The sequence below is a fragment of the Dendrobates tinctorius genome, unplaced genomic scaffold (genome assembly GCF_039654945.1).
Source record: "Dendrobates tinctorius isolate UK_male_01 unplaced genomic scaffold, ASM3965494v1 ptg000223l, whole genome shotgun sequence".
NCBI classification, from domain to species: Eukaryota; Metazoa; Chordata; class Amphibia; order Anura; family Dendrobatidae; genus Dendrobates; species Dendrobates tinctorius.
The window spans coordinates 1,001,310-1,073,398 of NW_027361890.1; the positions used below are offsets into that span (position 1 = coordinate 1,001,310).

Sequence of the window (72,089 nt, forward strand, 5' to 3'; positions counted from 1 at the left end):
TGTTAATTAAAATCAACTTTGTTTGTGGGAAAAAAATCCTTTTAACCCCTTTCTGACATCAGACGTACTATCCCGTCCATGGGACCCGGGCCCCTATGCCCATGGACGGGATAGTACGTCTAGCGCGATCAGCGGTGCCCACGTGGTGAGCGCCGCTGATCGCGGCCGGGTGTCAGCTGATTATCACAGCTGACACCCGCCCCCGACACGTTAACCCCTTGTGCACCGCGATCAAACATGATTGCGGGGTACCGGGGGTTAAAGGGAAGCATCGGCAGGGAGGGGCTCCCTCCGTGCTTCCCTGAGCCCCCCACGGCAGCGCAATGTGCAGCGCTGCTGCGGGGGACTCCTTCCCTACAGGCCCCCGGATCCAAGATGGCGACGGGGGCCTTCTGGGGCCTGTAGGGAGCTGACTTCCTCACTGCCTGCAAAGCACAGGCATGAGGAAGTCTGCAGAACTGCCTGTGACAGATTGCTGATCTGTCACAGTGATCTGTGATGTGACAGATCAGCGATCTGTCACAGGACAGTGATGTCCCACCTGGGACAATGTAATAAAGTTAAAAAAAAAAGTGTATAAATAATTTTAAAAAAATCGCTAAATAAATTAGTTAAAAAAAAAAAAATATTCCCCAATAAATTCATTTTTTAAAAAAAAAATAAAATAAAATAAAAGTACACATATTTGGTATCGCCGCGTCCGTAGTGACCCGCCCTATAAAACTGTCCCATTAGTTAACCCCTTTAGCGAACCCCTTAAAAAATAAAAATAAAAAACGAAGCAAAAAATAATGATTTATTATCATACCACCGAACAAAAAGTGCAATAACGCGCGATCAAAAAGACGCATATAAATATCCATGGTACCGCTGAAAACGTCATCTTGTCCCGCAAAAAACGAGCTGCCATACAGCATCATCCACAAAAAAATTAAAAAGTTATAGCTCGCAGAATAAAGCGATACAAAAATAATTATTTTTTACATAAAATTGTTTTCATTGCAAAAAACCAACAAAACATAAAAAAAGACCTAAATGAGGTATCGCTGTAACCGTACCGACCCGAAGAATAAAACCGCTTTATCAATTTTACCGCATGCGGAACAATGTAAACGCACCCCCCCAAAAGAAATTCATGAAACGCTGGTTTTTGTTCATTCTGTGTCCCAAAAATCGAAATAAAAAGCGATCAAAAAATGTCACATGCCCGAAAATGGTATCAATAAAAACGTCAACTCGTCCCGCAAAGAATAAGACCTGACATGACTCGGTGGGTCAAAATACGGAAAAATTATAGCTCTCAATATGTGGTGATGCAAAAACTATTTTTACAATAAAAAGCGTCTTTTAGCGTGCGACAGCCGCCAAAGATAAAAACCGCCACAAATAGTAAATCAAACCCCCCATAATCACCCCCTTAGTTAGGGAAAAATAATAAATTAAAAAAAAGTATTTATTTCCATTTTCCCATTAGGGTTAGGGCTAGGGTTAGGGTTAGGGCTAGGGCTAGGGTTAGGGCTAGGGTTCGGGCTAGTCAGATTAGGGTTAGGGGTGTGTTGGGGTTAGGGTTGGAGTTATAATTGGGGGGTTTCCACTGTTTGGGCACATCAGGTGCTCTCCAAATGCAACATGGCGACTGATCTCAATTCCAGCCAATCCTGCGTTGAAAAAGTCAAATGGTGCTCCTTCCCTTCCAAGCTCTGCCATGCACCCAAACAGTGTTTTACCCCCACATATAGGGTATCAGCATTCTCAGGACAAATTGCAAAACAACTTTTGGGGTCCAATTTCTCCTGTTACCCTTAGGAAAATAAAAAATTGGGGGCAAAAATATCATTTTTGTGGAAAAAAATGATTTTTTTATTTTCACGCCCAGGCGTTATAAACTTCTGTGAAGCACTTGGGGGTTCAAAGTGCTCACCACACATCTAGATAAGTTCCGTGGGGGGTCTAGTTTCCAAAATGGGGTCACTTGTGGGGAGTTTCAATAGTTTAGGTACATCAGGGGCTCTCCAAACGCACTTGACACCCGCAGACCAATCCATCAAAGTCTGCATTCCAAAACGTCACTACTTCCCTTCCGAGCCCCGACGTGTGCCCATACAGTAGTTTTCTCCCACATATGAGGTATCAGCGTACTCAGGACAAATTGGACAACAACTTTTGGGGTCCAATTTCTCCTGTTACCCTTGGGAAAATAAAAAAATTGGAGACTAATCATGTTTGTGGAAAAAATACGATTTTTTTATTTTCATGGTTGGGCATTATAAACTTCTGTGAAGCCCTTGGGGGTTCAAAGTGCTCACCACACATCTAAATAAGTTCCTTAGGGGGTCTAGTTTCCAAAATGTGGTCATTTGTGGGGGGTTTCCACTGTTTAGGTACATTAGGGGCTCTCCAAAGGCAACATGACACCCGCAGACCATTCCATCAAAGTCTGCATTCCAAAACGTCACTACTTCCCTTCCGAGCCCCGACGTGTGCCCATACAGTAGTTTTCTCCCACATATGGGGTGTCAGCGTACTCAGGACAAATTGGACAACAACTTTTGGGGTCCAATTTCTCCTTTTACCCTTGGGAAAATAGAAAAATGGGGACTAAAAGATGATGTTTGTTGAAAAAATACGATATTTTTATTTTCACGCCCGGTCGTTATAAACTTCTGTGAAGCACTGGGGGGTTCAAAGTGCTCACCACACATCTAGATAAGTTCCTTAGGTGGTCTAGTTTCCAAAATGGGGTCACTTGTGGGGGGTTTCCACTGTTTAGGTACATCAGGGGCTCTCCAAAAGCAACATGACACCCGCAGACCATTCCATCAAAGTCTGCATTCCAAAACGTCACTACTTCCCTTCCGAGCCCCGACGTGTGCCCATACAGAAGTTTTCTCCCACATATGAGGTATCAGCGTACTCAGGGCAAATTGGATAACAACTTTTGGGGTCCAATTTCTCCTTGTACCCTTGGGAAAATGAAAAAATTGGTGACTAAAAGATCATGTTTGTGGAAAAAATATACGATTTTTTTATTTTCACGCCCGGGCGTTATAAACTTCTGTGAAGCACTGGGGGGTTCAAAGTGCTCACCACACATCTAGATAAGTTCCTTGGGGGGTCTAGTTTCCAAAATGGTGTCATTTGTGGGGGGTTTCCACTGTTTTGGTACATCAGGGGTTTTCCAATCGCAACATGGTGTCCGATCTCAATTCCAGCCAAAAACGTCAAATGGCGCTGCTTCCCTTCCGAGCTCTGCCATGCACCCAAATAGTCATTTACACCCACATATGGGGTATCAGCGTACTCAGGACAAATTGCACAATAACTTTTAGTGACTTGTTACCTTTGGGAAAATAAAAATTGGGGGTGAAAAGATCATTTTTGTGGAAAAAATATGATTTTTTAATTGTACCGCTGTACGTTTTAAACTTCTGTGAAGCCCTTATGGGTTCAAAGTTCTCACCACATATCTAGATAAGTTCCTTGGGGGGTCTAGTTTCCAAAATGGGGTCACTTGGGGGGGTTTCCACTGTTAAGGTACATCCGGGGCTCTCCTAACGCGACATGGCGTCCGATCTGAATTCCAGCCAATTTTGCATTGAAAAAGTCAAACGGCGCTCCTTCCCTGCTGAGGTCTGCCATGCGCCGAAACAGTGGTTCCCCCCCACATATCAGGTATCAGCGTACTCAGAACAAATTGCACAATAACTTTTCCTGTCCAATTTCTCCTGTTACCCTTGGTAAAATAAAAAAAATTGAACCTGAAGTATTTTTTTAGTGAAAAAAAGTTAAATGTTCATTTTTTTTTAAATATTCAAAAAATTCCTGTGACGCACTTAAAGGGTTAATAAACTTCTTGAATGTGGTTTTGAGCACCTTAAGGGGTGCAGTTTTTAGAATGGTGTCACTTTTGGGTATTTTCTATCATATAGACCCCTCAAAGTGGCTTCAAATGTGATGTGGCCCCTAAAAATAAAATGGTGTTGCAAAAATGAGAAATTGCTGGTCAATTTTTAACCCTTATAACTTCCTAACAAAAAAAAATTTTGGTTTCGAAATTGTGCTGATGTAAAGTAAACATGTGGGAAATGTTATTTATTAAGTTTTTTGTGTGCAGTATCTCTGTGATTTAAGGGCATAAAAATTCAAAGATGGAAAATTGCGAAATTTTCAAACTTTTTGCCAAATTTCCGTTTTTTTCACAAATAATCGCAAGTTATTTGAATGAAATTTTACCACTAACATGAAGTACAATATGTCACGAGAAAACAATGTCAGAATCACCTGGATCCATGGAAGCGTTCCAGAGTTATGACCTCATAAAGGGACAGTGGTCAGAATTGTAAAAATTGGCCTGGTCATTAACGTGCAAACCACCCTTGGGGGTGAAGGGGTTAAAGGAAAGATAGAATGATTATGAATTTCCAGGGAGAAAATAACTCATAACAGTTCAATAAGGAACGATGATGAAGCTCCACTATAATCAATACATTATTTTATAGGTCCATTACTATGGATTTGCTTTATTATTGCTTTACAAAGAAAAACAATTGGACATGTTTTATTTACACTGTATGTGAAGAAACACATTTTATTTTATTCAAGCAGAACAAGACGTAGGCGAATACATTTCTGATAATAAATAATATATAAATAACATTGTTGCACAAACTATGCAAGTTGGTCATATATTTATTGTATTAACCAAATTCTACAATATAATTATGTTTAGTATAGCCAAATCTATGTCCAACGAGTGTACACTCAAAAGGTTACAGATTGCATACAAGCCCTTTAGTGGTCAGATAATGTTTTCCCATCCTTCAAAAAATTTTATCGAGTTTATCACAGCATTAAGAACATTATATTATATTGTCTCACATTAAAGAGGTGATCCCATAGTTTATATTCCCCTCTTTAAGGTCATGTTCACATGTTCAGCATTTGGTGAGTTTTTTACCTCAGTATTTGTAAGCTAAAATCGGGAGTGGAACAATCAGAGGAAAAGTCTAATAGAAACACGTCACCACTTCTGGATTTATCACCCACTCCTGGTTTTGGATTACAAATACTGAGGTAAAAAAACCACCAATACTCAACATGTGTACGTCACCTTAAAAATGTAGGATACAAGACATACAGATGTAGACCAAATTGATGGTACCCTTCTGGTAGGTCACATTCACATGTTTAGTATTTGATCAGTATTTTACCTCAGTGTCTGTAAGCCAAAACCAGGAGTGGGTGATAAATACAGAAGTGGTGACGTGTTTCTATTAGGCCATGTGCACACGTTCAGTATTTGGTCAGTATTTTACCTCAGTATCTGTAAGCCAAAACCAGGAGTGGGTGATAAATACAGAAGTGGTGACATGTTTCTATTAGGCCACGGCCACACATTCAGTATTTGGTGAGTATTTTACCTCAGTATGTGTAAGCCACAACCAAGAGTGGGTGAGAAATACAGAAGGGGTGACGTGTTTCTATTAGGCCATGTGCACACATTCAGTATTTGGTGAATTTTTTACCTCAGTATTTGTAAGCCAAAACCAGGAGTGGGTGATAAATACAGAAGTGGTGACGTGTTTCTATTAGGTCATGTGCACACATTCAGTATTTGGTCAGTATTTTACCTCAGTATCTGTAAGCCAAAACTAGGAGTGGGTGATAAATACAGAAGTGGTGACGTGTTTCTATTAGGTCACATTCACATGTTTAGTATTTGATCAGTATTTTACCTCAGTGTCTGTAAGCCAAAACCAGGAGTGGGTGATAAATACAGAAGTGGTGACGTGTTTCTATTAGGCCATGTGCACATGTTCAGTATTTGGTGAGTTTTTTACCTCAGTATTTGTAAGCCAAACCAGGAGTGGGTGATAAATTCAGAAGTGGTGATGTGTTTCTATTAGGCCATGTGCACATGTTCAGTATTTGGTGAGTTTTTACCTCAGTATCTGTAAGCCAAATCCAGGAGTGGGTGATAAATACAGAAGTGGTGACATGTTTTTATTATACTTTTCATCCGATTTGTCCCACTTCTGGTTTTGGCTTACAAATATTCAGGTAAAAAAAAATCACCAAATACTGAACGTGTGAATGTGGCCTCATAAACACGTCACCTCTTCTGTATTTATCACCCACTCCTGGTTTTGTATTCCAAATACTGAGGTAAAATACTGACCAAATACTGAACATGTGAACGTGGCCTTTGAAAGAGCGGAGAGCTACTAACATCTTTGCCATGCATTACTACCTTTTTCCTGCAGAGGACACTACTGAAGGACTATATAATTTACTGAAATTTTCCCCAGTAAAATCAATCAGCTCTTCATAGTGAGAGAAGCTAGGCCTGAGGCAATCAGCAGATAGATGTGGAGGCCTACATCAGAAAAAGTAATACTGCAAATAAAATGTCTAAAAATTTGGACATGATGTTTCAAAATGATGAATGTTGTTATTTTATGAAAGTTTTCTTTGAAAAGAACACATGAAGCAAAACTTATTCATTGTGTTAATGCTTCTTCTGGGTTTGAGAAAATGTTGCAAGACACATGGATTCAGGATTCCTCAGTCCATGCATTAAGGCTGTGCACCCACAAAAGCGTTTTTCCACTTTTTTGAAGCGTTTTTCCTGGTAAAAACGCTTCAAAATCGCATACAAGAAGCATCCCATACTTTAAAATGAAATCCGCAATTCTTGTGCATATTGATGCGTTTTTTACTGCGAAAAAACACATCGCGGTAAAAAAAATTTGCCGAATAATCTGCATTTCTCACTATATTCTATGAGCAGGAGGATGCTCCTGTAAAAAAACGCGCAAAAACGCGCAAAAAACGCATAAAAACCGCGCTTTTTTTATGGGAAGAAGTCCGTTTTTTTTTCTGCATACGTGGGTACATAGCCTAAAGTGGTATTCCAATTCGAAGCATGTATCGTCTATCCACTGAACAGATGACAAGTATTAGATCACACTGTGTTTGGGGGATAGGAGGAGACTGTGTTGAGTGATCTTTGGGACCCTGGCTAATCCCTGCTTTTGGCTTCTGTCAATGCTATACAGTTTGAGTTGATTATCAGGGTGCATGTCACTTCACTTCAAGAGTAATTATCGTTTTATTTTTTTTTTCCATAAATCGATAGTACACTTGAAAATAAGAAACTTTGTAATATATCTTATCAAGAAGATCTGCTTCTTTTTCCTCTGGGTCTGATGTTTCTTTCTCAAAATTCTTAATTCACATGCAAAATCTGTCTTCAGTGAAGATAAACTTTCCTATTACTGAGATAGGAGATGACAGTTGGTGCTCATAAAGTTCTATGGAGAACTGCAACTGTTGTCTCAGTAGAACTTGCAGCGCTTGTTTCTGTCTTTAATTTCTCCATTCTCCTCCTCCCCTATAGAAAAGGAAAAGCACCAACTGTCATCTTTCTCAATAATGAGAAAATCTGTCTTCAAAATGAATTAAGAATGAACGATCAGTTCAGGAGGAGAAAATAAGCAGCTTTCTCTGATAAGATATATTTCTAAGTTGCTTATTTTCCTGTGTTTTATTGATTTATGAAATTAAAAAATCCTCTTCTAAGCCTCGCAGGAAGTCTCTCCGACCAAGCATGTTGGATTTCAACATGACCAGTCCTTCCTGCCATTAAGGCACGTTCAGGCCTCCTCCATACACCTTAGACCATTGGCTCAGATTTCGGTATGACTCTGCCATCAGGTTCGCAATTCAAAGGAATCAAAACACACAAAGCAGAAAATACATAGTAATGAATGAAAATCATATTAACTGCTCTAGAAAATTCTGCAGTTTGTTAAACGTCTTATAAGAGTAATAAATATCAAAACAGGTTTTTACAATCTTTCATTCCTGCTGCTAGTTCCATTAACAAGACAAGTCCCAGCGTGAGCGTCCCATGATCTTTCCCAACATACCCTGGGATGACCTCAGTTTTCCCTCATGGCAATCATTTTATGTACCCTGGCACATCTAACCATAGGCACGTGAACGTTGATTTACTGTATATAAAGCAATAACTATATGCTACATATTTGCTTATTTTAATTCTTTGTGCTATCGAGTATGTAATCAAGGAAAACTTAGCACTCTACATAAATGGAAACTGGGTGACAACTATGTAGCCACAGTATAGCATGTACATTGTACTCTGCATGCAGAACATATATGCTCATCCCTTATGAATGACATATAATGTAGAGTATTACTGTGTGGTGACACGTAAATTCGATGTTGAATTTACCACTCCTTATTAATCCAGGTGGGTAAATAAGTAGTTAATCCCTACTTTTAAGGATTAGTCAGATAATGTTTTTACTCATACATTTTCATAATTAAAACGATTGGACATTAAGTCACCAATACTGGGCAACTTCAAAGGTATTTTATTATAAAATATTACATTCCCTTTAATAGGAAGCCCTACAATTATACATGGTTAAATACACAAATACAAGGGGTAATATGAATGCCAGATATGAACAGATACGGTTACCAGGATTCTACATTCAGCAGCTGGTATCCTTTAACTGAAAAATGTTTACACTTAAAATTCACTATAAGTTGCCTTGTGCCCGTCCTGTAGGGTGTTAGCTCCACTTTGAATCTTATTTTCTCCTTTGGTTTTAGATAGGGCACCCTGTGGACGACAGAATATATTATTAGTGACCACCATTCAAAACTAAGTTTCACCTCTACTCAATAGCATCACACATTGGGATCATGCGCTCTATGGCAACAATAAAAATGTAGGCCCTTTCAGGAGACAAAGGGCTAAAGTCAACAAGACTTGTTGACATTGGTGGGACCACCCAATAGTATAATTTTTATGGATGTCTCTCAATTCTCGTTCTTCAGATGAACTTGGGGAGGTAAGGATCTGGCACAACCATATTTCAAGTGGCAGATCCTTTAATTATTTGGAGCGTAAGCCCCTGCCATTGGAGTCTCTCAGCCCCTCGCTCACGGAGAACACAGGAACGCCTGGTCAAATGTTCCTGTCTATGAGGAGGAAAGATCTAATGTGTATGTAGGGTTTTACTGACAGCAATAAAACGTCAAATAATTTCCATTTTGTTTCACACTGCAGCAACGTTGAAGATCGCAACCATATGATAGCTCCCTCTTCTTTCAATTAAAATTTGAGCCAGCCTTCTATGGGGCTCCATATCAGCCATAAGGGTAGTCTCTATGATATATGCCCATTACTGGTTAAAAATATATGATCTCGGTTTGATCACCGCATGACCACTTAAAAGGAACGTAACAGCTGACAAGATTCACAGGCAACATGGATCAGACACTGGATGTATAATTTCACCAATATGTTTTTGACACTGAAACGCTGTTATTAGATATAATTAATCCAAAGATACAAAGAATTTAGTGTAAATATTCTTAATGTTTTTTTTTCATGTATTGAATTTCTAATATTATATAATGAGTGGAACTGTTAGGGTTGGTGGAACTCACCAAATAAAATATAATAATAATGTGCGTTCGCCACCCGTGGTCCACCGTGCAGAGATGTAAACTGCAGCTAATGTGAACAATGGCAGAACGGAGCTGCAAGCAACCACCATAAACACACCAAGTTAAATGTCACTAGGTGTGATAAGAGTGCAAAGTACCTGACTCTGTTACTGCGCAGAGCAGTGCAACAACTGAGAACACTCTAAGCTATGCCCTGTTAGACATCACAGGAGCATAGTGGTAGTGTTGCTAGTTGGGGTCTCTATAGCTATCCCCCCAGGAAATCTAAGCTGGTGGTTGAACCTGCTCTGACACACGGTGTGCTTTAGCACCCGCGCCTGAGGATGCCCGATGCAGATGCTAAGTTCAAGCAGGAGTTCCCACCCTACACTGTCTGTTTAGAAACACACTCACAGTGCTATTAGCGGCATACGTGCACACAGGGTGGTAACGTATCCACCAAAACACTGAACACATACGATCTTAGAGCGCCAACGTGTGCTCCAGTGGACCTTTTACACGTTCCTGTTCAAGTCCAGTCAGAAAGGACCTTGCTCGTGGACAAATCCAGAACTGCCACGTCACCCGAGCAGCTGACGACCGACAACCAATGAGAGGTCGCCTCTCAAACAGGCAATCTCCACATGTATTGAGGCTGGCGAGCAGCCACAAATCATGCAGCTATGGCCACAGAAACTAAATCTCCAAGTACATCCAAATACTCGGAGATCACCCGAGCATGCTCGGGAAATCTCGAGTAACGAGTATACTCGCTCATCACTAGTTATTTGTAGTAATTGAGGTCCAATTAAGTGATATTTTGATCTCTAGATATGGGTGCAGTTCTGTACCTTCGCCTGGGGTGTCAATTAACCAGTCCTACCAGTATAGTCAACATTTCACAAAGCTCTCCTAGTAGAATAATTAAACTCATCTCTGAGTAGTGGAGAGAGAGGCAACAGTATACATCTATACTTTTGTATTTTTGGTGTTAATTATATTGTATTATCATTATCACTGTTAACATTATCACCTTCTTCTATTGGATCTAGAATTGGTTTGGCAGCGGTGACACTAAGCCCCAAGTCATGTTCATGTGTGGGTAGCGTCATGGCTATACTTACATTGTAGTAAGCTGCCTGTCAATAAGGCCACTGCCCTCCACCACCACGGTACAGTCATTGATGGTCATATTTAGTGGATTTGTAAACCTTATCTCCAGAGCCATTGTCTTGTGCAGCATGGCGTTACCAAGAGGCTGTAAAAAGAATAACAAAGAAAACATTACACAAGTCATAATCTCCAGGTATACAAATACATATCCGAAAATAAAATAAATCAGTGATATGATAATATAAACCTGATGAGATTTCTAATTCCTTGAGCTGGGTATGCGCTAGACTTTTCCAGTCAATAAAAGTTAATAACTTAATGAGTGGCAGCCCTCCATGGAAGCAGTGCCCACCTCTACAAGTATATACTTAAAAGTGTCTATATATAAAGCTGTCAACCAAAATGCTTTCTTTCGTGCTGTCTTCCTACATTTGGATGCTCAGCTATGCAAAGTGTCCATGTGTTTTAAATAGGGATAGGGGAAAAAAAAGTGGCTGGCAGACATGTCTATTGGGTCAACAGAAGGGTCTGGTGTATAAATTCATATGGCCTAATCCTCATTTCCCCTGGCATCATCTGTCATGGGACATCTGGTAGGCCACCATTGACATTAGAGGGTCGTCCGTGTCTCACTCGAGCCGGCAGGTGTGCTCACCTTCAGTCTAATGTTTTTGGAGTTTTATCACAAATTCCTGTAGTTTGTCTTTGAGATTATGTTTATTATTGTTGCTCAGTTTTTTACACTTTGCTATATTTCTGTTGACTATATGTGATCCACCAAGGTGTCCATGTGTCCATCTGTGTAACTCTTTTCCATTTTCACTTTAAACAAAAACACTCAACACAGATAGTACACAACATAAAAATGTTCTAGTATTTCATACTGTTATTACCTTTTTGAGCAATCGAAAATAAAGAATATATCTCAAACATATTCTAGAATTTCTTTTAATTTCCTTCTTTTGTTTAATCTTATTTTGTCTCATATTACAATTAAAACTGTAAATTATATAAAGAAATGTCTCAAGAGATGTCCCTGTTCTTCCTCACTGTCTTCTTTGTAGGTGTAACTGGCTCTACCAGAAACCTTCCTGTTGTACTCTTGGCTGAGCTGGTGTGGCCACCAGCTGAAGATGGACCTGGATTGTTTTCATGAAGCAACCGCTTTAAAAGGAACCAACCTTCCTCCCAAACTGAGAGCAAAATAAAACAGAGCCAACTGCATTATTGCAACCAGGTATATTTTTCTCTTACACAGTAGAGCGAGAGACCTTGTAATCAGGTGCAGTGATGTTGGGAAAAGCCGGCCAAGGGCAGAGACAGACTAGTCCCATCTATTACTGTGATCCCAGGCAGATTTTTGAAGTATCTTCTCTGAAAGGTTAGGCTATGTGCACACGCTGCGGATTCTGCTGCAGTTCCGCAGCGTTTTTGGCCCTGCAGAACTGCAGCAGTTCCACAGACATGGTACAGTACCATGTAACCCTATGGGTTTTAAAAATCGCTGTGCTCACACTGCGTTTTTTTCCGTGTGGTTTTGCTGCTGTTTATAAACCGCAGCATGTCAATTGTTTCTGCGGATTCCGCTGCGGTTTCACACCTTTAACAAACTAGAGGAAAACCGCAGGAAAACCGCAGGTGAATCCGCAGTGTATGCACATAGCCTTAGAGTGTTTCAGAAGAAAATATACAGTATATCTGGCTGCAGTCATGCTGCCTGTGGTTTGGGAGGCATGTATCATGTAACAGGTTACTGTCAAATATATTATAATAGGAACCAGCATCCTTAGAATCATAGAATCATAGAATTGTAGAGTTGGGAGGGACCTCCTGGGCCATCTGGTCCAACCCCCTGCTCAAAGCAGGACTCGCCAAATCATCCCAGTCAGATGTCTGTCCAGCCTCTGTTCGAAGACCTCCATCGAAGGAGAACTCACCACTTCTCGTGGCAGCCTGTTCCACTCATTGATCATTCTAACTGTCAAAAAGTTTTTTCTAATATCTAATCTGTGTCTCCTCCCATTCAGTTTCATCCCATTGCTTCTAGTCTTTCCTTGTGCAAATGAGAATAAAGATGATCCTTCTACAATGTGACAGCCCTTCAGATATTTGTAGACAGCTATTAAGTCTCCTCTCATCTTCTCTTTTGCAAACTAAACATTCCCAAATCCTGCAACCTTTCCTCATAAGACAGGGTTTGCAGACCGGTCACCATTCTGGTCGCTCTTTTCTGAACTTGCTCCAGTTTGTGGATGTCTTTTTTAAAATGTGGTGCCCAAAACTGGACACAATATTGCAGATGAGGTCTGACCAAAGAGGAGTAGAGGGAAATAATGACTTCACGTGATCTAGACTGTATGTTTCTGTTAATACATCCTAGAACTGCATTTGCCTTTTTTGCTGCTGCATCGCACTGTTGACTCATATTCAGTCTGTGATCTATTAGTATACCCAAGTCTTTTTCACATATGCTGTTGCTTAGGCCTATTCCTCCCATTCTGTATATGCTTTTTTTCATTTTTATTGCCCAGATGTAGCACTTTGCATTTTTCCCTGTTAAAAAACATTCTGTTAGTTGCTTCTTCTAGTAGTATCCTATTCACATGCCTGGCGTTGGTCTTAAAGTCGTATTTTAAAATCGTTGCAGTCTTATCCTTACCTTGATAGTAATAGCTGGACTCTCCAAGACAAGATCCTTTGTAACTAAAACTTTCTCACCAAAAGGTAATTCACAAAGAGCAACCACTTGTATCATGTTCCCATCATTGATGTATTTATAGTAGTGGGAGTAGGGAATCTGCAATGAGATGTGTGCATCTGGAAAATATATGAAATGGCATTACATACACAAATGCCAAGAAGCAAGGCGACCACTTTTACAATGTAGCACAGAAAGGCATGTAGACTCCAATAATCTCTAATCGATCATCACTTATAAGCCAAGTACACGGAATCAAAGGATTGGAACAATCCCTTCAAAATCAGCAGTCTAATTACTCCAGATAATCATTTAACAGGTTTATTCACCATCACTTGTGTGTAAAATTTCGGCTTCACACTGAGACTTGAGACAGACTCAGCCTTAAGGAAGTGAATACACTTTTGAAGATTATTTGAAGTCTAGGTTCTGTATCTTTCAATGTCTTTACTTTTACAATTTACACATGAATTCCTCTAGTTTTGTTGAAATTAATACATGTAAATAATATACGGTATGTAATGTAATGTAACACTGGCAGTTCCAGTTTCTAGCTATATGAAAAGTCTAGGCTATAATTTAAAGTAAGACAGCACCTCCTTGTGGTTATGTACAAATTTACATTGGACTATTCAATCTGCTATAAATCTTTTCTTTGATTAAAAATGTAAATAAATAAAATATATACTGTATATACAATTTATTTCTGACTATATATACAGTGGGGCAAAAAAGTATTTAGTCAGTCAGCAATAGTGCAAGTTCCACCACTTAAAAAGATGAGAGGCGTCTGTAATTTACATCATAGGTAGACCTCAACTATGGGAGACAAACTGAGAAAAAAAAATCCAGAAAATCACATTGTCTGTTTTTTTTTCATTTTATTTGCATATTATGGTGGAAAATAAGTATTTGGTCAGAAACAAGCAATCAAGATTTCTGGCTCTCACAGACCTGTAACTTCTTCTTTAAGAGTCTCCTCTTTCCTCCACTCATTACCTGTAGTAATGGCACCTGTTTAAACTTGTTATCAGTATAAAAAGACACCTGTGCACACCCTCAAACAGTCTGACTTCAAACTCCACTATGGTGAAGACCAAAGAGCTGTCAAAGGACACCAGAAACAAAATTGTAGCCCTGCACCAGGCTGGGAAGACTGAATCTGCAATAGCCAACCAGCTTGGAGTGAAGAAATCAACTGTGGGAGCAATAATTAGAAAATGGAAGACATACAAGACCACTGATAATCTCCCTCGATCTGGTGCTCCACGCAAAATCCCACCCCGTGGGGTCAGAATGATCACAAGAACGGTGAGCAAAAATCCCAGAACCACGCGGGGGGGACCTAGTGAATGAACTGCAGAGAGCTGGGACCAATGTAACAAGGCCTACCATAAGTAACACACTACGCCACCATGGACTCAGATCCTGCAGTGCCAGACGTGTCCCACTGCTTAAGCCTGTACATGTCCGGGCCCGTCTGAAGTTTGCTAGAGAGCATTTGGATGATCCAGAGGAGTTTTGGGAGAATGTCCTATGGTCTGATGAAACCAAACTGGAACTGTTTGGTAGAAACACAACTTGTCGTGTTTGGAGGAAAAAGAATACTGAGTTGCATCCATCAAACACCATACCTACTGTAAAGCATGGTGGTGGAAACATCATGCTTTGGGGCTGTTTCTCTGCAAAGGGGCCAGGACGACTGATCCGGGTACATGAAAGAATGAATGGGGCCATGTATCGTGAGATTTTGAGTGCAAACCTCCTTCCATCAGCAAGGGCATTGAAGATGAAACGTGGCTGGGTCTTTCAACATGACAATGATCCAAAGCACACCACCAGGGCAACGAAGGAGTGGCTTCGTAAGAAGCATTTCAAGGTCCTGGAGTGGCCTAGCCAGTCTCCAGATCTCAACCCTATAGAAAACCTTTGGAGGGAGTTGAAAGTCCATGTTGCCAAGCGAAAAGCCAAAAACATCACTGCTCTAGAGGAGATCTGCATGGAGGAATGGGCCAACATACCAACAACAGTGTGTGGCAACCTTGTGAAGACTTACAGAAAACGTTTGACCTCTGTCATTGCCAACAAAGGATATATCACAAAGTATTGAGATGAAATTTTGTTTCTGACCAAATACTTATTTTCCACCATAATATGCAAATAAAATGAAAAAAAAACAGACAATGTGATTTTCTGGATTTTTTTTTCTCAGTTTGTCTCCCATAGTTGAGGTCTACCTATGATGTAAATTACAGACGCCTCTCATCTTTTTAAGTGGTGGAACTTGCACTATTGCTGACTGACTAAATACTTTTTTGCCCCACTGTAAATATAATAACACTATTATTAAAGCAGTGAATTATGACATATTGCATTAAATTAATCAGAAGTGTAACTTAAAACAAAATCAAAATCTGCAACAGGACCCCTGCCTACCATTTGACACTTATAATATTGGCATCATCCCATGTGGCAGAGTGGTCTTATTGTCCCATCAGGCATAGGAGACCAGGTGTACACTTATGCATTCCCTATTTAGCTATGCCCCTGCTATTAGTGATAGTGATTTAATTCAGGGGTAAAGAGGGCCCCTGTGCACGAGCCCAGTATGTGGGCTCTTTGCAGTCCTATAGCTCATTATAGTGTATATGTCCACCTACTTCACCTTTTGTGCCCCTGTATGACTGCCGAGATGGACAAATAGTGTGTCAGCTCTTGATTTTTTATTATTTATTATGCTTTGCTTATAGAATTCTATCTTATTCCACAACGCTTTAAAGATATTACCATCGCTGTCTCCATTGGGGCTCGCAATCTAGATTCCTTATCAGTATGTCTTTGGAATGTGGGAGCAAACATTGGGAGAACATACAAACTCTTTGTAGATATTGTCCTTGGTGGGATTTAAACCCAGAACCCCAGTGATGCCAAGCAACAGTGCTAACCACTGAGCCACCGTATTGACTGAATTAATATTGTTCCAGCTTTCTGTATTAACAGTATTAATCTGGCTATACACACCGTTTGGACGAGAGCTGCTGTGTTCTCTATGAGAAAACCTCTGGCTGATCGCTTATCTCTTCAGGAGAACAATACAATCAACATTCTGAAATTGGCCATGCGTGATAGAAATTTTTGTAGGCCATTAGATGGCCAGCACACCTAAACACCTTGGACTGTTAGTCAAACCCATTGATATCAACAGGTTTGGCCAACAATAGTCTAATGTGTATGGGGACCTGGCACTGGGCAGAGTAGGAAGTCTGAATGCTGCTTTAGATAATAGCTGCAGAATTTTTAGTGGTATGAGAGAATAGGGTTTTACTATCCATATTAGTATTTTTCATGTTGATTACGAGTGCTAAAAATAAGGTAGTCACCCTTTTGCAAATTCTATGAAAGACTTAGGGCCTCGTTACACGTATCAATGTCCCAGCGATCCCACTAACGATCCGACGTGGATGGGATCGCTGGGACATAGTTAGCTGATCGCTGGTGAGCTGTCACATAGACAGGCCCACCAGCGATCAGGACTAGCGAGCAAGCTGGTATCCAATGTAAACAGCAGGTAACTAAGAGCCGCGCGGCTCTTAGATACCCGCTGTTTACATTGGAAACCAGCTCCCAGCATTGTTGATCGTTGCTCTCCCGCTGCCACACGCAGCGATGCGTGCTGGCCAGCAGGAGACCAATGATCAAAAAACGGCCCAGGACGTTCGAACGCGATCAGCGATATCCGGAAGGGGGGCCGATCGCTGATACATGTCACACACAGCGATATTGCTGGCGAAATCACTGTGGCGTCACAAAATCATCGATATCGCTGGCGATCTCGCTGTGTGTGATGGGGCCATTATAAGGCTCTGAAAATAAATGATTTTTTTCATGTAATATACCAACTTCCAGCGATGTGTTAGTGCTAGAGGTTGAGTGGGTAATTGGGTCGCCCGCCAGGGCCATGGGGTACTCGGAGCCGGGCTCATTGATTTCAATGGGAGATGTCACAGTGGCGGTGACCCGGTCCGTGGCCCTGGGTGTCCATGTAAATGGAATAGTGTGGCTGATGATTAAAGTTTATAAGTGGATGATTCGTGACGCCACCTGTGGTGTTCGGCAATGAAGATGTTAAGCCGACGCTGCAGACAGATCCTCTGGGACGGATGGTGTGGTGCAGCAATGATGTTGTGGCCCTCCACAGGTAGGGCTGTAGTCCCAGGGCAGTGTAGATGGAGAGGTAGTGAGGAGAGGAGACCAGTGTAGTGTTAAGCACAAAGATGTAGCAGTGCTGAGTGGGTTGGCGCAGGAATAAGCGGAGGACACCAGGGCGTGTAGTTTCAAAGCTTTACTCACAGTCTGTAGTGCACACAGGTGCCCGCCTCGGTGCTGTGTCCTCCAGGTCAGGGGCCCAGCCAACCTCCAGGCAAGATGAAGTACTCCGTTCCAACACTCTGCCAACATATGCCTTCTCTGAACGTCTCCTTTCTAGCGCTTGTAATGAAGTACTTGTGGTTGTGTATTAAACCCAAGTTCCTCCTTTAAGATGTTCCTTAGAACTACCAAGTCCCGGCTCACTTACGTTGCTGTGGTGCCCCCAAGTCTGGGAATAAAGTGGTGACAACTTCTATTCCTCCGGTGTCTGCTGCAGGACCATTAGTATCCATACAACCTTGGGGACTGGACCCCGGCCATGCGCTTAGAACTTGAGGAAGGGCTCTGCTCTAACCCTAGTCCTTAGTTCTCTTCTTCTCCTCACGTTCTGTACAAATCTTTCTTCCTTATGGAGAATCAGGCTTTCTATATCTCTTTCCCGTGCCAGCAGCTCCAGGTCACAGGAGACAGCTGCAGCACCTCCCTCCATCCATCCCACTCAAGGGATATTCTCTCATAGACTGACCTAGTCCTAATAATCTCCAGCTCTCTTGTGCAACTAAGTTCCACCCACCTCTTAGCACTCTTTGTGTTCCAAGCAGGGAGCCACCAAAGGTGCTTTTCTACACTACTCTGTTGTGTGGGATGCAGGTGTTGGAGTGTGGTCAGGTGTCTCCACCTTACCTGGATGGTGGGGCACCACACCTCAGGAGGAGGTGCAGCACCTCTGTGGCGACTGAACCCTCAGGGGGCCACATAATCTGAGCAGCAATACCTAATCCTTGCCATGTGTTCTGCAGGGAAGGCTGAGAGTGAGAGAGTGATCAGCAGCAGGGAACATTTGACCGGGAGAGAGAGAGTGTTTAGCAGCAGAGAACATAAAACCCAGAGTGAGACAGTGTTCAGCAGCTGAAAACTTGTGACCAGGGAGAGAGAGAGAATTCAGCAGTAGATAATATGTGACCAGGGAAAGAGAGAGAGTTCAGCAGCAGAGAACATGTGACCAGGGAAAGAGAGTTCAGCAGTAGAGAATATGAGACCAGGCAAAGAGAGAGAGAGTTCAGCATAGAGAATATGCTCCAGGGAAAGAGAGAGTTCAGCAATAGAGAATATGAGACCAGGCAAAGAGAGAGAGAGTTCAGCATAGAGAATATGCTCCAGGGAAAGAGAGAGTTCAGCAATAGAGAATATGAGACCAGGGAAAGAGAGAGAGTTCAGCAGTAGAGAATATGAGACCAGGCAAAGAGAGAGAGTTCAGCAGTAGAGAACATGTGACCAGGGAAAGAGAGTTCAGCAGTAGAGAATATGAGACCAGGGAAAGAGAGAGTTCAGCAGTAGAGAATATGAGACCAGGCAAAGAGAGAGAGTTCAGCAGTAGAGAACATGTGACCAGGGAAAGAGAGTTCAGCAGTTGAGAATATGAGACCAGGGAAAGAGAGAGAGTTCAGCAGTAGAGAACATGTGACCAGGGAAAGAGAGTTCAGCAGTTGAGAATATGAGACCAGGGAAAGAGAGTTCAGCAGTAGAGAATATGAGACCAGGGAAAGAGAGAGTTCAGCAGTAGAGAATATGTGACCAGGGAAAGAGAGTTCAGCAGTTGAGAATATGAGACCAGGGAAAGAGAGTTCAGCAGTAGAGAATATGAGACCAGGGAAAGAGAGAGTTCAGCAGTAGAGAATATGCACCAGGGAAAGAGAGTTCAGCAATAGAGAACATGTGACCAGGGAAAGAGAGTTCAGCAGTAGAGAATATGAGACCAGGGAAAGAGAGAGTTCAGCAGTAGAGAATATGAGACCAGGCAAAGAGAGAGAGTTCAGCAGTAGAGAACATGTGACCAGGGAAAGAGAGTTCAGCAGTTGAGAATATGAGACCAGGGAAAGAGAGAGAGTTCAGCAGTAGAGAACATGTGACCAGGGAAAGAGAGTTCAGCAGTTGAGAATATGAGACCAGGGAAAGAGAGTTCAGCAGTAGAGAATATGAGACCAGGGAAAGAGAGAGTTCAGCAGTAGAGAATATGCACCAGGGAAAGAGAGTTCAGCAATAGAGAACATGTGACCAGGGAAAGAGAGTTCAGCAATAGAGAACATGTGACCAGGGAAAGAGAGTTCAGCAGTAGAGAATATGCGCCAGGGAAAGAAAGTTCAGCAATAGAGAACACATGACCAGGGAAAGAAAGAGAGTTCAGCAGTAGAGAATATGTGACCAGGGAAAGAGAGAGTTCAGCAGTAGAGAACATGTGACCAGTGAAAGAAAAAGAGTTCAGCAGTAGAGAATATGCACCAGGAGCAAAATCATCTTCATGCATGACAATGCACCATCTCATGCTGCAAAGAATACCTCTGAGTCATTGGCTGCTATGGGCATAAAAGGAGATAAACTCACGGTGTGGCCACCATCTTCCCCTGACCTCAACCCTATAGAGAACCTTTGGAGTATCATCAAGCAAAAGATCTATGAGGGTGGGAGACAGTTCACATCAAAACAGCAGCTCTGGGAGGCTATTCTGACTTTATGCAAAGAAATCCAAGCAGAAACCTTCCACAAACTCACAAGTTCAATGGATGCAAGAATTGTGAAGGTGATATCAAAGAAGGGTTCGTATGTTAACATGTAACTTGGAAAATAATACATGTGACTCCTATCAAATAGTCATATGCAAACTAGAAAAACTTCAGTGTTACACTTTACAAAATGTTTTTTTATACCAATCTTATGTTATGTTACTAAAGTATAGAATGGTATAATGGAGAAGATGATAGACATGTGTCCAGGAGAACAATCACCAGCATTTAGACCATTGTGGGATTGTTACACCCTTAGTACTACATTTTTACATACCTTGACTTGGACTGATAATTAGAGACTTCTGATCTGTGAAGATGTCATTCACTCTTCTTCCAGTGTACAAAATAGAGGCAGCACTTAGATTCACCTTAACTGGTCTGTGATAAGGTGTCATATTTTGTAGATTTAAAATCAGGTTGATGTCTTCTCCAATCACTACAGGACTGAGGAGCCTAAACTTCCCAGCAATGTCAGGACCCTCAAATGATGGTGTTGAAGCGCGTGAAGGATTTGGTGAAGGAGATGATGGACGTAAAGAATTTCTTGTTGATCGTGTATTTGGTACACGAGAAAGGTTTCCCGTGGAAGGTGAAGGTAATAGTGGTCTAGCGTTTTCATTTATGGCTGCTGGTCTTCCATTTACCGAATTTGATAAATTTGGTGTAGAGGAAGAATAACGTCCAAGTGGATTATTATTCCTACGTCTGTTGCTTATGGGTGATCGATTTGCCGTGACATTTTCTGAGGGATGTCTATAAAATGGCATATTTCTGGTGGCCTTCTCAAACACTTCTCTCTCTTGAGGAGATCCTGTTTTGATGAAGATGCAAAGTACATTTTAGAATTAAAATTGTGATGCAAACAAAATGTAGTATTACAATTAATATTCTTCATTTCCTCCTTTGGTGAGGGTTGTTCCATAAGGAAGGATCCTCTTTAAATTGATCAACAGATTGCCTAAATGTCCAGCTTCAGAAATTCACAGAGAAACTAAATACAGTGAGTCACAGTTTTACATGTTAACTATTGTAATGAATAGACTTCCCTGTAACATATGTCTGAACTGGTTCTGCCAGTGCAAGAGATTGTATTTTTGACTGCCAATCTAGTCTGGCTATTAGTTTAATCAAGGAACACAGTGCAGATTTATGGGCTATTTTTAGTCTAAAGCCTCGTTCACACGAGCGTATAGCATGGCCGAGTGCTATCTGATGTTTTATCATATAGCACTCGGACCAATGTTATACTATGGGGTTATGCAGATCAGCGATTATTTTCTGATGCAGATACATCATAAGAAAACAATAACAGTACTCTGTGATTCGCAGTTAGACTCAGCTCACAAACTCCCAACACAAGTCTATGGGTGTATGTGAAACATTGCACTGCACTTGGATGTCATCCCAGTACAGGCCAATATATGCAGAGACTATTACTTTCCCTGTCTCCTCCACACCTGTGCTGTGATTCCGTCATGAGAGAGGATCAGAGCACAGAGCACTGACACTCGGCTCACACTCACAGCTGAGCAAAGGCCGCGTGCTCTGCTCTCATATCTGATGCCATACTCTGGTGTGATTCCAGCCTAAGGCTGAGGAAAGTTGATTGCTATCAATAGAGTGGTTGTAAGAGTCATTATTAGGCAGGGATCACACTATCATGTGTGATGCGAGAAACTCACACGAGACTCTTGCATCAACACCCGGCACTCGGGACCGGAGCTGCGGCTGCATGTCTTTCTATGCAGCTGCATCTCTGGTCCTGAGTGGCGGCAGCAGTGCCGAGTGTTGATGCAAGAGACTCCTGCTAGTCTCTCGCATCACACACGGTAGAGGTTGTTTCCTTGCTTCAATTGTAGCAGTGGAAGACCATGAATGGTGAAGCTTATAAAACTATAGAATACAATTTTAAAGCAGTGCACATTAAGAAAATCCAATACTATTTTTTTACATATTTTATGTGAGAAATCCTGTTTATTAAAGAACTCGATTTAAGAAAAAAACATACACAGACAACCCCTTCAAGATTCTAATGGACAATATTTATTTTACATATTGCCCTCATATCCTGCAGCACTTAATAGACCTCATCATCACTGTCCCCATTGGGACTCACATTCTAATTTGCTATCAGTATGTCTTTGAAATGTGAGACAAAACCCCCGCAAACATGGCCAGAAGATTCAAACTATTGCCCTTGGTGAGATTTTAACCCAGGACCCCAGCTCTGCAAAGCAGCAGTGTTATATACTGAACTTCCATGCTGATAATACTGCTTACTAGTTACATTTGAATGAAGCATACTACAACAAATTAATTTTATATGAAAGGGAAAAGGATAACTGTTCCAATAGTTATTAGCCTTTGTACTAAACAATTATAAAAACTTGTATAATGTATTGGCGAATCTGCTAACTAATTGTCATTGAAATACTGAATATTGAACAAATGTCCTTAAAGAAGTACAAAAAAACAAAATCTTTCTATTTTTTTACCTTCTGGGTATTTGTAGTTGTGTGTTATGTCCACACGGGTATCACTACCCACGGCCTTGGTGCTGATGTTTTGACCAACGTACTTGGTATCACTGTGGGCTTTTTCTTTGGTGCCATCTTTATGTGTGACCCAGTTAACACGATCTGCATTCACCTCAGCAAACACAAAGGGAGTGTCAAAACCAACGTGCAGATGTCCTTCTTTTACTGCAATCACTGAGGTGGGTCCACAGCGATACATCTCTGAAAGAAAGACATTTCATTGGTAAGATAATGAATCACTAGCAAATAATTGACATACAGCAAAAAATATATTTTTTGTTATTTATATGAGTTTCAGTTTTTTACCTTGACTTCGCTCTTGAGGAGTTGAATCAAGTACTTGCCATCCACTATAGAAAATACCAAGGTCTCTCCTGATGAACCAGGACTCATTCCAGACATGGAAATTCCTGCATTGTGAATAGCATTGAAAATATAAATAACACATAGTCCTTTTCATGGGATATAACTACAGTCATGGCGGAAACCATTGGCACCCTTGAAATTGTTCCAGAAAATGGAGTATTTCTCCCAGAAAATTATTGCAATTACACATGTATTGTCATACTGATGTCATTTCCTTTGTGTGTATTGGAACAATACAAAAAACAGCGAAATAAAGGAAAATTGTGTATAATTTCTAACAAAACCCCCAAAAAGTAGGACAAAATTGTTGGCACCTTTCCAAAATTGTGTGTAAACAACTTTGTATCAAGCATGTGATGCTCGTTCAAACTGACCTGTGGCAAGTAATAGGTGTGGGCAATATTGAAATCATATCTGAAAACAGATAAAAAGGGGAGATCACTCAATCTTTGCAATGTGTGTCTGTGTGCCAAACTAAGCATGGAGAACAGAAAGAGGAGAAGACAACTGTCTGAGCCCTTGAAAAACAAAATTGTTGAAAAATATCAACAATCTCAAGGTTACATGTCCATCTCTAAAGATCTTGATGTTCCTTTGTACATGGTGCACAGCATAATCAAGAAGTTTACAACCTATGGAACTGTAGCTAATCTCCCTGGACGTGGTTGGCAGTGAAAAATTAATGAAGGCTGCAACGCAGGATAATCCAGATTGTGGATAAGGAGCCCCTATCAAGCTCCAAGGAAATTCAAGCTGTCATGGAGTCTTAGGGTGCATCATCCATCGACATTTGAGTTAAATTAAATGCCATGATAGGAGATCAAGGAAGACCCCCTGTTGACACAGAGACATAAAAAAAGCTAGACTGCAGTTTGCTAAAATGTGCGTGAGTAAGTCAAAATCCTTCTGGTAAAGAGTCTTGTGGACAGATAAGATATCAGTAAAGCACATCATTCTACTATTTACAGAAAACAGAATGAGGTCTATAAAGAAAAGAAAACAGTACCCACTGTCAAATATGGTAGAGGTTCAACAATATTTTGGGGTTGTTTTGTTGCCTTGGCACTGGGTTCCTTGACTGTGTGCAAGTTGTCATGAAATCTGAATATTAACAAAAAATTTTGGGTCGCAATGTAGTGCCGAGTGTCAGAAAGCTGGGTTTACATCCCAGGTCATTGGTCTTCCAGCAATGACCCCAAACATACTTCAAGAAGCACCCAGAAATGGATGGAAACAAAGTGCTGGAGAGTTCTGAACTAGCCACCAATGGGTCTGGATTTAAATGCCATTGAACACATGTGGCGACTGGCGAGATCTTAAAATTGCTGTTGAAAGACGGTACTCTTCAAATATGAGAAACCTGGAGCAGTTTGCAAATGAAGGGTGGTCTAAAATTCCAAATGAGAGGTGTGAGGAACTTGTTGATGGTTCTAGTAAGCAATTGAATGCAGTTATTTATTACAAAGGGTGTGCAAAAATCTATAAATTAAGTTGAGGGTGCCAACAATTTTTTTCTAGCCCATGTTAGGGGTTTTGTGTGAAATGATGTCCAATTTGCCTTTTTTACTCATTTTCTCAGTTACATTTATTGAGTTGTTCCAATACACACAAAGGAAATAAACATTTGTATAGCAAAACATGTGTAACTGCAAGAATTTTCTTGGTGAAATACTTCATTTTCTGGAACAATTTCAATGGTGCCAACACTTTCGGCCATGACTGTATACCACATCACTACAATAAACATAAGACATAAAAACACAAAGCCTGGAAGTAAGGTAAACCCAGAAAGTAAGCTAGCCAATACATATCAATAAACGTTTGTTAAATATGAAATACAATATGAAACCATGATGCCTCATCTAAACGACACAGATGTAGCTAGAACAATTGAATATTGTTATATTAACACATTGTGTTGACACTCCACCGGAAGACGCCTGGCGAAACGTGAGTCGGCGTGGAGGGATACAGAGCCAGATCTTCCTTATATATTATAGAGACCCATCAATTTGTCAAAAGGTATTTATCTCTTATAAATAGATATGATTGCACTGCAGTTATGTAAATAGATATCACATAGATTTAACTCTTTCCCTTTTTTATGGAAATGCATGTACTGTATATCCATTCAGGACTCATGCTTTGTTTCCCTTGCTTGGACTATCCATAGTTGTTAACATAGGATCATTCTGTTTTTCTGGCTACATCTGTGTCCCTTAGATTAGATATCAGTATTTTGAAGCGGATTCATAGTGTATTTCATCTATATATATATATATATATATATATATATAATCGTCTTATGGTGTCTGTCGGTCTGTAACCGAAATCCTGCGTTGCTGATTGGTCGCGGCCGCCAGGCCTCGACCAATCAGCGACAGGTGCAGTGCGCAGGCACAGTCCTCAATTAGAATGACGCATGCCACCGCTACCGTCGGGAGATCAGCGGTGCTAGCCGCTCATCTCCCAATGGTTGCCGCGGGTCATTTCCAGGCGCACGGGCGTCAGCGGCAATGCAGTCGGAAGATGACCGGCTAGCGGTACCCAGGGTCCAGAGGAAGGAGACTCCTCCGGACCCTGGGTACCATAAATGTGTAAAAAATAGAATTAAAATAAAAAAGAAGTGATATACTCACCTTCCGGCCTCTGGACTTTTTCTCTCCTCTCCACGCTCCCGGCATCTTCCGTTCCCAGTAAGGCTTTGCGCCAAAGACCACTGATGATGTCGCGCCCTCGCAAGAGTGACGTCAGCAGTGGTCTTTGGCGCAAAGCATTACTGGGAACGGAAGATGCCGGGAGCGTTGAGAGGAGGGACACAGTCCGGAGGCCGTCGAATGGTGAGTATATCACTTTTTTATTTTAATCTCCCGCTGGCCATATTCTAGAGTTCCCGATGCTTTAGAATCGGGCAAGCAGCTAGTATTTAATAAAGATTTATTGACATTATTTATTGCGTAGGGTTTGTGTTATGAATATCATGCATTCTTTTAGGGTTAATCTTGTGTTAACTGAGATTGAACAGATTTCCTTCCTTTCCTTGTCAAAAATTTGGCTTTCAAAGAAAGTTGACAGCATGTCTATCCAAAATGTCCTCGCATTTAAACTGTCCCATCACACGGTTCATGCGATCACTCAGGATGGAGATACTCAAAATTCAAGACTCTTTTATAACATTATTTGCTCTGACAGGCATCCTTTTTAGAGTACTCTATGTGTACACTTAGTATTACATACATTTACAGTACTATGTAACTGTCTAGTGGCCACTTTCCAGTATACTGATAGTATTTCCTGTACTGATGCTCTTCTAGAGTGAATATAGAAAAATAGATATTACTAGTTCTCTAATCTCTCTCTTAACAGTGTATTCTTACATGTGATCTTCAAGATATCCATCAATATGGACTATCTCTGTAGCCATGTTACTTTGGCCTATACTTTGCTGCTACTATGGTTGGTAGTACCATGTAGGCTGTACTAAGTGGCACTGGCACTACTGCTATTTGCCAGTACATCAGCATCAATGTAGTCAACTCTACTGTGTAGGAATTACTTTTGGGGTCAAATAATGGAATATGGCACTATAGTCAAACAATTTAGTTACAGTGACTTACAATGACTACAAAAAGTGAACAAGTTGGTATCGCTTTGTACTGTGTACTGTGTTTTGTGGCATTGGAAACATACCAAATACTGTCATTGGAGATTTCTAGAAATTTTCCTTCAGTGTCATAGTGCATATCAATTGCCATGTTTCCATCTGTGTTATGGGCAGAGTTAAAATTTGTGATGACTCTTGTTGGAATGCCAAGGCACCTGAGCACTAGAAGGAAAACAACAAGTGATTATATAATTGCAGAAGGTGGAACAGAAAAACAATGTCTTTGTATGTAAGAGAAAGGAGAAAGGTTGATCCATAGCCAGGCTTTCTTGCACCTGGGGCAAAGAGTCAAGTTTCTGTTCTATCTCTTGTATGGATTTACTCACTTTCAAGCAGCTGGTAGCTTTCACAGAGGTACAAAGTTTCTTGGTGCAACAAGAAGATTTATTAAAGGACATAAACTTCAATAGGATTCCAAACAATAAAGCCTTTCCAGCACAAAGATAAATAGAAAAGAAACAGTCCATGCAGTAGGCACAGATACAGTATATCAGTGACGGGCTCACCCGATCAGAATACAGTCCAAGTCTGAAACCTTTGTCAGAGATTAAATAATATTTATAGGACTTCTCACCTCCACACACAGGACCAAGTTCTAGAGGTGTTTCCACCTCTACTGCCAGACATAGACACTGAATGAGGCAGCTGAACTGCTTTCAATAAACCATTCAAAGGCCTGGAACTAGAGGGATTTGAATAGCCAGTCCCTCCCAACTCTATGGCTGCTCCTAAAACCCAGACTTAAAATCCTGGCCCATTAAATAAAATTGTCATGGTTAGGACATGGTTAATGTCCTGTTCTCACAGGGTTAACTTTTGCCGGCCTGTCTTTGGATCTGGGAGGGGTATTTATACTCACTCCAGACTAGGATTCCCTGTCAGCTATACTGTTATTCTGGCTGTGTCTGACCCCCCTGGTGTGCGTACATACTGCATTGCTTGTTTGATTCCCGTGTATGACCCGATCTGTCCCCTCACTCTGTGCTCCGTCTCTAGTTTTGGTACTATTGCCTTCTCCGGTTCTGACCTCCTGGCTTGGCTATCGTTACTCCGTTACCGTTTGTCCCTATTGTACCGTCCATTGCCCGTTCTGGTTTTCTGATCTATTGCTATGTCCTGACTATTTGCTCTGTCTAAACCTTTGGTACTGTTCTGCTATCTTGTGCTTTGACCCGGCTTGATCTGATTTACGTCCCTGTCTATGCCCCTTGGTAACTTGTCCCCTAGTTATCTTTCTAGGAGTTTCCCTGCAGCTCCTAGTTCTGTGGAGCTTAGGTCATGCCCCCAGCAGTCACATGCTTCAGGTCCTGATAGTCTGAAGCACGCATCATCACCGCTGCTGCTCCGCTCCACAGGTATCTTTGAGCACTGTTTTTGTACTCAGGACACGCGCACTGGCAGTGCGGCGTTCCTGACATTATAGCTGACCATTTCAGTTTTTTTTTCCTCTGAAGGAAAAAAAAAAGTGTGTTATCCTCATGGATCCCATACAAGCTTTGACTGATCAGGACATTGGAAAAGGAATTGCCCCTCCTGCCCTTCTTCAGAAAAACCATCAGAGAAACGACTGAGTCTGGGAAACAATCGAGGATGTTGCCCAGACTCCCAAGTACATTTTTTTTCACGTACAAAGATGGTGCTCCAGGTTGAATTGGAACTTGCTGGCGGTCCTGTTATGACCACCGCCTTTGTTGACTGTGGTTCCTCCATTAATCTGATTGATGTCCAAGTTGTGACTCTTAATAAGATAGGGACAGTCAGGTTAAAAGATCCTGTTAAAATTGTGGCTGTGGATTCATCCCCTCTTACCCGGGATGGAATTTGCTTTATGTCTGAAGTTTTTTCTATGAAAATGGGTTCCACTCATGTGGAAAAATTAAGTTGTTTCATTATGAATAATCTGCCTGCAGGACTGGTATTGGGGATGCCCTGGTTGCAACGCCACAATCCTCTCATTGATTGGGTGAAGGGGGAAGGGGGAGATCATCCGATGGGGATGTAATGATAATGGTCTGTGTTGTAACCCGGTTACTTTTATCAATCCGATAAGGTCTGTATCTGTGTCGTCTGTCGGTCTGGAGGGTATTCTGGAGTACCTGAGAGACTTTGAAGACGTGTTTTCCGAAAGCGAGTCTGAGGCGCTCCCACCATTTGATTGTTCAATCGATTTAGTACCTGGAGCCAAATTACCCCAGGCTCATTTGTGTAATTTGTCCGGGCCTGAGCGCCAAGCTATGAAAGAGTACATCAAAGAGAGCCTTCGCAAGGGGCATATTCGGCCCTTGGTCTCACCCGTGGCAGCGGGGTTTTTATTTGTAAAGAAAAAAGATGGTGGGTTGCGACCGTGCCTCGACTTTCGGGAACTGAACAAAATTACTGTTAAGAACACGTACCCTCTCCCGTTGATTCCTGATCTATGCAACCAACTCACGGGGGCCAAATGGTTTTCTAAGCTTGATCTACGAGGGGCTTATAACCTTATAAGGATCCGGGAGGGGGATGAATGGAAAACAGCGTTCCTGACAACTGAGGGGCTGTTTGAAAACCTGGTTATGCCCTTCGGCCTCACTAACGCTCCTACTGTTTTTCAGAATTTCATTAATGTTGTTTTTTCTGACTTGATTGGGCATTACGTAGTCATCTACTTGGATGACATCTTGATAAACTCTGAGGACAGTCAGTCACACTTAGACCATTTACGTACGGTTCTTATGAGACTCCGGGAGAACCATTTGTATACTAAGCTGGAGAAGTGCTGATTTTTTATGCAAGAACTGTCTTTTCTGGGTGTAATTGTATCCGGGGAGGGATTCTGCATGGATCCAGGGAAGGTTCAGGCCATTACCGATTGGGTGCAGCCTCATGACCTGAAGGGGTTGCAGCGATTTCTGGGCTTCACTAATTATTATAGGAAGTTCATTAAAGGGTTCTTGCAGGTGGTGAAACCCTTGATGGACCTTAATCTTAAAGGGGCAGATGTAAAAAATTGGTCCGTGGCCGCAAAAAATTCCTTCCTTACATTAAAGAAGTGTTTTACCACAGCCCCTGTGTTGGTACAACCCGATTCGTCAAGACCTTTTATCGTCGAGGTCGACGCTTTGGAGGTGGGGGTGGGGCCAATATTGTCACAGGGCACCTCTACCCTGACTAACCTCAAACCCTGTGCCTTTTTCTCTAAGAAGTTCTCTTCGGCTGAGAGAAACTATGATGTCGGTAAAAGGGAATTGCTAGCGGTTAAAATGGCCTTCGAAGAATGGAGGCATTTTTTGGAGGGGGCCGCTCATCCCATTACGGTCATCACTGATCATAAAAACCTGGCCTATATCCAGTCTGCTAAGAGATTGACCCCAGACAGGCTCGGTGGGCACTTTTTTTTTCTCGATTTTATTTTGCCATCACTTTCCGACCAGGGTCTAAAAATGTAAAGGCGGATGCCTTACCCCGAAGTTTTGATTCTGTGTCCCCTCCAGAACCTCCTTCCTCCATTCTTCAACCGGGAGTAGTTGTAGCCGAAATCTCCTCTGAGTTACAGAGAGAGATTCAGGAAGCACAAGCACAAGCTCCCAGGAATAAACCCCCAGGTAAATTGTTTGTACCTGAACAATTCCGTCTCACACTCCTTCAAGAATTTCATGATTCTGTGTTAAGTGCACACCCTGGTATTGCAGCTACCCATGGGGCAGTAGCTAGGGGTTTTTGGTGGCCCTCTATAGGTACTGATATAAAAAGGTTTGTAAATACTTGTGGGGTGTGAGCGCGCTCTAAAAGCTCTCAGGTCCGGCTGGCCGGGGAATTGGTGCCTTTGTCAATTCCGGATAAACCATGGACACACCTGTCCATGGACTTTGTCATTAATCTTCCATCTTCCAAGGGTAACTCAGTGGTATGGGTACTGGTTGATAGATTTTCTAAGCAAGCCCACTTTGTGCCATTACTAGTGTTGAGTGATACCTTCCGATATCGGGAAATATTGGATCGGACCGATACCCAAAAAGTATCGGATATCGCCGATTCCGATACCGGAAACCAATACAAGTCAATGGGACACAAATATCGGAATGAAAATAAACCCTTACTTTCCTTGTAGGTTAATTCTACATGAAGGAAAACAACTAAGAATAATGTAGAATGTATTGGGGGAGGTGGAGGAGACATTAAAGGCATAGAGGTTTAGCCCAATCAAATGGAATAGCAGGAATTATTATTTTTTTTTAAGACGTTCGGAGTTACAAAGATATTTGTTACGGTGTGGCGGGAAAAGTAAAGGTGTACCTGGAAGTGGACCCTCTGGGTCACGGCTCCAGAGCCTCCAGAGGCGAGTGCCCAGGTGAGGACCACCCCCTATACAGGGAGTGTTAGGGACAGACCTCCCGGGAATAGAGCCGCGACAGCCGGAACCAAAGGGACGACTGAGGTAAGAGAGCAGGAGGCAGCATACAGGGTGAGACAGTAACCCAGTGAGTGCGGAACCGGGGGCCCAGGGGCGCACAGGAATGGAGGCTGAAGATGTAAAGAAGCAAACAAATGAATACAGACTGTACGGCAAATAACTGAGATGTAGAGAGGGAAGTAGGAAGCAGGACAGAGGAGGGAAAGCACCAGGGAGACAGGGATGGCAGAGCACAGGAAAGGCAGACCGAGGTTAGGCAGGAATAACCACGGTACTAAACGCAGCAAAGACAGAGAACAAGAGGGGACTGAGGACACAGAGGGCGAAGCTGCGGACAGCGTCACCGCATGAGATAATCAGGCGTCTTACCAGAGCTGACGCCGGCCATATGTAGCGGTGGGCGCCGCCATATTGGGGCGGGGCCTAGCGCGTCAGCTTACCCAGGAGGCTGAGCGCCGTGGGCAGGAGCCCGGCGCCGAGGGAGCCGGAGGCTGGGCGCGGGGACGCACCGAGAGGCAGGAGCGCGCCGGACAGCGTGCGCAGGAAGACGCGTAAGAGCCTGCGCTGTGACAATATTGACTATGTTAAGCTTTTTTATATTTTGTCAGATATTTATGTTTCACTACTTCCATGCTCTTCACCTTCTTTTTTACTTCTCCCACACGTTCTCCTTCATCATCCTCTTCAAGGTCATCTTCATGGTCGTCGTCTCCAGGGTCGTCGTTTTCGGGGTCGTCGTCTTCTTCGGGGTGGTCTTCAGGGTCGTCGTCTTTAGGGTCGTCGTCAGGGAGATCCAGTGTGATTACCAAAAACCATTTCAAAAAGCTTGAACTTGGAAATGTAGCAGAAGGTACAAGAAGGCTGAGGAACTGCTGAGAACCAGCTGACGGTACTGGAACCTGGATGGGTAGCCGAAGGTACAAGAGCCAATGGAACTACCGAGGACCAGCTGATGGTACTGGAACCCGGTTACTAAGCAGGAGGTACCTGTGCCCGAAAGCACTACCAAGGACCAGCAGATGTTGGTGGAACTCGGATACCGAGAAGGAGGCACCTAAGCCAAAGGCTCTGCCTGGAACCAGCTGACGTTACTGGAACCCAGGGGGACATATTCAAGATTGACTTCCAAAGAGCCAGATAATGGTACTGGAACTCAATTAGGCAGCAGAAGGTACACATGAAAAAAAAGTTGCAAGGCCGCGAGTCGGCCGGAGTTACCGAAACCCACAGTCCTACAGGGGGAGCTTGTCCTATTGGCACTACGGAACCAGCCTTCATTGCCAGATCCCGCAGCCCACATAGGAAGCACCTAAACTGCAGGCACCATAGAGTCAGCTAACCCGACCGCAACACGACAGTACAACGTATTGGAGGCAAAGTGACGTTGACACTACCCGGAAACAGCTGGTGTTCTGGAACCAGGCTGGGCAGGAGGGAGTACCCGTGCCAAAGACACTTCTGAGCAGAAACTGGCAGTGTTGGAGCCCAGGGATTACAGTAGAAACAGAGTGTAGCCAGAGGCCTAATTGGAGGAAGTTTAATATCTGTAGTAGTGTGAATGTGGACAGAGCAGGACAAATTGCCGGACACACAGCAGGGGATCAGCTGACGTTACTGAACCCCAATAACACTGGAGCATGTGTTGACTGTGCAGATGGCACTTATGAGCAGCAACTGGCGGTGTTGGAGCCCAAGGATTACAGTTCAGGTGGTAGAAACATGAACACAACAGGAGACCTGGATAATGTTGCCAACCAATTATTTAATCTGGAAGAGGACTGGCAAATTCCTGCGAGATCCAGGCCTTGTTCATTTTCAGAAAAGTATGCCGGTCAACGTTATCGGAGCATAGTCGCATGCGACGGTCTGTTAGTACACCACCTGCGGCACTAAAGACGCATCCTGATAATACACTAGCAGCAGGGCAAGCCAGCACCTCCAATGCATACTGGCTAAGCTCTGGCCATGTATCCAGCGTAGAGACCCAAAACTTGAAGGGGGAAGAGCCGTGTGGGAGAACACTGAGAGGGCAAGACATGTAGTCTGTCACCATCTGACGGAAACGTTGCCTCCTGCTAACTGGAGCCATCTGTGATGGTGTAGACATTTGTGGCGGGGACACAAAACTTTGCCACATTTGGGCCATACTGGTCTTGCCTTGTGCTGAGACGCTGCTTCTGCTCCCTCTTTGTGCAGAGCTTCCTCCACTGCCTCGACGCACTGAGCTGCTTTGTAAAGCACTAGCAGCACTGCTCTCAGGTGGAATGGAGAACATGATGGAATGCACCAGTGTGTCTTGGTACTTCCGCATTTTACGCTCCCGGTTTAACGGTGTTATGGGGCTTTGTAAGTTGTCCCGGTAGCGAGGATTTAGGAGGGTGTACACCCAATAATCAGCCGTGTTGAGAATGTGGGCGATGCGGCGGTCGTTTCTCAGGCACTGCAGCATGAAATCAACCATGTGCTGCAGACTGCCAACTGGCCAAGAAGCGCTGTCCCCTGCTTAAGGCATCATCTCTGCCTGCTCTGCATCACCCCACCCTCGCTCTACATACTGACTACTAGAGCATTGTGTACCTCCCTCCTCTGGACAGATGTCTTCCTCCTCCATTGACTCCTCCTCATCCTCCTCACAAAGTGTCCCCTGCCTAGGCCTTTGTGAGGAACCACGTTGCACAGACTGTCCAGAAACAGATGGCATTTGTGACTCCTCATCCTCCACCTCTTCCACAACCTCCTCCCTTAGTGCTTGCAGTGTTTTTTCAAGCAGGCAGATAAGGGGGATAGTCATGCTGACTAGTGCATCATCTGCACTTGCCATCCGCGTGGAATCATCGAAGGCACGCAAAATGTGGCAGATGTCCTTCATAGAGGCCCACTCAGTGGTGGTGAAGTGTGAACGGCACGCAGTGCAACTTGTTTGCGCCTGATGCAGCTGGTACTCCATTACTGCTGCCTGCTGCTCACACAACCTCTCCAACTTATGTAATGTTGAATTCCACCTGGTGGGTAGGTCACATATGATGCGATGTTCCGGAAGGCAGAATCGGCGCTGCAATGCGCGATCTTGCCATGCTGGAACGCTGCAAGTGAGCGCACTCTATGCGGACCTTGTGCAGCAGTGCATCAAGATCCGGATAGTCCCTCAAAAAACTCTGCACAACCAAGTTGAGTACATGTGCCAGACATGGGATGTGAGTGAGGTTGCCTAGGCCCAGAGCTGCCACCAGATTTCGGCCATTGTCACACACTAGCATGCCTGGCTGGAGATTCGCTGGCACAAACCACACATCGCTCTCCTGCTTGATGGCATTCCAGAGCTCCTGTGCTGTGTGGCTTCGATTCCCCAAAGAAATTAATTTCAATACGGCCTGTTGACGTTTGGCCACGGCTTTGCTCATATCGATCGTAACAGGTAAGTGTTCATGGGTCCATGTGGAGGTAGACTGTGACGGCTCCTGCAGCGCTGATTCAGAGGAACTGGAGTATGAGGAGGAGTCAATTTCTGCAGACTGGATTCCTGCAATCCTTGGAGTTGGAAGAACACGTACAGCGCCACTCTCAAGATCTGTACTCGGCTCCACAACATTTACCCAATGGGCAGTGAGGGAAAGATATCGTCCCTGTCCATGGTTACTGGTCCACGCATCAGTGGTCAGGTGGACCTTGCTACTGGTGCAGGCTTTTCATGCCAGATACCCTGAGAAACCTGTGGGACCAGTGGCCCCCCATTAAGAGGGGGGTACTGTCATGGTTAGGACATGGTTAATGTCCTGTTCTCACAGGGTTAACTTTTGCTGGCCTCTCTTTGGATCTTGGAGGGGTATTTATACTCACTCCAGACTAGGATTCCCTGTCAGCTATGATGTTATTCTGGCTGTGTCTGACCCCCCTGGTGTGCGTGTATACTGCATTGCTTGTTTGATTCCCGTGTATGACCCGGTCTGCCCCCTCACTCTGTGCTCCGTCTCTCGTTTTGGTAGTATTGTCTTCTCTGGTTCTGACCTCCTGGCTTGGCTATCATTACTCCGTTACCATTTGTCCCTATTGTACCATCCATTGTCCGTTCTGGTTTTCTGATCTATTGCTAAGTCCTGACTATTCACTCTGTCTAAACCTTTGGTACTGTCCTGCTATCTCGTGCTTTGACCCGGCTTGATCTGATTTACGTCCCTGTCTATGCCCCTTGGTAACTTGTCCCATAGTTACCTTTCTAGGAGTTTCCCTGCAGCTCCTAGCTCTGTAGAGCTTCGGTCACGCCCCCAGCAGTCACGTGCTTCAGGTCCTGATAGTCTGAAGCACGCATCGTCACCGCTGCTGCCCCGCTCCACAGGTATCTTTGAGCACTGTTTTTGTACTCAGGACACGCGCACTGGCTCAGTGAGCAAGTGCAGTGCGGTGTTCCTGACAAAAATCACTCAGCATTATATGTGCTGAAGCCTTCTTTTCTGGGTCTTATATCACTGAGGCTTGACACCTCAGTGACACATACCTCCCATACAGTACCTGTGCAGTTGCCACCTTACACCTTGTATCTAAGTACCCAGACTTCTCTCCAGTCCTCCTTGTCGTCTTTCTTTAAATTTTAACATCCAGCATGAGTTTTGTCTGGAGGGACAGTAACGGCAAAGTGGTTTGATATTATTACCTTTGATAGAATTTGGCTTTAGCTATTCGGTAGGGTATGTATTATCCCAACCTAGCTCTTCATATAGGTACTTTGTCAAAGCTGAGAACATTTGATCTAATATCATTTGTTGAATGAACTGGTTCATGACAGCTTTATAAGCTTTCTATTAATACAACATAATAATTCCAAATTATTATGCTCTGAAATGTTGAAAAAAAAAAAGATTAAATGGTAATGATCCCATTTAAGGGTATTATTAACCTTTATGATAACATTAGATAATACGTCTTTTTTGAAGCTGGTATCCATCAGTCCAAAGTTATATCCGTCATTTAATGGTTATTATTTCAGTAGCGTGGATGATGTAGAGGATAGAAAGAATATTGTGGTGAAAGTGAGAGTCTCCCTGTTTACAATAAAATAACCTACCTGTGCACATGACAGCTGCAAAAACCCAGCACTGGCCATATTTCACTGGTTTGAAATTGTCATTGTACCATTTCCAAAGAATCTCAACACTTCCGTTCCAGGTGTTTGGATCAACACCTTCTAAAAAATCTTTTTCCCACCTTCCTTCAAGAACACCAAAGTCATCATTACTGTTTACCTAGGTCATTTGGAAGAACAGACTATCAGAGCAGTAATATTTTAAATAAAAAAGATACAAAATGAAACAAAAGCAAGACAGACTTAAAATTGGATGATTCAGACATATAATATCTACTCTACAGCAAAGCAATTCTGTATAAAACATATCACATAAAGGATATACCGTACATTGATCCAGTATCTGACACTTGAGCCTGATTCCAGACAAAAGTAAACTCTGTTTTCACAGCATAGTGGCACCTGAAAGATGTTGTCCCAACTGATTGATCCTGGTACATATGCCCCATTATGAGACATTTACATTATAGCGGGGGATAATGTGGAGTGGAGGCTCAGGTCTAGTATGTTGTATAGCACAAACCAGCAATCTACCTAATTTGGTGTCATATATTTTATATTTCTTCTGCAGTGGCCACTATTGGGGAAATATATGATCATTATGAGTGAAGGGCTCATGCAGACGACTGTAAAAATCGAACAAGTTCTATCCTTCATTTTCACAGATCGCACTCGTCTCCATGTTATTCTATGGGACTGTGCAAATGTCTGAAAAAAATTGCAGCATGCACAATTTTCCTCTGATAATGGAATAGCACTTGCTTATTCATCTCTATAGGTTCATGGAAAAAAAAATCGGACCTCACTTGGATGACATCTGATTAGAGTGTGATTAGCATAATCGGACCGATTTTTTCATATGAGAAAAAAATGGTTGTGAAACCCTTGCTTTATTGCGTTGGCCTGCAGCATAGTGGACACACCAATCATCTGATCAATGGTGTGTTACTGTGTCACTCTTTATGGGGAAGGTGTGTTACTTCAAACTTGGTAAGGTGGTGCCATACCAGTGCTTCATAGTCCATTCGGTTCCCATACAACAGAATGAAATAAAGCATGAATTTAAAAACCTTGGAAATTATATAAAATATTCCAAACAGAAGACAGTTTTCCAAGTTACAACAAAAAAATGAAAGACTTTGAGTGCAACCTTAGATTTTTGTACTATGAAGAAAGACTGAGTCAGGAAGATTTCACATATCTCTTTTCCACTGTCTTGCTGCTTTATTACTATTTGGCCGGGGTCACGCTAACCGACGCAAAATACGGTCCGTAGTTTACAGGCGTAATACGGATGAATGACCCCTAAATAGTGCTCCGTATGTCATCCGTAGGCAAGGTGCGGTCACGTGTTTTGCGCATGTCTGCATCCGTATGTAATCCGTATGGCAATTCGCATGGTGAGATTTTCTCGCCGGCTTGCAAAATGGACATATAATGGAGCCCTATGACAGGTTTTATAACACAAACGAAAGAATAGATATAGACACATAGAATACATATATATATATATATATATACATGTCATTGAGACACATATATATATATATATATTTATATTTCACAGAGTTCTTCATAGCAGAATAGCCACTAATTCAATTGCCGGCTTTTGTGAAATCATTCCCCAAGCCGACATGAAATGACACATGGTTTACATACAGTAAACCATTTCATTTCATGTTTTGTTTTGTATGTCTTTCATTAGTAATTAGATGAGGGTTGATGTGTGAAATTTGGGAGGTGTAGGTGTTAATTTAAGGGGTTAATTCGTTGTAAAAAAATGTGTGATGCGTATTTCTCGCAAGTCACATGTGTGTTCCGTGTGTTATCCGTATTTTTTGCGCACCCATAGACTTGCATTGGCGTACTATGGCCGTAGTACGCTGACAATCGCAGCATGCTGCAATAGGCACGGACCGTAGAGTACGGATAAGAAATATACGGCTGGTGCGAGTGACCCCATAGAGAATCATTGGTCCGTGTCTAATGCGTGCTTTTCGCGCCTCTCACTCGGCCGTATTCCTCGCCAGTGTGACCCCGGCCTAACAGAGGAAGTCATAGAGTGTGTCTATGTGATAATGTGATATCCGCTTGCTTTTGCATGTCAAGATGATTTCATATTAGTTAGGTATCAAGGTATGGAATATCTCATTATGGTTCGAATGCATCTCCATGTGCATTACTAGTGTATAAGTAATGGCCATTACTTACCATTGCACTGATAACTCTTCCCACGTAGATAGGGCTGTGTCTCTGGGAATAGTCTGCTGCTGTATCCTTCTGACAATTAAGGCTTCTATCCAGGATGTTTAAGCAAATGTTAAGAATGTTGTTTTCAAACTGTGGAAAAATAAGATGTAAGATATTACACAGATTTATTAAGATATTGGTATATATGCAGTTATTTTTACACTCAAAGCCCACTAATTGGAGGTGCTTAATTTCCCCTATGTTTAAAGATCTTATTTTTAGTGTACATTGATTCATTTGCAATATCATTGGTCATTAAGGAGTATACATTTTCTACCGGGTTCTAAAAGCTGTATTTCTATGTACAGAATGTTTATAATAGTTCTTTCTTTACCTGACCATAGTTCCAACCAATGGATGAAATAAATTTGTCATTTCCCATGAAAATGACACCGTGGTCATTTAGAACATATTCTTTCCTCTCTTCTTCATTCGCCAAGTACACTTCATCATCTGCAAAGAAAATTAACAAATATAAAAATTAATATCTATATAATACTCTCTTTATTGTCAGGCACTAAGACCTCCTTAATTTTTAACAGTTGAAAAGGATTAGTTAAATCATGGACCATAATTTGTGATGACCAGAAAGAAGTCTTCTTAAAAATGTTGCTATGTGTGTCAAGCATTTGTGGTAACTAACACCCCTGTTGTCTGGATTTTAGGCTTTATGACAGTAAAGCACTAAATTACATCTAAGAATGTATTATGACTTTTAATTTTCTACAGGCATGAACAGTCAGTGGGAAGCATTACTATAATGTGTGAACAAGTCAGTCGCGAGTTTATGATGCTATATTGAAATGCTGCAGTCCAGGGACTCCAACTAGTTGGTTCTTCTGCCTGCTTGATTAATGATCGACAGGTCTGGAACAGGTATATCATTACAATCCACCTCCAGCACCAGCCAACACATGCACAATACAAAGATAAAGCCAACACCTTTCTTCACTGTGCATGAGAAGGTTGATTTGCAGTTACAAACATGACTTTGTGATGTCAATTAAGCTAAAAGGAGGACTGGCCATCATGGTTCTTCAGACATCCCTATAATTCATTGCAGGTCTTAAAATCAATTAAGCTAAAAGGAGGACTGGCCATCATGGTTCTTCAGACATCCCTATAATTCATTGCAGGTCTTAAAATCAATTAAGCTAAAAGGAGGACTGACCATCATGGTTCTTCAGACATCCCTATAATTCATTGCAGGTCTTAAAAAAATAACCCACACTTTTTTAAAATAAGTTACTACAGTAGCCAGAATTTATATTATGGACATTATTGTCAACCTATTAACATGCAAGATAACAGATCGGTGGCTGTTTTTGGACTTAAAACCTTCTTACAGGTTCCCTTCTTGTTTCCTCTACAAAAGGACATTATTCCAACTTAAGTCAGACATCTAACTAACAGACATCCATGAATTCTATGTACTATATGCAAGATATTGTCCTGCATTTGTGCATTACCTAGACACCATGGGTTGAAAAGCAGAATAAATTTCCCAAGTGAGTATGTTGAAGTTTGTCCCATCACAGATATCTGGACACTGAGGTCATATCTCCCAATGACAGCATTAGCAGGACTGGACATGATGATACGCAGAGTATTCCCAGGGCTGGACTCCAGAACTGCACTCCACATCCCACTGCTCCATGAGCTCGACAGGGCAAATTCTACATTTGTGTTGTGATATCCTGAGTTCACAGGACCTTCAAAAAATGAAAAGACACAACAATTTCATAATAGTAAAAAGTCAAAAACTTAAAGCAAATAGTGCAACAAGAAAATGACTGATGTTTGTGCATATGTGTTTTAAACTGAAATCTAGTTTTAAAAAGGGTAAAATGAAAAACTATTAGTCTTTTATAAAATTTTCAAAGACTATATCAGTGTTCCAAAAATCTGCCTAATGCTACAATGGAGACGACAGGTTGACAGGATTGGACCACTATGTTCTGAACTGCTTATGTTTTGGTATTTCATTAAGCTCATAAAGGATTGTTCTCTTTGAATGATCCTTTTTGTTACAAACCCTGTCATCTCTGAAAAATATACTGACACCACAGGGCAAATTAAGCATTGCACAGAAATACTCTCTGAGCATTGTATAGCACAGTGCACCCCAACCCTTCTTACCTGGAGAGCCAGATTAAGCTTGGAAAGATGGTCACGAGTTACTTCCAGGCCTCTACCCCCGTACATTAGTGACATCCAAAGCCCCCTTTACTGGTATAACGACAGCCAAAGATTCCCCATAGAAAGCACACCAAGACCTTGTGCCCACTCCTTTATAAACAGTTTATTTTCATTCACTTTCAATATTCTTACATCAAACACTCTCACCAAACTACCGCATCCAGCTTCATATACCTCTCTAAGGCTGTGTGCACACGATGCAGATTTGCAGCGGATCTGCAGCGGATTTTACCGCGCAGAAACGTTGCATATCCGCATTGTGATGTACAGTAGCCTTAAAATCAATGAAAAAAAAAAAACGCTGTGCAGACGCTGCAGATTTTTCCTCGCAGTTTTCCTGCGGTACAAAATCCGCAGCATGTTACTTCTTTTGTGCGGTTTTCCATCTCCCCTGTCGCCAAATCCGCAGGGGGAAAACCGCAGTGGAAAACCGCACAAAAAACGCAAGAAAACCGCATGAAAAATGGAAGAAATCCGCAGGAAAAATGCAGGTCATTTGACCTGCAGATTTCTTCCATTCTGCGCGAAAAAATCCGCAGGGCCAAAAAGTACGTCTGCACTCAGCCTAACAGTATCATCATATCTCCAGCTTACTATCGTCCCCTCCACTATATTTACATCCAGATCTGCTCTTCTTTGCAAGGCTTCTCAGAAAAGTCACCATCTGGAGACCTGCTATTCATAGCTGTTTGTTACACCTTGTGCTAGTGCACCAAGCTGGAAGACAACTGCAAGACACAAATCATGGGCCTGCGAGCTACAGGTTGAGGAACCCAGGTAATGATGTACCAGGTCCTCCAAACAGAGGGAGAAAGATACTCATTGTAGTTACTGTACTATCCATTTTAGCAAAATGATAGTCGTTATGACCCGATATGGAATTGGAAAAATAGGCTTTCTCAACTAGACATTTATTTTAAATGTATTTTTGCAGACTATTCGAATCCCTATTTTAGTTTTCCCCATTGTTCACCTTTTAGTAATTCAAACTCAGAGTACAATACAGGCTTAAAGCTTAGTATACACTATACAATGTAGCATGCTTGCCCATCAGTGGTTGTTTAATAATCTGTTTACACAATCTGACCCTGATTCAGAATGTGCACCTAAGGGCCCCGTCACACATAGTGACTCACCAGCGATCCCGACAATGATATGAACTTGTCAGGTTCGCTGGTGTGTCGCTACATGATCACTGGTGAGCTGCCAAACAGCCAGCTTCACCAGCGATCAGCACCAGCGACGACGAACACGCGCATCACTGTGTTCCTTAGATACCAGCGCGCTGGTGCAGGGAGCTGGTAACCAGCGTGTTTCTAAGCGCCGCACGGCACTTAGAAACCCGCTGTTTACCTTGGTTACCAGTTACCTGCATCAGTGCACTGGTAACTAAGGTACACAGAGGGTTTCTAAGTGCCGTGCGGCGCTTAGAAACCTGCTATTTAACTTGGTTACAAGCTTCAGCTTGCTGATCGCTGGTCTCCTGCCTGCCACAGGCAGCGATGCGTGCTGGCCAGCGGGAGACCAACGATCAAAAAAATGTCCAGGGCTTTCCACAACGATCAGCGATACTCGGCAGGGGGGCCGGTCACTGATAGGTGTTGTGGAGAAGGGGACCTGACGGACGGACTTGTCAGTAGGAAGACGGGACAGTATGTGTACTTTAGATAGATGTTTGTAATGACAGAAGGGAGGCAGCTGGGAAAAGTGTAGAATGAGTGCAGTACCTTGGATTGACCACAAGATGGCAGGGGGGAGCGTGAGTACAGGACTTGACAGCAGCTTATGGCTCTAGAAACCGTTAGTCATGGGGGCGGGGTTACAGGGAAGCGGGAAGGTTATAAATAGGACAGGAGGGTTCCAGAAAGTTCCAGTCCCGGGAGGAGCTCTGGAGGAGAGGAGTTTGTGAAGGAGTGCGGACAGTGTTGGAGAGCTCAACAATGGGACTGAGGAGAAAAGACATCAGGGGGATGGCCCCGACACGAAGAACTGCAGAACAGAACAGATGAGGCCCCGGGGGTACCAAATTGATGATGACCTCTGACCGGTAAAGTGCTGGTGGTAGTTAGGCCTAGGGCGGCCCCCAGTGACAGAAACGTGAGAAACGTCACAACGACAGAAGAAAGGTGTGTGTACCCAGGTCTGAATACGGAGAGCTGTGGAAGTGCTGCGGTGTATTGCTGAGGTCGTCAGGAGGACAGCTAATAAACTTGGACCTGTTGTACCTGAAATCTGCCTCCGTCTCGTGTCTGTGACTTCTGTTCGCGGTAAACAAGGGACCACCCCCCAAGCTGAGCCACCTTCCTACAGTGTCACACATAGCGATCTCGCTGGTGAGATCGCTGTTGCATCACAAAACTTGTGACTCCGCAGCGAGCTCACTAGCGAGATCGCTGTGTGTGATGGGAGCTTAACAATCCATGCACATAGGTTACCATTGTTCTCGGCAGCTCGCATCTTGATTCAAGAGGACAATGTGCTAACAATAACGACAGGCAGTTTATATTGCACGATTGTCAATAAAAGAGCAATCCTAGGGACACACATTCACAAACAATAATCATGCAGAGCAAATGGATCTTTACTAATGAGTGTAAGAGGATTTTTCTATTTTGAATAATAGATTACCTGTTTGCACAGTAAACACTATACTTTGCCAGTCTGTGAGAGGTTTGTTAAACTCCAATGTTATCCTGCAAGATTGTCCTCTCCGCAGGATCAGCTCGGAGCTGTTATACATATCAGTGTGATGAGATTTCTTGTTGGATTCTGTATCAAGTAAAAAGAAATTACGTCGTTAATCTTCAAGTGCAACCATAAGCTGTATCAAGTAGAAAACATTGAGGTCAGGCCTATATGTGTTCTAATATCTATATAAACAGCAGTTTGACCAGTAAAACAACCTAAAACTGTACTTTATTTAGATAAAATATGATGCACCATTAGTAACCTAATTTTTTCAGGACTGCCATTAGAATTATTTGGTGCAGGTAGGGACTAATGTTCTAAGAACATCTTTTATGCTCTTCAACCTCCTTCTTAGGCCTCTTTCACACATCCGTTTGTCTCCATCAGTCAAAATCCGCCATCTTGCAAAAATAAGGATCCGCTATTTTTCTTGGCGGATCTGTTTTTTTCCCATTGACTTGCATTATCGGCGGATCTTGACGGATGGTCATCCGTTGGATCCCTTTTTTTCCCGGATCCGCCAAAATTTTGGCGGCCGCTGACATGACAGGACGGGCAATGAAACTTTTTTTGCTGGCCGGATCCGCATTTGTACACTGCGCATGCCCGGAAGAATCGCCTTGCTGGAAATTTAACCCTAAATCCAGTTCTGGCGGCTGAAAAAATTCTCTCTCTCTCTCCCCCCCCCCAACGGGTTCCTTTAAAATTCTGCCTTCACCGGATCCATCTGAACAACAGTCCACTGCCACACGTTCCTGTCAGTCCGCTGACGAATCCGTTTTCCGCCATTTTGGCGGTTAACAACTGATCTGAAAGACGGATGTGTGAAACAGGCCTTATACTCTACTACTGCACAAGTTTAAGGGGCACCTTCTCAAGGACATCGATACATATCCTTCATCGATACATACCCTTTTCCAACCACTGCATTTCAGTGGTATATTTGCAATGTATTTTCAAAAAAAATCAAATATATGATCATTTTTTTATGATATTACTCCCAAATACCACCTTTTTTATCTCTTGATACATCTAATGCTATCGGGTGTGAACTGGTCCCTGTTCACATTAGGATTAAATGCGGACAATTGAACTGGGGTGAACTGGTCCCTGTTCACATTAGGATAAAATGCTGATAATTTTTACATTGTATTCATTATAATATAAATAATATATTTAATAACTATTATAATAAATGAATTCCTTATATTAAATGATTCATGATTGCATCTCGTACATTTTTTTTTTGTTGCTGATTGGCTATGGTGTGTTTGTTCCCTCATGTTCCTTAAGTATGCAAGTGTGATATGTCCCCTTGTTTGGTGTTTGCGCTTATTTTCATACTGTGTTTCATGTATACACCGTGTCCGACTGTTTTTTGGTTTGTGTTTATTTTTTTACATATGTGGATGACAGGCATCCTCGTATTGTGTCTTCCCTTATCCTGTCATATGTGTTTGCATAACTTCTTGTCTCTGGTGCAGCCCTCTGCCTGATATAGGCTTTTTTCACTGTGCCAATGGCAACATACTTCCATGAGGGATCCCTCTTCTACTCTTTTGCGTTCCAGAGCACGCTACATGTGTCCCACTGGATGCATGCGCCCTGTATATGGTGATGCAGAGACGTCTGCTCACCGCATCTTGCGTGTCCTGAAAACGCATTTATTCAGACTGGCCTATCGCCTCAACACATTAACCTAACCTATCCCTGTGTGGCAGAGCCAAAAGTTTTACCATAACCAGGTTCCCAGCATCATGTTCCCACATGCTTTATGCATCCATTAGCCCTCTGTGTCTGTACTGTTACACACTTAACATTATGGCTGGTCCATACAATCAGGGCAACTGTTACCACCCACCTTTCGTGTCTACCTCTTTCCTCATAGACTGTAAGCTTGCGAGCAGGGCCCTCACTCCTCTTGGTATTTGTTATAATCTACTGTATGTGATTATTGTTATGCTGTAATGTCTATTGTCTGTACAAATCCCCTCTGAAATGTAAAGTGCTGCGGAATATGTCGGCGCTATAAAAATAAAATTTATTATTATTATTATTATCTTGGGCTTCATGCCTATTTCCGCCTCCCCCTGCTCACAACGCGGCCGCTGCCTTCTCACACCTATGCCTCCTGTAGCTGATTTTTTAAGGTATTTATCAGCAGTTTGGCCACACCACTAGTACTTCCCCCCCTGACGAAGCTGTGCCTGCTACGGCGATACACGTGGGGCCACCGTTCGGGTCCCCAGGACTGGTCCTGCCATTTCTTGCGCATGTATGATTTTGGTCTGGTAATCCTTTTGCCTTTTATGCTCTCACCATGAATCATTTATTGTGGCTACTGCTCCCAGGTCTATTGTGACCGCTGCTCTGTGACTACACTTAGCCCACATGCTATGGTTTGGAATGCATTCATCTCTATATGCTCATTTGTGGGATCATATCTACATTATTATTGTGAACCTTTTTTACAGCAGTCTTTATTATTATATATATGACTTGCAATCTTCTGGTTCCTACTCCTGAAGCAGCCTGACAGTTCAGCAGCTAGTACCATTATAATGTTACTTTGATGGATTTTTCGCATTAGCCTTAAGGTACTGTCACACTTAGCGATGTACCAGCGATCCCGACCAGCGATATGACGCGGTCAGGATCGCTGGTACATCGCTAAGTAGTCGCTAGTGAGCTGCCACATAGGCAGATCTCACTAGCGACATCGCTGGGGACGGGGATCGCTACTTACCTGTCACACCAGGCGATCCTGCGTCCTCCCGCCCGGCTCCACGCGTCGCTCGTCTTCACAGCAGGAAGCGCCACAGGAAGCTGACGATGAGAAACAGTCCTGGACGTTCTCGCGCGATCAGCGATAAGCAGCGGGGGAGCCGGTCGTAGGTAAGTATCAGACACAGCGATATCGCTAGCAATATCGCTATAACGTCACTAGTTATAGCGATATTGCTAGCGATATCTCTTAGTGTGACATGCCCTTTAGCCTAAGCAAGCATTGTTCTTTGCATTGCATATTTTCTCATTAGGTCTCCAGCATGATTTTTTGTATTGTATTATATTATGCGACATGTCTGCACATTGGCAGGTACCCGATTCTGGGTCCTTGTCTTTAATTGTGTTTTATCATGCACTTTTCTATTGTGTGTACCAATAAAGCCTTGTTTTCACTACTTTGTTTATTAATTGGTGTAGTGTGCATGTTATGGTAGTGCTTTCTTTTCTCTTTTTAGCATATATTTCTACTACCAATTTGCACCTCCCTCCATTTGCTACATCAATAGTGCGCCCTTTTTCTTATACTGTATATACATTGCCTTCTCAAGGATAGTGACCCACTGATTTTGAAAGCACTGCAATATGTTCTTTATGTAGCTTGTCTAGTCTATACCATATATTTAGTAAGTCCATAAGGGAGGGAGACAAACTATTTCAGAGATGAAGATAAAAGTCGTACTGCAAGCTTCATCTTCACTTGAACTTTTAATGAATGAGATCAATCGCCTTCATAAAATTTAAATGAAAAACTGAGCGACACAATGCAACTTTGATCTAAAGCTTGAGGGATCCATTCATCCACGATAAAACTTCACTTTGGTGTTTTAATGCCCAATATACACCAAGTCTTTCTATTATTACTGCAGATACTTATTAATCCTTCTGGCTCATGAATATATATATTTTCTATCTCTTACATTCATGTTATAATATTCTATTTTCCACCCTAAATGAAAACACATAATTGCTGGAAACTTTCTAGTAGACAAGATGTTCCCGAAGCCTCAAAGCTTTTACTGGTCTTTCATCTATAAGGAAGATGACAGGTAGCTTTGAACTCTTTTGTGATGTGAAGAATGCTGCTGTATTGTCCATGCATCTTCATAAGTCACTTATGAAACGTTAATGTACATAATAACATAAATGAACCCTTCCTGCCAATCACCCTGTGCTTATGCTGCTGTATCATTATTTAGGCGTTAATTTACTTTGTATTGCATGTGCGTGCCCAGTATAATGATAGATCTGGCTGATGTCACATCAATGGCATTCTAAAGACTGAGGAGTCATAGAGTGGCTGAGCACATGTCGGACAAATCAGACATGCTGTACAATAAAACTTTTAGGAAAGGAAAGCTATCACTAAGTAAACGCTGTCTATACATTTTTCCCAATAAGAGTTTTGAGCACAGATCTGTCACCAGAATTCGCACTTAGCTGATTTCCGCCACGTCTGGCATTGGAAATCCATTTATATTAAAAGGGAAACTTAAAAATAATCTGATCACAGGATAACTAACTTCTGGGATGAGTGTCAAGTGAGAGAAAGAGTTTAATCTCTTGCAGCACTACATCACAGTAAATGAAGTATTACATAGTATCAATTGGAAATAATGATCTGGCGCTGTAAGGTTGGGTCTACATATATCCACTACTTGATCATAATATAAGAAAAGTTGGAGAAAATTATGGAGGATCTGAGCCTATAATTTGCAATAGAATTGTTTCAAACTAAATGATGCATCATTTGTTGCATCGGACTGGTGCAGATACCGGCCTGAAAGCCCATTACAGCTTTCATGTAATGCTTTGATCCAGCCATGGACCACTGCCTGGGAATAAATTAGACAAATGCCTGGCGGCAACTAATACACATGTGATTCGGCTAAATATCATCAGGCCAACAAAACAGCCTGATGCTATGGATATATGTTAACCTTACATTAGAAGACATTACAGTAGACAAAAGCACTAGATGCAAATTCTGATGCAATTTTGTAAATGTTCCTACAACTGTTTCTATAGAAAGCTTAAAGTGAAATTTCATTACTTCAAGATCCATTGTAAAATTCACATAATTTCTATTGTTAAAAAAATACACCAAAAAATGCTATGCCCATGAAAAAGAGGTCTATGAAAAAAACACTATGAAAAAAGGCCATAGCTACAGCATGCTGAAGTTTGAAAAAAGCAACAATCCCCCAAAAAAACAAGAAAAGAGGTTGTCCACTATTTGGGCAACCCCTTCTCAATCACTATAATTCACTGTATAAAATAAAGACGACTTATACTCGCCTCCAGTGTAGGAACCATTCCCACAATGTGTGCGCCAGGTTTCCTTGGACTCTCATTAAATTTTGCTTGAGCCCTGCAGCCAATCAGTTTGCTTCACTCTCCATTTCTTTGAACAAAATTGACATCTGGAGGAAGTCAGAGAGCAGCAGCTCTCACTTCTTCCAGATTGAAACGCGGCCGAGTCTCGCATGTTAATACCCGGCACTCGGGAGCAGAGCGTGCGGCTCCATGTATTGCTATACGGCCACACGCACCAATCTGAGTGCCGGGTATTAACATGTTTGACTTGGCTGTGTTTCTCGCATGTGTGATCCCGGCCTAAAACTCACGATTTTTGACTGCAGATCTCACGTACTATTGATATAGAATGGAATAGCACAAACAAAGGAAGTGAGTATAAAGTGTTACTATTTTACATGGGGATTGAGTGAGAGTTGTTTGACTAGTGGATAATCTCTTTAAAGTGAAAGTGCCTCTGGAATAACACAGTGTATGAATTGTGGTTCTGTTGTGTTTTTACCATTAAAAAATGCCAGAAATAAAAATTATTTCAAATTCTGCATTTTAACAAAAACGGACCTATGTGAAGGCTCCCGTAGTGGTTCCACATTTATAATGTGTAGTAAGGAATGTATTATTGTGGCTTTTACCTATTTAGGACACTAGCAAACATTTACTAAAAAACACCACATTCTGCAATTACAGAGTAAGAGAAAAGAAAAACTAGGATATCCAAATGTGTAGATTTAAGAGGACTATGCTAAGATGCAAGTCTTAGGCTAAATTCACACAAACTATTTTCAGTACCAGTGCTATTCAACTATCCAAGAAAAAAACTGACATCACACAGACAGCAATAAATTAGCATTTCTTTCCAAGGGCCAAATGTCTGTGGGGGGGGGGGGGGTGGAATGGCAGTATGCATTATTGTCTTCCATGTCTCAAATGAGACTCACCTACTCAAGTCTATGGATACGTAAAAAAGATGTGATCCCATACGGATCAACTGATTGGCATCTGTTTTTTACAGATGCATTGCAAACTGAATTTGGTGTTGTAAATTTTATTTTCTGCTGATGTATAAAAACAAATGCAATACAGATGGCATATTGATTAAAATATACAGTAGATTAAAAATCAAATCCATTTTTTCTGGATGAAAATTGCATGATTTTTTTCATACGCTCATGTGAACTTATCCTTATGATCTTAGAACAATAAATTTACAGCAATTTCATTACTAAACATGATTTATTCCATATTATCAGTATTAATATCGCTGAAAATTTCATAGGAGAATAAAGTTAAAAATATACATTGTTTAAAATCATAGAAATCATAGAATCGTAGAGTTGGAAGGGACCTCCTGGGCCATCTGGTCCATTTGTTTTTGAATCCAAAAGACCATCCAGTGTCTCTGAAAGATTTTGCATATCAATTAGATATCTAACTAGTAAGGAAAATTGAAACCCTAAAGAATCGGTTCTAGGGATATCTGGCTCCGATTTGTCGTACTCCATGAAAGTATCATGGATATCAAGCTTTTCTGTTGGGTGTAGCTCTCACTTCCGCAATATCTCTTGGTAAAGTGTTTTTTATTTTGCTCTAGGCTAGTGAGTAGAAAACTAGAAACATATGAGTTTTCATTCTTTAGGGAAAAACTGATGTAAAATAAAATAGGCCACCTGATCGAATTTCATATGGTTTGTGTAGTTCTAGTAAAAACAATGGTCACCATTGACATGAGTCTTCAAAATTTGGAAGAAGCTTGATGGTTGCCATTCATATGCTCATAGGTTTACATAGCCTTTTTGTCCTTTAGGAGTCCTCCAGAACAAATTCCAAGATATTGAACATCGACATATTTAATGCACTTGCATTTAGCTAGCAATTGTCCACCACATACTGTTGATTCTTGTCACTTAATTGCATGGTCTGAGTTGCGTCCCAACATTTTTTAATCTTGTGGCCTATAATTACTTTTATTATTACCATATTATTTTAACAGTTCTTTTTTTATGATTGCTGTAATATCTAAAATTAGATTATGTGTAAGGCAACAAGTCATATCTAATCTACTGAGCAATGCCACCCTTAGATTCCAAAGTCTCAAGTTTCTATATTATACATTTTTCTACTCATATTTTTATGTAGTATACAGCTATGTAGGACTTTTCTCCCTTAGATATCACAAAAAATTATGATTTAGTGCAATTCCTTGAGTTATCCTCTTTAAGATGATTCTGTAATAAGTTCTACTTAGGCAGAACATCTTTGCAGGCCCTATCTTCTAAATTCTCATTGACATAATATTCAGACATTTTAGAAAATACAAAAAGTATTATACACCTAGGTAACTGTTTGTATTAAAAATGAATATTTTTAGAGGATCAATGGTAACGAAAATATAAAATTTTCTTATTTTCTCAAATTTCTTTGTAATTTCACCTACTTTTTCACTGATGCAGCATTAACCAAGAAGAAACTAAGACCAAAATAGAATACTGCAACGCTCTTCTAATCTGCACTAATTCTATGAAATTTTTCACTTGCTTCAAAATCCACCTCACTCCTTTTACTCTCTAACTGAACAATTTTATGGTTGTCTATAGAATTTTTACAATCATGACTTTCTTCTTTGTGCAGTAGGCTTAAGAACTAAGGCAACCCTTTTTTTCTTTAAATTTGAGAAATCGTCTTCTCACTGTTCCTTCATCCTTCCATTAAAAACTCTGTCTGTTCTAGTGGCCATATAACAACTATAGTAATTATTTGGGATTTTCAAATCTATTGAGCCTATTAGGAAACCAATAGCTTTTTAATTTGTTTGGGAGAAAGGGGATACTCAGAAGAACCCTCCTGGATATGGGGATGAGATACATACAAGCTCACAGCCGATATTACACTTGTTGAATTCAAAACAATAACTATGAAGTTCCTACTATGAAGCTCAATAACTTAAAAAGAGCCTTATTAATATACTTGTTATGTTTGAAGGTAGACATAAGTATGCCAAGTTCAACCTATAGCCTAACATGTTGATCCAGAGGAAGGTAAAAAAAAACACAAGGCAGATGCTAATTACCTCATATTAGTGTAAAAATTACTTCCTGACTCCATATATATGGATTATATATATGGAACTACATGGAACTACAGCTCTGGCAAAAATTAAGAGACCATTGCAAAATTTTCAGTTTGTCTAATTCTCCTCCTTATAGGTATATTTTTGAGTAAAATGTAAATTGCTCTTTTATTCTATAAACTGCTGACATGTCTTCGAATTTCCAAACACTAGATTTTGTATTTATTTTTGGAAACTGAGAAATGGTCAAAAGAACAAAAAAATGCAGTGCTTGCAGACCTCAAATAATGCTAAGAAAACAAGTTCATAATCATTTAAAAACCACAATACTTATGTTTTAACTCAGGAAGAGTTCAGAAATCAATATTTTGTGGAATAACCATGATTTTTAATCACAGCTTTCATGCATCTTGGCTTGCTTTCTGCCAGTCTTTCACACTACTTTTGGGTGACTTTATGCCACTCCTAGTACAAAAATGTAAGCAGTTCTTTGTTTGATGGCTTGTGACTATCCATCTTCCTCTTGATTAAATTCCAGAGGTTTTCAATGGGGTTCAGGTCTGGGGATTGGGCTTGCCATGACAGGGATTTGATGTGGTGGTCCTTCATCCACACATTGGTTGACCTAGCTGTGTGGCATGTCGCCCCAGACCTCAGAGTTGGGGATCATTGCCTGAGCAGAAGGAATCAACTCTTTTTCCAGGAAAACCTTGTATGTGTCTTGATTCATATGTCCTTCGCAAAGAATAACCTGCCCAATTCCAGCCTTGCTGAAGCATCCCCAGATCATCATTGATCCTCCACCAAATTTGACAGTGAGTGCAAGACATTGTAGCTTATATGCCTCACCAGGTCTCCATCTAACCATTAGATGACCAGGTGTTGGGCAAAGCTGAAAATTACACACATCAGAGAAGATTACCTTAGTCCGTTCCTCTATGGTCCAATCCTCATGGTCTTTGGCAAACTTCAACCTAGCTCTCCCTTGCTTCTATTTGATGAAAGGCTTTTTTTCTAGCTTTACATGACTTGAGCCCTGCCTCTGGGAGCCTGTTGTGAACTGTTCTTGCCATGCACTTCACACCAGCTGCCATATGCCATTCCTTTTGTAGGTCACTTGCTGAGTGACATTCGAATAAGTTGACGGTCATCCCGGTCAATGGAGAGTCGTTTTCGCTCTCTGCCAGTCTGCAGGTCTGTAACTTTATTGTCCCCCATGTCTTCCTCTTGACCTTGTTGTAATGGATTGTCATTTAGACATTTTAAGGATGGAGGCAACATGACACTCACTGTATCCCTCTGCTAGTAAAGCCAAAATTGACCCCTTTTTTCCTCACTCAAGACTTTTTTTTCAACTCCTTTGGCATGGTTAAAAGTTATTTTTTCATTCCTATTACTTTTGGGATATTACTAGCACTTGTTTTGCCATCCAGCTTGTCCTATTGCAAGAGGATTGTGAACACCACAGCAGGGTTTTTTATACTTTCCCTCATTAAATAAGATTTGGTTCAGGTGATCACCTACTCCAAAGCACATTAAGTAGAATGAGGTGTCCTCTGGTTGGAATTCAACTGACATTGGAATGCAATGGCTGTCAGACATTTAGAGAAGCTGATTTTTATAAAACTGTGCAGTGGTCTCTTAATTTTTGCCAGAGCTGTATATATATATTTACATTAATGCTAAAAAGCCAATTACTTTGAAATATACAGTATATTCAAAATCAATCTCAATGCATAGATCTTTTGGTTGTAGTCCATAAAAATTTAGCAGAATTTTATTTAAAAATAAAGTACATTTCAGACAGACTAATATCTATTGTAGTGACTGTGCCTATAAATCCAATGAAGGACGCCCAAGACTGTTGAATATACATATAAATCTACAATGTCCAAAATCCATGTTAGAATGTTACAAACGACCTCATCATGTATCCTATCTTCCCTCTTGTAGGAAAAAGTTATATGTATTAAATATATGAAAAATGATAAAGAAACCAGGTAATTGTGCAAAAAATTCTAGGGCTTCTAAAGAAATATAATGCTGTAAAATGATATAACAAAATCCAAACATGTTATGTTTCATCTCAGACTGGTTTACCCTAGCTTAATAGAATATTTTCTCAGATTTCAAAGACTTGGATAAGAGTCCATACAACTTTATGCTAGACGTTTGAACATTGACAGCATTATGTATTACTACAAATGAAATTCTATATAATATCAGTTCATTTAAAATCTAAAATTTATAGAAATGGTTATAAAAATCCATTGACTTACCATCCATGGTGACTTGATGATCTGCCTGTGTGTTGTGAAGTCCAGGCTGAGCTCCAACAAACTAGCACATAGATGTGAATCAACCATTATTTGTATCTTCCTCTCTACCCTGACTATTAAAATTCCTGTGACTGAGTGTTTTATGAGAGTATTAATGGGACATGCCTTAATGCTTACAGTCAAGGTTCTCTTCCTGGTTTGCTGCTCACATGATAACCGGATGTGCCCAGAGGAGATTCCAGCCAATCTGCCATCTTGCTGGCATGCATCCTACTATTTGCTAATGAAAATACCCTGGCATGTTCCTGAGTAAATACTTAACATGTGACACAAGACCGATGTTACATTCTGAACTGTTCCTTAGAGTAAATTATATTTTTATTTTTACAAGGTCTTGGAAAGGATTCAGAATAATTCTACAAGCATTCCTGTCCTAGTTTTTACCCCGTGTCCTAGCTGATTTTTACAGTTCGTGACATGCTGTTCATGCTATGTATGTGTACATGACAGATTATACTGGGTGGTGGCCAGGTAAAAAAGCATTAAAGTCCTTTTACTAAAGTTTATCTAGTACAAGTTTGTCCTCGCGCACAAACAATAATTTGTAGAATTTATTATTAGATGTCTAAAAGTTAATTCTGCTTACTATTTTATTTATGTTGCCCAAACAGAATATTATTGAGCAGAATGACTTTTCCAGTTACTATTTTTTAGAAATATTTTTTCTTATTTTTTAATATAGAATTATTTATAGTAAGACATTTACGGTAATCCTAAATACTTTCCTGTTTCATTTTATAATGGAAAGGATAATGAAAGGAGGAATATTTGTAACACTTTTAACAAGTGGAATTCTATCTATTAGTGAAAGTTTCGATAAAACTAGCTTTTTTTTTTGGGGGGGGGGGCAACATTTGCTACATGTGTAATGATGAATATAAAGTTTTGCGAGTAGAACCTGATAGCAATTTTGTCAGTATTTTGGCAAAAGTATTAACTTTTCTTCTGTTCAAATCACATTTTCACACCTGCTGTCTGGATGGCAGACCACTTCTTCCTCAGATGTTCTTTCTACCAGACCTTCCTTCTGCTTTAATCCTGCATCAAACCATTCCTTCCACGAACTTCATGAATGTCAAATCACTCTTTTTAAAGCCATTTTTTTGCGTCTTTCATATGCCCAGCTACACATACCTTATTGCTACCATATTGTTGCCCAGCAGAGTCATACCACTGTAAGTTGACCAAAAAGGGAGACATAGTTCTAGTTGAATAAACACATATCTTTATTTTCAGGAGAAGCAGAACTCTTGTTGGTTTCACTCAGTTAGAGGCACTAACTTGTAGATTACAATGGCAGGGATATGTTATCTTGCTCTTAAAAAGTAGCCAACCTGCGGATAAGTCGCACATAAGTTGTTGTCGCATTCGATTTGCTTTGAAGTTTGACAAGTGAGTCGTGTGAGACTTGTGATCAGTGACAGAAAATCCAATATATTTGGAAACATATTTGACTTGGTGTCATCAGAGTATATCACAGTTCCCAACTCAATACTATAGTACGTCATTAAATATGAAATTGCAATGAAACACAGCAATTTCTGTGTCGCTAGACACATGTTGCCCTACAGCCATAACTCAAAGGTGCTGCAAGAAATGTAATAATATATTACAGATTTCAGATGAACTACCAGAATTGAGATAAACTGGTGTTTCCTACAGCACAGCTTTCTCTATGACACTTTATTTCCCTAATAAGATTAATGCTCGGTCTATACAGTGACTTTGGCCTTGGCTCAAATTGTGCAGCCAAAGATCTCGATGTGTAGCTGCTACAAAGCAGCGCAATACAAGGATAGGGGTCGTATTGTGCCTCCTAGAGCACCGGGACCAACCTGGTTGGATTTTTTCGTGACTTACTTGTCGTCATCATGGTACCCTAGGAATCACAATAAGTGCCCATTCACTTGTATTGCACTGTGATCTAGCAGCTACATACATAGTGATCTTTGGTTACATGACGAGGTGTCGCAGCCAAAGTCGCAGTGTAGCGCAGGCCTACGGGTATATTCACATCTAGGCAACTTTTTACATTCCTGGGATGCAAATTGCCAAGAGAAAGTTTCTGTGCAGACATTGAACAAGTAGGAAACATTATGAAATTGCAGTTTTGAAGCCTGTATGTTTTGGTTTTAAGACTCTGCTCATCGGCTGCAAATGTTGTCAGTAGTGTACAAGGAGCAATGCATGGTATGTTCTTAGTTCTTGGTAATTGAAAACCTGTCTGAATTTGTCACAGTATTCACTTAGAATTTTATATTGGTCATCGTTCAAAAATGATATGTTGGTCACTAAGGTGTAAGACTGAGGTACTTTCTGTGTAAGTACAGTAGTCATTAGCTAATTTGATTCTGCACAGTAGTCATTTGCTTGATAGAGGAGTTGAAGCAAAATATAGTAATTAGGTTCCTAGAATTATTTATCAAACTATCTTATGTGGCAATTAAATATATACTATATATATATATATACACTAGCTATGAACCCATTCTATGCCCGGGTGGCGAGCATTTTAATTGGTATATGGTCTCCAATCCTGGTATGTGCTGCCACCCTCCTATCCTGGTACGCATGGCACCCCTCATTCCTATCCTGGTATGCATGGTAACCTCACCTCCCCAATCCTGGTATGCATGGCACCCCATTCTTCATCCTGGTATGCATGGTCCCCTCACCCCTCAATCCTGGTATGCATGGTACTCCCTCATCCCTATCCTGGTATGCATGGTCCCCTCACCCCCTATCCTGGTATGCATGGTCTCCTCACCCCCAATCCTGGTATGCATAGTCCTCTCATCTCCCAATTCTGGTATGCATGGTACTCCTCATCCCCCAATCCTGGAATGCATGGTCCGCTCACCCCCCCAATCCTGGTATGCATGGTACTCCCTTATCCCTAACCTGGTATGCATGGTACCCCTCATCCCTCAATCCTGGTATGCATGTACTCCCTCGTCCCTCTCCTGGTATGCATGGTCCCCTCTCCCCCTATCCTGGTATGCATGGTCCCCTCACCCCCAATCCTGGTATGCATGGCCCCCTCACCCCCTATCCTGGTATGTATGGTCCCCTCACTCCCTATCCTGGTATGCATATTCCTCTCATCCCCCAATTCTGGTACGCATGGTACCCCTCATCCCCCAATCCTGGTATGCATGGTAACCCTCATCCCTCAATCCTGGTATGCATGGTACTCCCTCATCCCTATCCTGGTATGTATGGTCCTCTCATCCCCCTATCCTGTATGCATGGTACCCTTCATCCCCCAATCTTGCTATGCATGGTACCCCTCATCCCCCAATCCTGGTATGCATGGTACCCCTCATCCCCCAATCCTGGTATGCATGGTACCCCTCATCCCCCAATCCTGGTATGTATGGTCCCCTCACCCCTTATCCTGGTATGCATGGTACCCCTCACCCCCCTATCCTGGTATGCATGGTACATCCTCATCTCTATCCTGGTATGCATGGTCCCCTCACCCCCTATCCTGGTATGCATGGTCCCCTCACCCCCAATCCTGGTATGCATAGTCCTCTCATCCCCCAATCCTGGTATGTATGGTCCCCTCATCCCCCAATCCTGGTATGTATGGTCCCCTCACCCCTTATCTTGGTATGCATGGTACCCCTCACCCCCCTATCCTGGTATGCATGGTCCCCTCACCCCCAATCCTGGTATGCATGGCCCCCTCACCCCCTATCCTGGTATGTATGGTCCCCTCACCCCCTATCCTGGTATGCATAGTCCTCTCATCCCCCAATTCTGGTACGCATGGTACCCCTCATCCCCCAATCCTGGTATGCATGGTAACCCTCATCCCTCAATCCTGGTATGCATGGTACTCCCTCATCCCTATCCTGGTATGTATGGTCCTCTCATCCCCCTATCCTGTATGCATGGTACCCTTCATCCCCCAATCTTGCTATGCATGGTACCCCTCATCCCCCAATCCTGGTATGCATGGTACCCCTCATCTCCCAATCCTGGTATGTATGGTCCCCTCACCCCTTATCCTGGTATGCATGGTGCCCCTCACCCCCCTATCCTGGTATGCATGGTACATCCTCATCTCTATCCTGGTATGCATGGTCCCCTCACCCCCTATCCTGGTATGCATGGTCCCCTCACCCCCAATCCTGGTATGCATAGTCCTCTCATCCCCCAATCCTGGTATGTATGGTCCCCTTATCCCCCAATCCTGGTATGTATGGTCCCCTCACCCCTTATCCTGGTATGCATGGTACCCCTCACCCCCCTATCCTGGTATGCATGGTACTCCCTCATCTCTATCCTGGTATGCATGGTCCCCTCACCCTCTATCCTGGTATGCATGGTCCCCTCACCCCCAATCCTGGTATGCATGGTCCCCTCACCCCCAATCCTGGTATGCATGGCCCCCTATCCTGGTATGTATGGTCCCCTCACCCCCTATCCTGGTATGCATAGTCCTCTCATCCCCCAATACTGGTATGCATGGTACCCCTCATCCCCCAATCCTGGTATGCATGGTCCTCTCACCCCCCAATCCTGGTATGCATGGTACTCAAATAGCGGGGGTTTATACACCAATATCAGATTAACTAGGTAGCAAATTGGTATAATGAAATTTAAAACATAACTTTTAATTGACTATTAAAATAAAAAATATGTGCAGAAAAATGTGCATAAAGTGCCTGTGCAATTGTGCATAAAAACACAAACCGTAGTATATTGCCTCAAATGTCCTATAACAAGGACTCACAATAACACTCAAGGGTGCAGTAGAATCCTTTTGCACCCCATTTATGATTTAGGTATAATGGTAATTTTCATACACCTAAAAAAGCAATCTACAATTGGGGACCAATTGTCTGCTGCAAACAATCAACAGCCCTATGTCTCCAGTAGTGGCAGAAATAGTAACTGGCATATATGCCAAGTGAGCCTTCAGATACTCAATAAACTCTGACATAGATGCACAAACGCCACTTAGTAAGTATATTTGGCATGTCTCACATAGAACACAGTGTAACGGAGTATACTTAAACCCCTCAGAACACTGCTAAACTCTTGTTCTTATGGTGCTCATTACCGCAAATACACTGTACTTATCTTAGGGAATACCGAGTTCAGCATATCGTCATGCCCATTGAGGCGACCCTATTCCTTGCCTTCATCACCCAACGCGTTTCATCTTTTTGAAGAATCATCAGGGGTGTCCTGGCTTCTGTCCTGAGTCACCGCGCGCTTACTTCTAAGCGTCTGCTTTAAATAAATTTAGGCGTCCCGCGTTCAAATGCCGCTTCCGGTCGCCATGAAGGTTACTTCCGGTTTGCGAGAAGAGCCGTGATGTAAGTACATTATCTGCCCCACTTCCTGGGCAGATTGCAAGTCACGACGCGTCATGTCCGATCTGTGCAGCGCTGGGACACATGCCCCACTTCCTGGGTATGTCCACAGTCGCTGTGCTATATTCATACGGACCCTGTGTAACGGCGTCATCACTACCACGTGGTCACATGACATCTGAGTACCAATAAAAAACTCATCCATATAACCGGACGTTATAATATTCTTATCTTCTTGTATCATTTCTATATCATGTACTCAGATAATCCAAAAACGCCCCCATCATCTATACATATAAGTGTGTTGCAGATGCATTTTAGGGGCAGATTCAGATTATAGAATCTGCGTTATGATATACATTACAATGTCTATTCAACGCAGATTAACCCAATATGTAGACATTTTCAGAAAATACCGACACCAATTCGGTCATACACCACATCAGTGGTAAGAAGCAAAAAAGATTAATTCAAAAATGGATTACACAAAAATAGAGGAGAGGGTTTACAAAAATTATTTTTCAGATAATTTAGGCTAAATGATGGGTGATACGGCTGGGGTACCACAGACCTTCTTTAAATCAGTGGAAAGTATAGAAAGGGTGCTCACTAAAGCTGACCCTATTAAACCCTATCTGACCCCTACCTCACGCGGAGGTTGGCACCCTAAGACCTGCGCAAATGGCGCCCCCACTCGTCGGCGGCTATCCCTGCATAGTAAAGCCCTGTTAAAAACTCCCTACAAGATGGAAGGGAGAGCATTTCATTGAGTCCTTTTGGGTGTACAGTTTGTAGGGAAAAAATCCAAAAAGCTTCTCTCTGGAGGATTCGCTTGTCCCAATCTCCTCCTCTTTGATTTTTTGAGACTCTTTCGATGCCCATGAAACTGACAAGCATGGTACTCCCTCATCCCTATCCTGGTATGCATGGTCCTCTCACCCCCTATCCTGGTGTGTATGGTACCCCTCATCCCTCAATCTTGGTATGTATGGTCCCCTCACCCCCTATCCTGGTATGCATAGTCCTCTCATCCCCCAATTCTGGTATGCATGGTACCCCTCATCCCCCAATCCTGGTATGCATGGTCCTCTCACCCCCCAATCCTGGCATGCATGGTACTCCCTCATCCCTATCCTGGTGTGCATCGTCCCCTCACCCCCTATCCTGGTATGCATGGTACCCCTCATCCCTCAATCCTGGTATGCATGGTACTCCCTCATCCCTATCCAGGTATGTATGGTCCTCTCATCCCCCTATCCTGGTATGTATGGTCCCCTCACCCCCTATCCTGGTATGCATGGTACCCCTCATCCCCCAATCCTGGTATGCATGGTACCCCTCACCTCCCTATCCTGGTATGCATGGTGCCCCTCATCCCCCAATCCTGGTATGCATGGTACTCCCTCATCCCCCAATCCTGGTATGCATGGTCCTGTCATCCCCCAATCCTTGTATGCATGGTACCCCTCATCCCCCAATCCTGGTAAGCATGGTCCTCTCACCTCCCCTATCCTGGTATGCATGGTCACCTCACTCCTATTAAAACTACACACTTACAAAAAAAAAACCATTTATACTCACCCTTCTTTCCTGTGCTCCAGCGCTGTCACCACGTTCTGCTGGAGGCCGGGGTGGAAGTCTGGCGCCAGAGTATGCGCATGCCCATAGCGCTGTCTGGCGCCATATTGCTGAAGACACACTGCAAGTGTGTTTTCAGTAAAATGGCGCCGGATTGCGCTATGCGTATGCGCGATTCCGGCCGCACTCCAGCCCCGGTTTCTGGCCGAAGAGAAGCGCCGCGGCAACACTCCTCCCGGTCAGGTAAGTATGTAAGTATGGCGTCGGAGATGGCGTTATGCAGTGTGTACGGTACCGCCATCTCCGGCGCCATACACACTCCTCTCCACTGGCTGCCTCATTCTGTCTGGAGCCAGACTGCGCAGGTGCGTCGCGCTTGCGCAGTCTATAAAGGCTTCGGACAGAGTGACGCTTACAGCGTTATATTATATATATATATATATATATATTATATATATATATATATATATATATATTCAGTGGACATTACTAAATGTATTTAGAAAGGGGTTTGCACATTTACCTTTTTTTATTTAATTTTAATGAGCTCAGTGATTGGCTGCAGTGCTGAACTTGCTGTAGATGTGATGTTGGCTCTGTATTCATGTCAGGGGCAGCAGCAGACAGACAGCCCTGGAATAGTATTTGGCAACAAAGACTACATTTGTTGTATTAATACAAAGTTCATAAAACAAAAATTAAGACAGAAAATCTATTTAAAGGGGTATTCTCAAGTTTGGAAGTTATCCCCTATTCTTTGGATACAGGAGAACTTCCCGATTGCTGGGGGTCCAACCATTGGGATCCCCACCACTCACAAGAACAAAGTTTCTGAAGACTTTCATGTGAAATGTGCAGTGGTCAATCATGCACACTGCCACTGCATTCATTCTTAATGGGATCCTTAGAGATAGCAGAGCACTTCCCTGATCTTCAGCACTCTCATAAGAAAGAATGGAGTGGCAATGCTCATAATTGACCACCACTACAACCACATGAGGCTCTTTAGAGAACCAATTCTTGGGATCAGTGAGGTTCCCAGCGGTTGGGCCCCCAGCAATCGGGATTGAGAATACAAAAGGAATTCAGGAAGTCTCTGTGTTGGTTGCCAGGGCAAGCGATCTGTAACGAAAGGCAGCAAACCTCACTTGTTATTTCGGAACTAATATTGAGAATGCCATAGCTAGGGATAAAATATTACATTTTTTGCAATCCTGCTCATAGGCATAAGGCTGTCAATTACACCCACCGCTTTAGTGGTGTTACAGTTGTTCCCCCAGAACATGTTCATTTGACCTGTATAAGTGTGATCATATGAGACCTCCAGCACCCCTAAACAGTTGTAATCCTGTGTATTGCTCATTGTGGAGAGTTGACCACAGAGACACAGTCATTTGCTATTGAAATGCCTCAGTAATATTTGTGTATGTTCAAAGGTGTATCTACATTTTATGGGTAGGACTACATAACAACTTTGGCCACAATAAGCAAGTCACAAAATGTTGGAACTCCTTGAAAATTTGTGACTTGCTTGGACAAATAGCTGTACCTTGCAGATCACAATGAGATCCCTTGCACTTACATTATGCTGAGATGTAACAATGAATTTTGGCTTTGGACAAAGTTGCTGAGTAGTCCCAGCCTAAAGTATATTTTCACTTTTTATAAAAACCCACATAGTTGGATGACCTGATTTTTGATGGCTATAGTTGGATGACCCGAGCTTCAGAAACTAAAGGATTACTTGTGGCAGACAAGTTTTTCTGTAGTAATTGTGAATTTATATTACAGGTGGAGTAAACTGGTTTCGAAATTGGAGATGACAGCATCAGAATACATTTCTATCTGTCATTTATATTGTTGTTCTTCAGAAATTGTTTGGCGCAATGTCAGTAAGTTTGTAGGAAGGGACAAAGAGCATAGAGGAAAAGGTATTGCCATCTTAAAAAAAACATGATGAGCGATTGGATTAAACTAAGTACCGTAATTTTTGTATGAAAAATTTTATTGAGAATATGAAGAGAATAGATTACGATATCAATTTATCATCAATGACTCGAAAAAAGTGTGAAAAGGTTTATAGTCATAGCTGTGAGTTCAAAAGTATAAAAATGGAAGCAGTCATGTACATCGGATTTCCAACAGGGTTAAAGGGTTCGGAGGTATAATAAATAATATACATGATCTAAGGGAATCTGTCACCAGCTTTTTGCAATGTAATCTGAGAGCAGCATGATGTAAGGACAAAGATCCTGCTTCCAGAAATGTGTCACTTATTGGTCTGTATGATGTCATTTTGATAAAATCAAAGTTTCCTCTGCTGCAGATTTACCAGTTCTATGAATGCTGAACTCCATGTAACCCAGTCCACGCCACTGATTAACACATTTCTGTGTATATTGTAAATTGGTAGAAAGCAGTCAAACAGTGATGGGAGTGTGGTTGCACAGAGCAGAACGACTGTATGGCATGAGACAAGTGATAATTAATTTTCTGTTGATAAAACACTGATTTTATTGGAGCTGCAGCAAACAGCCCAATAGCTGACACTTCACTAAAATCAGGGTCTCTGCCCTTACATCATACTGATTTCAAATTAAATAACAAAAATCTGCTGTCATATTCACTTTAAGTAGCATTTACCGTACTGCATTTCACGTTTTGATAGGTCCAGTACACCTACCTATTTGTAGAACAGAGGTCCATTTTTTCTCCTCCCTTCAGAAAAGTTCAGATTAAATGAAAAAGTAGTATTATATGTCTATTCCTCTTGAAAAGCTTGGACTTGAATGACGATAACAACCTATAAACCTAGGCTCCTTCGCCAATCTCCATTCATTATTTGCCTGAATTTGGATTTGTCATCTGTCTTGATATTGGCATCTCTTTGACAACATTATTTAAGACACTTTGCCTTCATAACACAGATAAAGGGGAACGTTTGCTATCTATTTGCAAATTTTATTTTTTTTTCTGTTCAAAGAGGTTGTCCTATAAAAAAAATTATTATATACTCAATTGAACCTATTAAAGGAAATGTATTAACAGTATACATCTGCAATAGTGTGCAGTTTTATATATAAATTACATTTTCTTTTGTGATATTGCCTCATGTTTTTTCGCCTATGGCTGGAATATTGGTCCATCTTCAGAAGTTTCCTTGCTCTGACCCTTTCCTTTATACTGCATAGGGAAGAGGTTGATGCTTTTGGTAATAAGCACAGATGAGCGGATCAGTCCATGGAGGATCGAGTTCAAATCGAATTTACTGTAATTCACTGTTCAACACAAAAAAACTTGTACCATGTCCAACACTGGTGAACAGAAATGAGTGACATTGCCTCTGGGAGGGTCGAGTCGGGTTTGGACCACCCGAAAGAAATCGGCCAACTATCGGCAAAAGTCGTAGTTCCGACTGAAACCCGACCCCAATGCAAGTCAAAGGGAATAAAAGTTGGCAGTGAGTGGAGGACAGAAAACACACCTACAGAGCCCATTTCAATGGCAACGACATCAATTCTTATTATTTAAGCTTGTCAACCTTAATTTACTTTATAATAATAGTAACGCATTGAAAACTGGGAGTTATTTGGCTAAAGTTGTGGGGTGGTACAGCCCAGTTAGGGAGGTGAAAAAACTGGCATATGTTGAGGTGTAGGTTGAACGTTCAGCAACTGCAAATGGAGGAATTGGAGAAGTCGGAAGAAGAGGAGGACAAAGCGAGCCATTTTGTTGGCAATAGTGTTGAGCTTTCCGATACCGCAAGTATCGGGTATCGGCCGATATTAGCTGTATCGGAATTCCGATACTGACTTCCGATACTTTTTTCGTATCGGATACCGGAATCGGAAGTTCCCATAAAGCTATCAGCCTGCTCGATTTGATTCAGCCAATGGGAATCCTCAGAAGTGTGGGCACATTCTGTTAGGCATGTTAACTATTGGCATGGCTGTGATTGGCTGCTGAAATGATGTCATCATGATGCGCGGTCTGTGCGCATCATGATGCGCGGTCTGTGCCGACTGCGGGGGGTCTGTGCCGACTGTCGGGGGTCTGTACGGGCCTGCCGGGTGCCTGTGCCGGCTGCCGGTGGTTTGTGCGGGCCTCTCGTGGGTCTGTGCCAACTGCCGGGTGCCTGTGCCGGCTGCTGGTGGTCTGTGCGGGCCTGCCGGGGGTCTTGTGTGTGTGCAGGCATCGTCCGATGGGACTACAAGTCCCATCGGGCGATGCCTGCTACACTGACAGTGATTGACACATTAGCCAATGATGGGACAGTAGTAGTCCCATCATCTGGCTAATGTGTTGAATGTAAAAAAAAACATACTACATACATACTACATATATAAATACTACATACATACTACATACATACATACTACATACATGCTACATACATGCTACATATATACATACTACATACATGCTACATGCATGCTACATACATGCTACATACTACATATATACATGCTACATACATGCTACATACATGCTACATACATACTACATACATGCTACGTACATGCTACATACATACTACATACATACTACATATATGCTACATACATACTACTTATATACATACTACATACATACTACATACATGCTACATACATGCTACATATATACATACTACATACATGCTACATGCATGCTACATACATGCTACATACTACATATATACATGCTACATACATGCTACATACATGCTACATACATACTACATATATACTACATACATACTACATACATGCTACATACATACTACATACATGCTACATACATACTACTTATATACATGCTACATACATGCTACATACATACATACAACATACATACATACTACATACATATATACTACATTCATACAACATACATATATACTACATACATACTACATACATGCTACATACATACTACATATATACATACTACATACATACTACATTATACAGCATACATACATGCTACATACATACTACATACATGCTACATACATGCTACATGCATGCTACATATATACATACTACATACATGCTACATACATGCTACATACATGCTACATACTACATATATACATGCTACATACATGCTACATACATACTACATATATACTACATACATACTACATACATGCTACATACATACTACATACATACTACATACATGCTACATACATACTACATATATACATGCTACATACATGCTACATACATGCTACATACATACATACAACATACATACATACTACATACATATATACTACATTCATACAACATACATATATACTACATACCAAACAATGTAGACTTGATCTTCAGCTCACCTGGTTCAGCCTGCCCAGTCCTCCTTTCCATAATCTCGGTGCACGGAGTGGATCCATCCCCATCTGGGAGAAATGCTCAATGAAAAAAAGATTTATATGGTTCCAGCACACGATGTGAAAAAATTAAGAAAAGCCTTTATTTAATCCATAATTAAAAAATGCAATTCCAGTGATGATAAAAGCATGTATAGGCTTACGCGTTTCGGATCATATTTGACCCTTAATCATAGCAATGTATATACTACATACATACTACATACATGCTACATATATACATACTACATACATACTACATTACACAGCATACATACATACTACATACATGCTCCATACATGCTACATACATGCTACATATATACATACTACATACATACTACATACATACTACATTCATACATACATACTACATACATACATAATACATACATGCTACATACATGCTACATATATACATACTACATACATACTACATACATGCTACATATATACTACATTCATGCAACATACATATATACTACATACATGCTACATACATGCTACAGATATACTACATACTGCATACATACAACATACATACATACTACATACAATACATTCATACATTCATACAATACATACATAGACATACAGTACATACAACATAGAGTACATACTCACCAATACTTGTCACATTGTTCCCCGAAGCCAGTGTCATCTAAGGAAAAATATGAAAATAACAAACAAGCCATATACTCCCTGATCCGCAGAAATCCACACGTGTCCCACGACGGTCTCCCGTGGAGATCAGCAGCATCAGCTGATGCGACCGCTCTCTAGGGGCTCAAGATATCCAGTGTCGGGAGGTAGGTATCCTTCCGCACTGTATTCCTCCGCCACTGTAAAAAAATAGTCCCTAGTCTCACTTTTGGCATTGCTGTGTGAAAAAGTTCCCATGCAGCATTTGCCATAAAGTGAGACCAGGGACTATTTTTTTACAGTGGCGGAGGAATACAGTGCGGAAGGATACCTACCTCCCGACACTGGATTCCTGAGCCCTGTAGAGAGCGGTCGCATCAGCTGATGCTGCTGCTCTCCACAGAAGATCGGCGTGGGACACTCACTCGTGGATTTCTGCGGATCAGGGAGTATTTGGTGGTTTGTTATTTTCATATTTTTCCTTAGTTGACACTGGCTTCAGGGATCAAAGTGACAAGTAATGGTGAGTATGTACTCTATGTTATATGTACTGTATGTCTATGTATGTATTGTATGAATGTATTGTATGTAGTATGTATGTTGTATGTCTGAAGCATGTTGTATGTATGTAGTATATATGTATGTATGTAGTTTGTATGTAGTATGTATGTAGTATGTATATATGTAGTATGTATGTATGTATGTAGTATGTATGTTGCATGTACGTAGTTTGTATGTAGTATATATATATATGTAGTATGTATGTAGTATGTATATATGTAGTATGTATGTAGTATGTATATATGTATGTAGTATGTATGTAGTATGTATGTAGTATGTTTTTTTTTTACATTCAACACATTAGCCGGATGATGGGACTACTACTGTCCCATCATTGGCTAATGTGTCAATCACCGTCATGGTAGCAGGCATAGCCCGATTGGACTTGTAGTCCCATTGGACGATGCCTGCACAGACCCCCGCAGCCTGCACAGACCCCCGGCAGGCCGGTACAGACCCCCAGCAGTCCGCACAGACCCCCGGGCAGTCGGCACAGACCCCCGGCAGGCCGGCACAGATACCCAGAATGTCCGTACACACCCCCGAGAGGCTGTACTAGGACAGAAAAGGGTTTTTCTTCTGATACCGGAAGTCCCATAGACTTGAATGGGACTTCCGGTATCGGAATCGGCGACACCCGATACTTTTTTTAGATCGGCCGATCCATTCCGATACGATACTTTTCAGTATCGGCTGGTATCGCTCAACACTAGTTGGCAACCTATGTGTCATCAGGGGAAGGTGGTACAAAATCCTTTGAAACCCAGGCATGGTTCATTTTAATGAAGGTGAGATCACCTACATTTTGGGTGGACAGCCGGGTCCTTATTTCTGTCATGATTGATCCAGCAGCACTGAAGACTCTTTCTGATAGCACACTACCAGCAGGGCAAGCAAGCTCCTGTAAGGCATATTGTGCCAATTCAGGCCAGGTGTCCAGTTTACAGCCCCAGAAGTCAAAGGGGAATGAACTGTGAGGGAGAACATCGACAGGGGAGGAGAGGTAATTTTGAACCATAGTTGACAACTGCTGTCTCCTGTTTGTTGCAATCGATTCAGTATTACCAGTCGTGTGAGTGGTACTCGAGAAATCAGTCCACAACGTGGCCATGAACCTCCTGTCTCCAACGCCACTTCGGCTGTGTGCACCGCGAGCACCTCTTCCATGTTGCCCAGTACGGCTCGTGGTAGAACCTGCACCGCTGCTGTGTGCTGGGAATGCCTCTAACAAATGGTTTACCAGAGTTGCGTGTTTGTTTGCCAATATTAGCTCTAGGCTCTCCTGTGGCATGATGCTCTGTAATTTGCCTTTATAGCGTGGATCGAGGATGCTGGCCAACCAGTAGTCAACATCCTTCATAATTTTGGCAATGCTGGGGTCTCTTTTTAGGATCCGCAAGAGATAATCACACATGTGGGCCAATGTTCCAGGTGTCAATGATGCACTGCCAGTGGTGGGTGGAGGAGCACTTTCTGCCAAATCCACATCCCTCCAGTCACGCACAAACCCTGTACCTGACCTTGGCAAGCCAACATTTTCTCTTGCCCCCTGAGAAGCATACTCCTCCCCAAAATAATCATCCCCCTCCTCCTCCTCTTCCTCTTCTTCCTCCACCTCATCCAGGACAGTTCCCTGAGCAGACAATGCCTGACTGTCATCAAGGCTTCCCTCCTCCTCCTCCTCCGCTGCAGATGCCTGATCCTTAATGTGCGTCAACGTTTGCATAAGCAGACACATAAGTGGGATGCTCATGCTTATGATGGCATCGTCTGTGCTTACCAGCCATGTGTATTCCTCAAAACACTGAAGGACTTTACAGAGGTCTTTCAGCTTTGACCACTACACACCCGACAACTCCATGTCTGCCCTCAAACTGCCTGTCCATGTATCCTCCCACAAATGCATTACAGCCTGCCTCTGTTCACACAGCCTCTCAACCATGTGCATGGTGGAGTTCCACCTTGTTGCACTTGCAATGTCTATGATTAGGCGGTGCTTGGGGAGGTGGAGCGATTGCTGCAGCCTCTGCATATGACTGGAGTCTATGGGCGAGCGACGGATGTGCGAGCACAGTCTTCGCACCTTATGGAGCAGGGCTGTTAACTCTGGATAATTATTTATGAAGCACTGCACCACCAGGATCAAGGTGTGAGCCAGGCAAGGTATGTGTCTGAGTTTTGCCAGGGCTATGGCCGCCACAAAATTACATCCGTTATCACTGACTACCTTGCCTGGCTCAAGATATAGACTGCCCAGCCATGACTCAGTTTCTCGCTGCAAGTAGTCGGCCAGTACCTCCGCGGTGTGTCTGTTGTTGCCCAAAGACATCATCTTTAAAACAGCCTGCTGACGCTTACCACTAGCTGTTTGACAGTGGGACACCTCATGTGCAACACTGACAGCTGCGGATGGAGTGCTCGTGCGACTGCGCTCTGTCGACAAACTTTCGCTTCTGGAGGAGGCAGAGGGTCGAACGCCTACAGTCAACTGTTGCCTATACCGTGGGCTAGGCAGCACTGTCCCACCGCCGCTGTCCCCTGTGTACCCTGCATCCACCACATTCACCCAGTGCACAGTGATGGACACGTAACGGCCCTGGCCATGCCTACTGGCCCATGCATCTGTTGTGAGGTGCACCTTTCCACTCACTGATTGCTTGAGTGCATGGACAATGTGGTCTTTTACATGCAGGTGGAGGGCAGGGATGGCTTTTCTAGAAAAGATGTGCCAACTGGGTAGGTCATGGCGTGGGACAGCGTAGGCCATGAGCTCTTGAAATGCTGCGCTTTCAACCAAACGGAAGGGCATCATCTCTAATTAGATCAGTTTGGCAATGTAGGCGTTCAAAGCCAGTATACGCGGATGAGAGGGTGAGTACTTTCTTGTCCTACTCAGTCTCTGCTAGGGTGAGCTGGACTTGAGAGCTGCATATGGTGGAACTAGCGGTGGACATGGCGTACAGAGAAGGGGTTGGTGATGGTGGGGATGGCCTAGATGCAGTCTTTCGCTGGAAAAACATTGTGATTCCCTGACTGCTTTGGCCTTGCATCGACACCTCAACATTTCTTGCTGGTGGTGTGCTAACCGGTGGGCTTACAGTGGGGGAAGTGATGTAGCGTTGCTGGCTACCTTCAGTCGGAGCAGGTGTACGTGTGCTACTTGAGGTTTTGTAGTCCGTCCATGCTTGCAAGTGCATGGTGTTTACATGTCTAAGCATGCAACTGGTATTCAAATTTCGGAGATTTTTCCCTCGGCTAAAGGTCCTTCCGCACTTCTTAGGGTGGTTTCACATTAGCGCTTTTTAAGCGCACGCACGGCCGGGGGTAGCTCCGCCCCCGAGCCGGCTCTCTGCCCGGCGTGCCCGCCCCTTGCTTGTAGCGCCGCCTCCTAGCGCACAGCGGCGCCTGTGATCGGCGCACCCTATCTTTAGCATAGGGTGCGCAGATCATGCGCAGGCCGTGCACTAGTTGCGCTTTGACCTGCGCTGTGCACTTTTGACGGTGCGCCGTGCGCGCCAAAATCAAACATTTCGGATTTTGGCGCGCACGGCGCACCGTCAAAAGTGCGCAGCGCAGGTCAAAGCGCAACTAGCGCACGGCCTGCGCACGATCTGCGCACCCTATGCTAAAGATAGGGTGCGCCGATCGCAGGCGCCGCTGTGCGCTAGGAGGCGGCGCTACAAGCAAGGGGCGGGCACGCCGGGCAGAGAGCCGGCTCAGGGGCGGAGCTACCCCCGGCCGTGCGTGCGCTTAAAAAGCGCTAATGTGAAACCACCCTTACAGATAACCTTTGCCTCATCAATAGGATTTTGGTCAAAAAAGTGCCACACTGCACTCTTCCTACTATGGGAAAAATTTTCAGGGCTTGCACGCGGTGCTAATTTGATCGTCTGGCCAAGCTGTCCTGCAACTCTTTTTGTTTTTTTTAACATATTTTTGGACTTCTACGGGCCTGCCAGATAACCGCAGCTGCAATGTCAATGCCTGCTGCAGATCCTCCTCCTCTTCTGAGCTATTGCCAGCAGCACCCTCTTCCCCCAATGGATGCCAATCCGGGTCAACAACTGGGTCATCCATCACCTCCTCTTCAATTTCATCTGCACCTTCCTCTGTGTCACCTTGTAAGGTGATATAGTATGCGGGAAGGGGCACCTGAGTTTCATCAGGGTCAGATTCTGGCTCAGTAGACTGCGAGGGCAATGCAGTGCTCTGGGTGAATGTACCAGCAGAATCATACAACACTGGTTGTGCACCAGTGCACTCCATGTCATATTCATCTTCGACTGGGGAATTCAGGATTTCACTTGATAGCTTAGGCATGGTATGAGAAAAGAGCTACAGGGAGGAATCTGAAGTGTGGCCTGCCGCATCCTTCACTTTTGGTGTGGGTGAAAGACACAAGGAAAGGTGTTGTTCCTAACCAGGAGTCTGCACTGACAACTCTGTGCTTGCAGTTTTTGAAACTTCAGAAGAGGAGGCGATGGAGCTGGAGGCTGTTTCGGCAATGAAAGCCAAAACCTGTTCCTGATGCTCCATCTTTAAAAGCGGTTTACCTACTCCCAGAAAAGGGAGACTTCCAGGCCTTCTGGAGCCAGATGATGACGCAGGCTCAACACCTCCTGCCTTAGGTGCTATTGTGCTTTTGACACTAGCAGCAGATGCACACCACCATCAGTACCAAATGGCCCCCCCGCCCATATCCGTGGCCTCTTCCAC

General features: G+C 42.4%; 1 protein-coding gene across 1 annotated transcript; it reads right to left on the bottom strand.

The window, feature by feature from the left end:
- Positions 1-8,376: 8,376 nt before the first annotated feature.
- On the bottom strand, positions 8,377-53,927 carry LOC141059038 (protein-glutamine gamma-glutamyltransferase E-like). Its single transcript, XM_073555247.1, has 13 exons — positions 53,847-53,927; positions 43,341-43,481; positions 39,983-40,225; positions 38,848-38,966; positions 38,475-38,603; positions 36,246-36,423; positions 26,823-26,958; positions 23,073-23,176; positions 22,725-22,967; positions 20,504-21,040; positions 13,259-13,416; positions 10,611-10,744; positions 8,377-8,653 (listed from the first exon to the last, which is right to left on the bottom strand). Exons 1-13 carry the CDS (start codon positions 53,851-53,853, stop codon positions 8,506-8,508), a joined length of 2,277 nt encoding a protein of 758 aa, XP_073411348.1. The 5' UTR covers positions 53,854-53,927; the 3' UTR covers positions 8,377-8,505.
- Positions 53,928-72,089: the final 18,162 nt, after the last annotated feature.

What these genes read in the sequence shown, in the direction of transcription:
- LOC141059038 (XM_073555247.1), bottom strand. An exon ending in AGTGTTTACTGTGCAAACAG is followed by an intron (nt 40,226 to 43,340) that starts GTAATCTATTAT and finishes CATTTTTTGAAG; the next exon opens with GTCCTGTGAACTCAGGATAT. An exon ending in GACAGGCAGCTTACTACAAT is followed by an intron (nt 8,654 to 10,610) that starts GTAAGTATAGCC and finishes TGTCGTCCACAG; the next exon opens with GGTGCCCTATCTAAAACCAA.